General features: G+C 54.1%; 5 protein-coding genes and 1 non-coding gene across 10 annotated transcripts; 1 reads left to right on the top strand and 5 right to left on the bottom strand.

The window, feature by feature from the left end:
• Positions 1-2739: 2739 nt before the first annotated feature.
• Positions 2740-5613, bottom strand: Cfd (complement factor D). The gene is made up of 5 exons (XM_048341824.1): positions 5503-5613; positions 4949-5105; positions 4434-4578; positions 4072-4329; positions 2740-2986 (listed from the first exon to the last, which is right to left on the bottom strand). Exons 1-5 carry the CDS (start codon positions 5546-5548, stop codon positions 2765-2767), a joined length of 828 nt encoding a protein of 275 aa, XP_048197781.1. The 5' UTR covers positions 5549-5613; the 3' UTR covers positions 2740-2764.
• Positions 5614-10377: 4764 nt separating this feature from the next.
• Positions 10378-13998, bottom strand: LOC125348533 (neutrophil elastase-like). The gene is made up of 5 exons (XM_048341825.1): positions 13753-13998; positions 12589-12745; positions 12253-12397; positions 10919-11152; positions 10378-10772 (listed from the first exon to the last, which is right to left on the bottom strand). The coding sequence occupies exons 1-5, from the start codon at positions 13817-13819 to the stop codon at positions 10572-10574; spliced, it is 804 nt and encodes a 267-aa protein (XP_048197782.1). The 5' UTR covers positions 13820-13998; the 3' UTR covers positions 10378-10571.
• A 6748-nt stretch (positions 13999-20746) lies between these two features.
• On the bottom strand, positions 20747-24519 carry LOC125347626 (myeloblastin-like). The gene is made up of 5 exons (XM_048340620.1): positions 24453-24519; positions 22963-23128; positions 22613-22754; positions 21818-22048; positions 20747-20965 (listed from the first exon to the last, which is right to left on the bottom strand). Exons 1-5 carry the CDS (start codon positions 24517-24519, stop codon positions 20801-20803), a joined length of 771 nt encoding a protein of 256 aa, XP_048196577.1. The 3' UTR covers positions 20747-20800.
• Positions 24520-30787: 6268 nt separating this feature from the next.
• Plppr3 (phospholipid phosphatase related 3) lies at positions 30788-40684 on the top strand. Of its 2 annotated transcripts, XM_048341827.1 has the most exons (8): positions 30788-30799; positions 31168-31291; positions 37552-37737; positions 37809-37950; positions 38045-38240; positions 38375-38432; positions 38542-38715; positions 39232-40684. In XM_048341827.1, the coding sequence occupies exons 2-8, from the start codon at positions 31217-31219 to the stop codon at positions 40555-40557; spliced, it is 2157 nt and encodes a 718-aa protein (XP_048197784.1). In that variant the 5' UTR covers positions 30788-30799; positions 31168-31216; the 3' UTR covers positions 40558-40684. The 2 variants fall into 2 exon arrangements, with proteins under 2 accessions (XP_048197784.1, XP_048197783.1); XM_048341826.1 differs by lacking the exons at positions 30788-30799; positions 31168-31291 and having other exon boundaries at positions 37458-37737.
• On the bottom strand, positions 35664-35770 carry LOC125349831. Its single transcript, XR_007210628.1, has one exon. It is a non-coding gene; the product is annotated as a U6 spliceosomal RNA (small nuclear RNA).
• A 255-nt stretch (positions 40685-40939) lies between the features above and the next one.
• Ptbp1 (polypyrimidine tract binding protein 1) lies at positions 40940-53490 on the bottom strand. Of its 4 annotated transcripts, XM_048341828.1 has the most exons (15): positions 53359-53490; positions 51882-51912; positions 50486-50617; positions 48920-48995; positions 48048-48367; positions 47784-47954; positions 47573-47683; positions 47313-47487; positions 46956-47033; positions 46013-46161; positions 44724-44757; positions 44205-44297; positions 43892-44108; positions 42551-42628; positions 40940-42467 (listed from the first exon to the last, which is right to left on the bottom strand). In XM_048341828.1, exons 1-15 carry the CDS (start codon positions 53364-53366, stop codon positions 42335-42337), a joined length of 1806 nt encoding a protein of 601 aa, XP_048197785.1. In that variant the 5' UTR covers positions 53367-53490; the 3' UTR covers positions 40940-42334. The 4 variants fall into 4 exon arrangements, with proteins under 4 accessions (XP_048197785.1, XP_048197786.1, XP_048197787.1 ...); XM_048341829.1 differs by lacking the exon at positions 46956-47033 and having other exon boundaries at positions 53359-53489; XM_048341830.1 differs by lacking the exon at positions 50486-50617 and having other exon boundaries at positions 53359-53488.
• Between the last annotated feature and the right edge of the window lie 13828 nt (positions 53491-67318).

A 67318-nucleotide genomic window follows, 5' to 3' on the forward strand; every position in this document is an offset into this window, starting at 1 on the left:
AGATGTGAGCCACTGGCACCCGGCTTACAGCCTGCTCTTGACTTCCTGCTGGTGGGGGAAGACAAAAACAAACGAGCAGTCACTAACTAGTGGTTCATGCCTGTAATCCTAGCTACTTGAAGCCTCAGACCTGGGGCTGGGAATATGACCTAGTGGTAAAGTGCTTGCCTCGTATACATGAAGCCCTGGGTTCAATTCCTTAGCACCACATCTATAGAAAAAGCTGGAAGTGGCACTGTGGCTCAAGTGGTAGAGCGCTATCCCTGAGCAAAAAAAATCCAGGTACAGTGCTCAGGCCGAGTTCAAGCCCCAGGATTGGCAAAAAACAAACAAAGCAAAAGAAGCCTCAGACCTGAGAAATGCAGTTCAAAGCCAGCCTGGACAGTGAAGTCCATGAGACTCTTATCTCCAATAATTTTTTTTAATAATAAAACAATTTATTTGGGGCTGGGGATATGGCCTAGTGGCAAGAGTGCTTGCCTCGTATACACGAGGCCCTAGGTTCGATTCCCCAGCACCACATATACAGAAAATGGCCAGAAGTGGCGCTGTGGCCCAGGTGGCAGAGTGCTAGCCTTGAGCGGGAAGAAGCCAGGGAAGATGCTCAGGCCCTGAGTCCAAGGCCCAGGACTGGCCCAAAAAACAAACAAACAAAAAATAATAATAAAGCAAAAAGAAATTTAGAGATAGCACTCAAGCCTGGAGTTCAAGCCCTAGGAATGAGGATCACAGTTTGAAGCCAGCCTAGTCAGTGAAGTCTGTTAGACTCTTATCTCCACTAAACTAAAAAGCCAGAAGTAAAAGCCGGTTAAAAGTGATAGAATGCTAACCTTGAGTAAAAGAAGCTCAGGGACAGTGCCTAGGCCCTGAGTTCAAGCCCCAGGACTAGTACCAAAATTTAAAAACAAAGTAGGGGGCTGGATGCCTAGCTGTTATCCAGCTTTTAGGTAATTTACAGATCCACCAAAAGCAGCTTGTAAATTGCCCTTTATAATACTAGGATTTGAACTCAGGGCCTTAAGCTTGCTAGATACTCTACCACTGAGCTACATACACCCCTAGCCCTTTCTTATACTGGTTCTGGACTGTAATCTACCTATGTATCTTCCTGTAGCTGAGGTGACAGGCACATACCACCATGCCTACCTTCCTTCCATTGAGATGGAGTCTCACAGACTTGTTGCGCTTGCTAGCCTGGCACTGAGATCCTCCTGTCAGTCTCCCAAGTAGCTAGGAGTACAGGTATGAGCAGCCAGCTTCTGGCTCTCATTTGTTTTGACTATGGAGGACTGGGCAACTCCAAAAGGATAAATTAGAGCTTGAAGGACAAACAGTATTTATACATGTCCCAGCTGGACTTCGCTCCCAACAGGGAGTCCACCCTTTTGTGCTGTACAAAGCAGCCCAAGAGGGGGTCTTCCCCAAGGGGACCTCCTCCTCTGTCACCAGAGCACACAGCTTGCCTGTGGCAGCCCAGCCCCACTGGTTGTGCCAAATGAAATGCAGCATGCCCAGAAAAACAGTGGAAGTTTCTCCAGCAGATTTTTCAGCACCCAGGTCTGAATGCATCTTTGGAAGCTGGTCTACCAAGAATGATGTTTCCCCTCTTCTTTAAACATGGTGAAACTTAATACAGGAAATTAGTACTTATGTTAAGGACCAACTCATGCTAATTATGACCTCATGCTGGACATTCATGTGAAGGCTCCATGAGTTACCTTCCAGGCACAAAAATAGCTGCCAAAACCAAAACCAGGCACTGGTAGCTCACTCCCATAATCCTAACTACTCAGGAGGCTGGTTCAAAGCCAGAGTAGGAAAGTCCATGAGACTTATCTCCAATTAACCAGCAAAAAGCTGCAAGGGGAGCTGTGGCTCAGGTGGTGGAACACTGGTCTTGAGCAAATAAGTTCAGGGTAGCACCCAGACCCTGAGTTCAAACCCCAGTACTGGCACCAAAAAAGAAAAGTGCCCAGAGGAATGTGGTTCCAGGGTGAACAAGCCAAATGAGTATAGACAAAACTCCAGCAAGTGTTCTGATTCTATGTTTTCATTCCCAGGGGAACAAAATGAGTTTTCTTCTCAGATGCTCCATCTCCCCCACGAACTGCGGCCCTCAGGGGCTAGGAGAAAAGGCACTGAGGTGCCTGAAGTCCAGGGGTGCTAGGTCACCCTGGCCCCTGGCAGGCTTGCTGACCAGGAGAACCAAGCTACCCCTGCCAGCCTGTTTCCCCTTCCCGGCGGACCCAGGTCATAAAAACACAACTTGAGAGTCTGTACTCTCATCCATCCCCACCCAGCCGAGGGGCTCGCTGGGCAGCTGGGGTGAAGATAAAGTCAGCTCCTCCCTCTCCAGGCCCCAGGAAGGCCAGGGCGCCGCTGTGTGGCTGGTCTCGGGAAGACACCCGGCCTCCGAGGTGGAAAGGCTTGGGGGTCCCCTCGGGTCCGCCCCCCAGCCCCTGCCGGGCTGCAGGTGTTCAACAAAGACAGGCAGCACACAGAATTAAATGCCTTTATTCGTGTGTTTGTGCGCCGGTCCTGGGGGCTTGAACTCAGGGCCTGGGCACTCTCCGTGAGCTTTTGTGCTCAAGGCTAGCGCTCTACCACTTGGGCCACAGCTCTGCTTCCGGCTTGCTGCCTTTTTTTTTTTTTTTTTTGCTAGTTAACTGAAGATTTTCTCGGGCCTTCTTGCTCAGGCTGGCTCGGAAGGTTGATCCTCAGAGCTCTCCCTCCTGAATAGCTAGGATTAAAGGCTTGCCTGCCATTAAGGTCGGGGCCCAAGTGCCGCCGTCGTCGTCATCGTCGGCGGCAGCTCGTAGGTTCCGTTCGAGTCTCCCCGCCCTGCTAGAATGCTGTCAATCCAAGTCGAGTAGCTGGACACCCGCGTGTAGAGGCCTGGCTTCTTGCGGTTGCCACAGACGCGCGAGCCCGACGTGACCACGCCCTCGACCACGCCCCCGCACACCAGAGGGCCGCCCGAGTCGCCCTGTGGTGGGGAGGGACCGGGAGCGTCACGCCCACCGAGGCCCCGCCCCCGCCAGCCTCGCGCACCGCCCAGGCAGGACTTGAAGTCTGTCAATCCCAAGCCACGCCCACCGCGGCTACGGCTACATCCGGCCCCGCCCTCTTCAACTCAGTCCTCCCAGATCCTAGATGCGCTCCTCTAAGGCCTCACCTACCCTATTTCAGCCCCTCTTTCCGCCCTATCGCCTTCTCCAAGCCTCTTTCCAACCCTGGGTCTCACTCTCATCTTTGTGTGTGTGTTCCGGTCCTGGGGCTTCAACTCAGGGCCTGGGCTCTGTCCCTGAGCTTTTGCACTCAAGGCTGGCACTCAACTCCACTTCAGGCTTTTTGTTGGGTAGTCAGTGATCAGAGTCTCTCGGGTCAGTTGTTTATGTCTGTAATCCTAGCTACTCAAGAGGTTGAGATCTGACGATCGCAGTTTGAAGCCAGCTTGGACGGGAAAGCCTGTGAGATCTATCTATCTTTCTTTCTTCCTTCTTCCTTTCTCTTTCTTTTTTTTTTTTGGTCAGGACTGGGCGCCATCTCTGACCTCTTTCGCTCAAAGGTAGTGCTTTACCACTTTGAGCCACGGCACTAGTAGTGTGCTGTGGCTTTTCTGGTGATTCATTGGAGATAAGAGTCTCACAGACTTTTCTGCCGGGACTGGCTTCGAACTTCGATCCTCAGATCTCATCCTCCTGAGGAGCTAGGATTGCAAGTGTGAGCCACTGACACCAGACTCCCATCCCTGCCTGCCCCTCCCAGCCAGTGACCCGGCCCTCACCCCACTGGCCACGCCTTCTCATCCAGAGCCCTCCCCTCTCCCCTCAGCACCCTCTCAGCCTGGGCTCACGAGCGCCGCCCCTCTATCGCAACCTCTCTGCATCCGGGTACCCGCCCCTCCGCGCGCCCCGCCCCTCCGCGCGCCCCGCCCCTCCGCGCGCCCCGCCCCTCCGCGCGCCCCGCCCCTCCGCGCGCCCCGCCCCTCCGCGCGCCCCGCCCCTCCGCGCGCCCCGCCCCTCCGCGCGCCCCGCCCCGCCCCCCTGCGCGCCCCGCCCCTCCGCGCACCCTGCAGCTGTCCCGCCGGTTGCTCTCGGCGCACATCAAGCGCTCGGTGACGGCGCCGTCGAGGTAGGCGCGCTGGTTGCAGGTGGCGCGGTCCATCACGGGCAGGAGCACGTGCTGCAGGCGGTCGGGCCGGCGCCCCGCGTGGCTGACCACGCCCCAGCCCGCCACGTCGCAGAGCGTGCCGGGCGCCACGTCGCGGTCCTCGCGCTGCCAGGGCAGGGGCCGCAGGGCGGGGCCCAGCGCCGCCTTCTCGGACAGCTAAGGGGGTGCGCGCGGGGGTGGACGTCAGAGCCCGAGTTCGAGGGCTGAAATTAAAGGCTGGGGCGGGCGTGCGGGCGGGGCGGCGCGGAGTCGGGCCCCACCTGCAGCAGGAGGAGGTCGTGGTCGATGGAGTCGGGCCGGCTGTCCGGGTGGGGCACGGCGCGGAGCACGTCGTACCAGCGCTTGGTGGGCTCGGGCTGCGACAGCGAGTGTGCGCCCAGGAGCACCTGCACCCTGGCATAGGCCCTGGGGGCGGAGCGAGGCCCGCGTCGAGGCGTGGCCCCCACCAGGCTCCTCTCCGTGGCTGCCTTCCTCCCCCTACCAGCCTCCTCCCCATGACCGCATCCTCCCCACGGAGCCTCCTCCCCCACCAGCTTCCTCCCCATGGAGCCTCCCCCCACCAGGCTCCTCTCCTTGGCCGCCTGCCCCCTCACCAGGCTCTTCCCCATGGCCGCCTCCCCCCACCGGCCTCCTCCCATGGCTGCCTCTCTCCATGGCAGCCTCCCTCCAGCTTTCCTCCGTGGCAGTCTCCCCCCACGGCAGCCTCCCCTCAGCTTCTCCCTCCTCCCCACTGTGTCCTCCCTCCAGCTCCCCCTCCCCGGTACTGGCCACTCACGCATCTTCCAGGCAGTGTGCTGCGCTCAGCACCCACTGCTCTGCCACCAGGACGCCACCACACCGATGGGTACCGTTCACCTGCACCGATGCCATGTAGGGCCGCTGGTGGGCCCCGGCTTCCTGCCCGCCCAGGATCCGACCCCGGGGCTGTGCCACTGTGGTGGGCAGGCAACGGTGAGAACCATGAGTGGACTTGGACCCCAGAAACTCCATCTGATCCAGGCCGGCCCTTAGATGCCCTCAGACACCCTCCGGCATCGTGCCCTGTTGATGCCCCAGGAGCTGCACTCTGGCACAGCATGGGGAGTACGTACCAGGCTCTTGGGCACATCGAGAGCCTGCACCCTGAGCCTAAAAGGGCTTCAAATCAAACCTAAGTTGCCACTGGAGAATTTCAGGCTCTCAAAGTAGAGAAAGTGCGCTCAGCTGGCAGGATGACAGCCTTTAGCTGTGTAAGAGCTGTCCATTTGCACTGCCTGCCTGCCAGGGCTGGGGTCGTGGGTCTTAGCTGACTTCTGTACATGCTGCTGTCCCCCTCCCACGTCCACTCACCGCACACGGCCACCCCCAGGAGAAGCAGAGCTACGAGACGAACCATGCTGAGCACGACAGAGCCCCTGTCAATGACCCAGGCGGGGCCAGGAGCCCTTTTATGGCTAAGGAGGGGGGAGGGTGCCCCAATTGCTGTTTCCGCAGTGGCCCAGCTGGGGAAAGGGGAACCCAAACGCCCAGCCTCTGCCTTCCAGAGTTTGAGCAGGCCCTTGGGTGAGCCTCCCCTCCCCCACTGCCTAGCCAGTGCCCACCCTGTGGAAAGAAGCCCCTAAGATGAGGGGGGGGAGGGCTAGGCCACCTAGCTCCCTACCCCACTCCTCCCAGACCTCAAGTGTCCTTCCAGCTTGAAGTTTCACAATAGCAGCCAGAGGCTGAGTTTGTAAACAACCCACTTCCATCTTCCTAACCCCCTCTCTGGGCTTCCTCTGCCAGCTTGAAGAGAGTGGGTGGGGATGAGGACCTCTGGACCCTGTCCCCTGATGGCCTCTCAGGGCCTGACACTCCAACAAGGAGAATGTTGGGAAGATGGAAGGTACAGGCAACTGAAGAAAATAAGGCAAACGAAGTGGAGCCTTCAATCAGGAAAGCTAAATGGGAAGCGTTGAGATTTCTGCCATCAGGCTTGATCCAGGTTCCTGAACAATATCAGGAGTTGGCATCTGGTTTCTCCTTTCTTCCCCAGTGGCCCTGTCCTCACCAAGGTTCCTTCTTAGGGTCCCAAGGACACTAAACTGACTGGGGGGGGGGGGGGGAATAAGCAGCACAGCATACTCTTCACTGCTGGAGAAAAGCCAGACCCTGGTGGCTCACGCCTATAATCTTCACTAGTCAGGAGGATGAGATATGGCAACTAAGGTTCAAAGCCAGGCCAGGCAGAAAGGTCCATGAGACTCTTATCTCCAATAAACTACCAAAAAGTCAGAAGTGGAGCTGTGGCTCAAGTGGTAGAGTGCTAGCCATAAGCAAAAAAAGTTCAGGGACAGTGTCCAGACCCTGAGTTCAAGCTCCAGAAACAGCACCAAAAACAAATGCAATTTGTCACAGACAGATAGGATAGATTTCATATTGTTCAAACAAGAACTCTGAAGTTGCAACCAAATCTGGAAAGCATCCAGAGACCCAGCTAGAAGGGACAGTTCAGTAAACAACCCTGAACGTGCACAGCTGCTGCTGACACGCAGAATTCTCTGTCCTGTGCTTAGTGGAAGAGATTATAAGGCCTGAGGGAGGGAGGGGGGAGGGGCCGCCCAGGAAAGAGGGGTGTGCAGAGCCCACTGGACAGTCAAAGGCCCTGAGGTGAGGATAGGGGTGTGGCTCAGCAGAGGTAGATCATGTGCTTAGCATGCTCCCCAACACTGCACACACATCAAAAGTGGTTCTGTGCTGGGCACTGGTGGTTCCCACCCGTAATCCTAATATTCAGGAGGCTGAGATCTGAGGATCACAGTTCAAAAATTCCCAGGCAGGAAAGTCTGCGAGACTCTTATCTCCAATTAACCACCAAAAAGCCAGAAATGGAGCTTTAGCTCAACTGGTAGGTAGAGCACTACCTTTGAGGGAAAAAAAAAAGTCAAGGGCAGTACACACACACACACACACACACACACAAAATAAAGAGGTTGACACTCTGCCCCCTGGGTGGCTCTGCAACATCGAACCAACCCCGTACTGGGGCTCGAACTCAGAGCCTAATGCTTGCTAGCAGGCATTCTACCATTTGAACTGTCCTCTCAGCCTCTTTTTCAGGTCAAGGTTTATTATTATTATTATTATTTTGCCAGTCCTTGAACTTAGGGGCTGAGCACTGTCCGGGGCTTCTTTTTGTTCAAGGCTAACACTCTACCATTTGAGCCACAGAGCCACTTCTGGCCATTTTCTATATATATGGTGCTGAGGAATCGAACCCAGGGCTTCGTGTATAGGAGGCAAGCACTCTTGCCACTAGGCCATGATAGGGCTGACCTGAAAACTGGAGTAACTAAATATAAGTTTTTATTTATTTTTTTATTTTTATTTTTTTGGCCAGTCCTGGGCCTTGGACTCAGGGCCTGAGCAGTGTCCCTGGCTTCTTCCCGCTCAAGGCTAGCACTCTGCCACCTGAGCCACAGCGCCACTTCTGGCTGTTTTCCATATATGTGGTGCTGGGGAATCAAACCGAGAGCTTCATGTGTAGGAGGCAAGCACTCTTGCCACTAGGCCATATTCCCAGCTCTAAATATAAGTTTTAGTGTTAAAATTATAACAGCTTCTAAACTCTGGTGATGACTCCATGATAGAGGGCTGCACCCCCACCCATGAGACTAGTTTCTTATAGTTTGACATTTAAAAATGTAGGGAGCAGGGCTGGGGATATAGCCTAGCGGCAAGAGTGCCTGCCTCGGATACACGAGGCCCTAGGTTCGATTCCCCAGCACCACATATACAGAAAACGGCCAGAAGCGGCGCTGTGGCTCAAGTGGCAGAGTGCTAGCCTTGAGCGGGAAGAAGCCAGGGACAGTGCTCAGGCCCTGAGTCCAAGGCCCAGGACTGGCCAAAAAAAAAAAAAAAAAAATGTAGGGAGCACTTGTTCACCTCTGTGTCTGGGTAGCACCCATGTAAAAAATGATCATAGTCATAGACTATAGAAATAACCATAATAGTAGTAGAAATGCCATGGTAACTGTTGGGTTGGTTTACTTATGATTGAGTACTGGATTGTTTTAGCCTGCTCAAGCTTGCTCAGTGGTAATGGGGAAACATGGTTGCAATTGTTAAAATAAAGTTGGTACTAGGTCAGCCTGACCCCAATATTCTGCTTCTGTAAACGGCTTGCTTAACCTATTTGTGACTTGCTCTACCCCCTGCATTAACCCCCTGCATCAGTGCTATGTGACCACCTGTTGTCAGTTCCTGATACCAAGGCCAGTTCCCAATATCAAAGCCAAAATAGATAACTGAAAGGGTAGATAGCCAATAGAAATAGGATAAGACTTGCTTGCTAAATGCCATCCAATCAAGTATCTGCCAAGTTGGAAATACCCTGCCCCTGTTGTAATCACAATAAAAACCCTGCCTATCTGAGGGTCGGGACTCTCAATCCAGATCCGCTGTGTCGGTGACAGGGGAGTCCAGGCTTGAGCTTGCAATAAAGACTCTCATGCGTTTGCATTGGTATTGGCTCCTTGGTGGTCTTTGGGGACCGGAAATCTAGGCATAACAGCCATATTCCCAGCCCCTCTCACCTTCTTTTTTGCATTGTTTTCAAGGTAGAGCCTGGGCTGCAACCCCCTGACCTGCGCTTCCCGGAGTCTCTGGGGTGACAGGCCTGTACCACCACACCTAGTCATTTACATAACCCCCCAACACACACACACCTCATAACTGGCATAAAAATTACATCTGATCACATGCCCAGCCATTGGTTGAAGTGGAGTCTCTCAAACTTCTTTCTCATTTTTTTTTTTTTTTTTTTGGCCAGTCCTGGGGCTTGGACTCAGGGCCTGAGCACTGTCCCTGGCTTCTTTTTGCTCAAGGCTAGCACTCTGCCACTTGAGCCACAGTGCCACTTCTGGCCGTTTTCTGTATATGTGGTGCTGGGGAATCGAACCCAGGGTCTCATGTATACAAGGCAAGCACTCTTGCCACTAGGCCATATCCCCAGCCCTCTTTCTCATTTTTTTTAAACCAGGGTGGCCTCAAATTTTGATGCTCTATCTCTGTTTCCCAAGTAGCGAAAGTTATAGGCTTAAGCCATTATATCCAGTGAAAGTAGGATTGTGTGTGTGTGTGTGTGTGTGTACACGCCAGTCTGAGGCTTGAACCCAAGGGCTTGGGTGCTGTCCTTCAGTTTTTTCACTCAAGGATGGTGCTCTACTACTTGAGCCACCCTCCACTTCCAGGTTTTTAGCGTTAAATTCTTACAGACTTTCCTCCTGAGTAGCTGAGATTACAGGCGTAAGCCACTGGGGCCAGGTGAAACTGGATTTTAAAGAAGGAAAAAGAAAAGACAGTGGGAAAAGGTCAGGTGCTGGTGTCTCATGCCTTCAGGAGGCTGAAATTTGAGGATCAAGGTTCAAAGCCAGCTAGGGAAGGAAAGGCTATGAGACTCTGATTTCCAATTAACCATCAAAAAGCAGAAATGAGGGCTGGGAATATGGCCTAGTGGCAAGAGTGCTTGCCTCGTATACATGAGGCCCTGGGTTCGATTCCTCAGCACCACATATACAGAAAATGGCCAGAAGTGGCGCTGTGGCTCAAGTGGCAGAGTGCTAGCCTTGAGCAAAAAAGAAGCCAGGGACAGTGCTCAGGCCCTGAGTTCACAGCCTAGGACTGGCCAAAAAAAAAAGCAGAAATGAAGCTGTGGCTCAAATGGTAGGACACCAGCCTTGAGAGACAAAGCCATTTGAGAGCACGAGGTCCTGAGTTCAAGCCCCTTTACTGGCATCATATAACAGAAGGGAGAATAAAGGAAGGAAGGAAGGAAAGAAGGAAGGAAGGAAAGAAGGAAGGAAAGAAGGAAGGAAGGAAGGAAGGAAGGAAGGAAGGAAGGAAGGCAGGCAGGCAGGCAGACAGGCAAGCTGAGCATTGGTGGCTCATACCTGTAAGCCTAGTTACTTAGGAGGCTGAGATCCGAGGATGGTGGTTTGAAATCAGCCCAGGTAGGAAAGTCCATAAGAGTCTTATCTCCAATTAACCACCAAAATGGAGGCGTGGCTCAAGTGGTAGAGGGCTACCTTTGAGCAAAAAAAGCTCAAGGACATTGCCTAGGCCCTGAGTGGACTTGAACAAAGAGAGAGAGGGGGAGGAAAGAAAGAAGGGAGAGAGGGAGTGGTGTTGGGAATTGAACTCAGGGCCTCACATTTACTAGGCAGGTGCTCTGGACTTATTTCTTGTCCTAATGCCTTGTTGTTGCTGCCACTAGGTGGCGGTGTACTCAAGAGAGACTGCACTCACTACTGACTTCTCAAGGTTCATTTGCACCAATAAAGCTCACCAGACACACGATCTACAAAATATTGGGCGCTTTTATTGTTCAGCAACAGAAAAGGGCCTCCCAGGTAGCTGAAGCGAGTTGGTCAAGGTGGCCTTCCCTAGTAGATCCTGCTTGCTGGGTCCCTGGGGTGGGGAAGGGGGAGGTGGTCCTGGCGTCGAATAATGGAGTTAATCCAGTTGGCAAACTCTGCCACTGGTGCAAAGGCATCAGGGTAGATGCCAGAGCCGCAGCTGCCCCGGATGAAGGAGTCGATGCCTTGGACCAGCCCGTTGCAGACCAGGGGCCCTCCGGAGTCCCCCTGTGCAGATGGAGAGGGCCTAAGGCTAGACCTCGAGGCTCCCTGCCTGCCCCCCCAGGGTGGGGAAGACCTTCCTGGTGTTGGACCACATCCTTGAGGCTGTGTGTAGCTGGGGTGGGGTTCAGAGGGGAGCACGAGGTACTTACAAAGCAGATGCCAGCCCGCCGGCGTGGAACAATTGTGCACACGTTTACGCGGCGTCGACACTGAGACGTCACCACGGTCACGTTGAGTTCCTGCAGGATACTGGGCGCTGGCTGGTTGGTGCCCAGCCTGCCCCAGCCCATGGCCAGGCACCGTGTCCCGTTGCCCACGCCTTGGCCCTGAGCTGGCAGCCTCGCTACCTGCACGTTGGCATTGATGGTGGCCGACCCATTGAGCTGCAGACAGAGGGATCAGAGACCAGGATGTCAGTGGAAACAAGAGAAGGAAACCCTCCCTACCCTGAGCCTCAGTTTCCCCCTCTGTAATGTGAAACCACCCACAGTGTCACAAGGCTGTCCCTGGAGGTAGCTAGAGGTCAGCAAACACAGCAGGTGTTCAGTAAGAGCCCTCCCTGTCACTTTTTCTTTCTTTCTTTCCTTCTTTTTTCTTTTTTGGTCATGGGGCTTAAATTCAGGGCCTGGGCCCTGTCTCTGAGCTCTTTTTGCTCAAGGCTAGCATCCTAGCACTTTGAGCTACAGCTCCATTTCTGCTTTTCTGGTGGTTAATTGGGATACAAATCTCCTGGACTTTACTGCCTGGGCTGGCTTTAAACTGTGATCCTCAGATCTTAGCCTCCTGAATAGCTGGGAAGACAGGCGTGAGCCACCGGCACCGGCTTCTGTCGTCATTCTGCAAACCAAGAGTCAGGACAGTGAGGAAGTCCTTCAAGTCTTCCACTTGGCTGGGTGCCAATGGCTTGTGCCTGTAATCCTAACTGCTCAGGAGGCTGAAATGTGAGGATTGGGGTTCAAAGCCAGCCCAGAAAAGTCCAGGAAACTCTGTGTGTGTGTGTGTGTGTGTGTGTGTGTGTGTGTGTGTGCCAGTCCTGGTGCTTAAAATCAGGGCCTGGGCGCTGTCCCTGAGTTTCTTTTTGCTTAAGGCTAGCACTCTACCACTTGAGCCACAGCGCCACTTCTGGCTTTTCCTGTGTATGTGGTACTGAGGAATCGAACCCAGGGCTTCATGCATGCTAGGCAAGCTCTCTATCAGTGAGCCACCTTCCCAACCCCCATGAAACCTTTATCTCAAAAAAAAAAAAAAAGCAGCAAAAAGCTGGAAGTTGAGCTGTGGCTCAAGAGGTAGAACACTTGCCTGGAGCAAAAAAAGCCCAGGGCCAGCGCTGAGGCCCCTCAGTGCCTTTACTCATCTCACTGAACTCCCGCCCAGCCGTCCTGAGGACTGGTTACCCAAGCGCGGTGCAATCTGCCCTCTGGACCGCCCAGCCCCGGGGCCCCGGCACCTGTGGGTCCCCTCACGCCCATCTCCACACTGGCACCTGGAGAACCACGATGTCGTTCAGCAGGCGCGTGGGGTCGAAGCCATTCTCGAACACGCGCTGCACCCCGAAAGTCTGCCGCGTGGTGCGCTCCATCTGCCGCAGGTTGTGGGCGCCCAGCACAGCAGACACCAACCGGAAGTTCCTGGGGGGGGAGGGAATGGAAGGGTGCGTGGCTGGTCCAGGGGGGTGGGCACGAAGGGACACCCCCCCCACACCCCGGGGACAGGCCCAGAGCCAGCAGGGGTCCCCAGCATCAGGACAGGCCCCCAGCAGCCCCGCAATCATCGCCCCTGGACACACTGGGGCTCCCCAGGCCCGGAGCTGAACACTCACTTGCCGCTCACGCAGTGCGCCGCGGTCAGGACGAAGTTGGGGGCAATCAGGGTCCCCCCGCAGAAGTGGCCCCTGCGCTGCTGCAGGGACACCATGAAGGGCCAAGCGTGGGGCCGGGCGGGCCGGCCACCCACTATCTCCGAGGCCAGTGTGGGGCCTGCACGGGGGGGCAGACGGGGGTGGGGGCGGGGACGACGGTGAGTGCCTGAGGGGTGCCACTGTCACCACATCACAGCACCCTTCGAAATCTCCACTGGAAATACACAGCCGGGATGGGGAAACTGAGGCAGAGAGAGGCTCAGGGACTACCCATGGCTGCTGGAACATTCCCCCCCCACCACGAGAATATGAGGAACTTCCAGGTTTGTGAACCCCCAGTTCTGGGACTCTTGGGCCTGGTGATTGGTCTCTCTCTCTCCCCCTCTCTCTCCCTCTCTCTCTCCCTCTCTCTCTCTCTCTCTCTGTGTCCCCCTCCTCAGGCCTTGACTCTCTCTCTCCCAGCCCTGGGCCTTGAACTCAGAGCCTGAGCACTGTCCCTGGCTTACATTTTACTCAAAGCTAGCACTCTACCCCTTGAGCCACAGCACCCCTTCTGGCCATTTTCTATATATGTGATGCTGAGGAATTGAACCCAGGGCTTCATGTATACAAGGCAAGCACTCGACCACTAAGCCATATTCCCAGCCCCTCCTTCTTCTTTGCCAGTCCTGGAGCTTGAACCACTGGCACCTGGCTTTCTCTTTCTTTCTAGGTTCCTTGTCCTAGCTGCTGTCCGCTCGGGAGGAACGAGATTCAAGCGTGCCCACAGGTGATGGGAGAGGTCACCCAGAGCCAGATGGACAACAAGAGGATGGCCGGGGTTAGCCGGGCACTGGGGCTCACACCTGTCATCCTGGCTCCTCAGGAGGCTGAGATCTGAGGATCACAGTTCAAAGCCAGCTTGGATAAGAAAGTCTATAAGACTCTTATCTCAAACTAGCAAACAGCTTGAAGTGAAATTGTGGCTCAAGTAGCATAGTGCCAATCTTGGGCAAAACAGCAAGGGACGTCACCCAGGCCCTGAGTTTAAGTCTCAGTACCAGCACATGCATGCATGTGCGCATGTGCACACACACACACACACACACACACACACACACACGGATGACCAAGCTCATCACTCACCGCTTAATAGCAAGGCCAGTAGCACAGACATGAGAGCAGAGCCACAGGGTGGGGGGACGCAGGCCATGGTGGTCCTGGGCTCTCCGAGGTTTCTGTGCCCACACGGTACCCACCAGGCTCTCTTATAGCCCCACAAGGAGGCCGTTGCATTGCCCCACCCCAGCTGGCACCCCACTTCCTCTCCGGGAACACGGAGGGGGCAAAGGGGGGCCACCAGGCTTGGCAGCACAGCTTCCAGGTTATAGTCAGAATGCAGGTGGAATACCAGGTCCACAATTTTACTGTGTATACATAGGTCCCAAATATGGCACATGACACGCGGTAGTCCCCATTTATCTGTGGTCCACCTGTCACCAGACAGCCTATGTTTTGGCTCGCTAAGAAGCGAGAGCCCTTGACTGGCCCTGGTGCCTCAGTTTACTCAGAGTGGGCAAACACCAGACTGCAGTGCTCAGCACATGGTTATTGTAAAGGTAATGGACGGAGGAGTGACAGTTAGATACGTCAGGTAAAGAGTACATTTCTGGGGCTGGGAATGTGGCCTAGTGGTAGAGTGCTTGCCGAGCATGCATGAAGCATGGGTTTGATTCCTCAGCACCAAGTACACAGAAAAAGCCGGAAGTGGCGCTGTGGCTCAAGTGGTAGAGTGCTAGCCTTGAGCACAAAGAGGCTCAGGGATAGTGCCCAGGCTTTGAGTTCAAGCCCCAGAACTGAAAGAAAAAAAAAGAGTACATTTCTTTTTACACAATGTCACCCCTTCCTCATCTCGACCTTTCCCTTTGGGAGGGCAGGGGACTTCTGGTTCCTTTAAGATAGAGAAACTGAGGCATGCTGAGGACCCATCCCTGATATAGCCCACCCAGTAACATAGCAGGGAGCTGGGAGCTGGAAGCTGTCATTTTTCTTTTTTTTGATCGGTCCTGGGGCTTGAACACTGGGCCTGGGCACTGTCCCTGGGCTCTTCAGCTCAAGGCTGGAGCTCTACCACTTGAGCCACATGGCCACTTCCAGTTTTCTGGTGGTTCATTGGAGATAAGAGTCTTTCCTGGGCTGGGGATATGGCCTAGTGGCAAGAGTGCTTGCTTCGTATACATGAAGCCCTGGGTTCGATTCCTTAGCACCACATATATAGAAAAAGCCAGAAGCAGCGCTGTGGCTCAAGTGGCAGAGTGCTAGCCTTGAGCAAAAAGAAGCCAGGGACAGTGCTCAGGCCCTGAGTCCAAGCCCCAGGACTGGCCAAAAAAAATAAAATAAAATAAAAAATAAAAAGAGTCTTTCCTGCCCTAACTTTGAACCATGATCCTTAGATCTCAGCCTCCTGAGTTGCTAGGATTACAGGCGTGAGCCACTGGCACCTGGCTTTTATTTTCTTTCTTTCTTTCTCTCTCTCTTTCTTTCTTTCTTTCTTTCTTTCTTTCTTTCTTTCTTTCTTTCTCTCTCTCTCTCTCTCTCTTTTTTTTAATGTGCTGATCCTCAGGCTTGAACTCAAGGCCTAGGTGTTGTCCCTGAGCTTTTGTGCTCAAGGTTGGCACTCTACCACGTGATCTATACAGCTACACTTGAGGCTTTTTGCAGGTTCATTCGAGATAAGAGTCTCATGGACATTCCTGCATGGGCTGGCTTTGAACCATGGTCTTCAGATCAGCCTTGTGAGTAGCTAGGATTACAATATGAGCTACCTGTGCCCAGCGGGGACTGTGACTTTTTTTTTTCCAACATATTACCAGCTTGGGGCCACGGCCCTGTCATGGGTCCCCCTCATGCTCACTACCCAGAACCACTGCCACCTGCCCCATCAGTTCTTATGTGCTCTCTCAGCAGCAGTCCCTCTGTCCTTCTGAGCCACGCTGGACCCAGCCAGGGCTTGACCGGGGCGCTGGGCACGGCATGGCTGCCCGGGCCATGTGGATCTGGAGTGGAGAAAGAGTTGGTGCCCCAGGATGGAGAAGGACCCTGGGCCCAACCACCCCTGTCTCGACCTCCCCCATGCTGTGGCCAAGACTGTCGCAAGACCAACGTCCCGGCTCCAGCTCTGGGTGTGGAGGAGGGAACCAACGGACAGACAGTTCCAGAACAGTCGGGGGAAGGGCCTGGGCCCTGGGACACCAGATGCTGGCAAGATGGACTCTTTTTTATTTTATTTTTTTGTTGGTCGTGGGACTTGAACTCAGGGCCAGGGTGCTTTCCCTGAGCTTTTTCCCTCAAGGCTTAGCCTTCTACCACTTTGAGCCACAGCTCCATTTCCAGCTTTTTGGTGGTTACTTAGAGATACAAGTCTCACGGCCTTTCCTGCCCAGGCTGGCTTGGAGCCACCGTGATCCTCAGAACTCAGCCTCCTGAGTAGCTGAGATTACAGGCGTGCGCTGCCAGTGCCCAGCTTAGCTGGGATCTTTTGTCCTGGGCTCCCCTAATATGTGTGAATCTCCATTCCCACTTATTGCAGGCATACAGCAGGCACTCAATCAGTGCCCATTGTCCCCAACTTGGTCTCACACACACAGGTGCATGCGCATACACACACACACACACACACACACTCTAACTGGCTTTCCTCTCTCTTGTTTCGGTGTAGTTCCCACTCTGCTGCCTTAAGATTAGCATGGGGTGCATAGTGAATGCTTGCTGTTTACACAGCCCTGTCTCATCTCCAGGAATGGAATAGAATAAAAGGAAGCCATGTCTTTTGGTTGGCGGCTTTGACCAAAGACCACAGTCAGGTGTACTTATGGGACACTGTCTTGTATGTTATGTTCACCCATGGTTTGGAGGCCAAGCAGATCTGCTCTTGGTTCAAATTTCACTCCCTGCTGTGGAACTTCAGGACTTGAGTTGATGCTTCTGTGACCCAGTTTCCTCCTATATAAACTGTAAGGTCCATTAATACACTCTGTCTTTCTTGCTATAGCAAAGGTTGGATGAATTAGCAGTTATAAACTTGTTACACAATGGCTGAACGTGTGGCTTCGCAGTAGAGTGCTTGCCTAGCATGCATGAAGCCCTGGGTTTGATTGCTCAGTACCTCATACACAGGAAAGGCTGAAGTGGCACTGTGGCTCAAGTGGTAGAGTGCTAGTTTTGAGCAAAAGAAGCTTAAGGACAGTACCCAGACCCTGAGTTCAAACTCCAGGACTGGCCCCAAAAAAATCTTGTTACACAAGGAAGTATTTTGGGGCTGGGAATATGGCCAAATGGCAGAGTGCTAGCCTTGAGCAAAAAAAAAAAGAAGAAGAAAAAGCCAGGGACAGTGCTCAGCCCCTGAATTCAAGCCCCAGGACTGGCAAAAAAGAAAAAAAGAAAGAAAGAAAGCATTTTACCTGGCACCAGTGGCTCACCCCTGTAATCCTAGCTACTCAGGAAGCTGAGACCTGAGGGTGGAGATTGCAGCCGGCCTGGGCAGGAAAGTTCATGTGACTCTTGTCTCCAATGAACCAGCAAAAAGACAGAAGTAGAGCTGTGGCTCAAGTGGTAGAGCACTAGCCTTGAGTGAAAGAGCTCAAGGCCAGCACATAAGCCCTGAGTTCAAGCCTCAGTATTGGCACACAGGAAGTGCTAGGTCTGAAATATGTTTATCATTATTTGTCACAGGAAGGCAGAACATGGGCTCGGGGGTCCCAGGATGGAACCATCAAGAAACATGTAAGAAAAAAGGACAATGGTCCCACTTCTGTGGTAGCCTGGGACCAGGAGGCCCTGGGGCATCCCAGAAGCACAGACCCCTCTCTGGGCCCCTTAGGGACCCCTCCCTCATTGAGGACTATGTGCCCAAAGCACTGCTTCCCATTCCTGTGATAGAGCTTCTTTCTCCCTCCTTCCCTCCCTCCCTCCCTTTCTTTCCTTCTTTTTATTTCTTTCTTTTACTCTTTATTCCCTTCCTTTCCTTTCAGCAATAGAAACACAATTTTATGAATATATACAAATGGCAATAATAGTGGCTTTTGTGACATGTGAATTATAACCTCTTATTTTTCTTCATTTTGTGTGTGTGTGTGTGTGTGTGTGTGTGTGTGTGTGTGTGTTGGTACTACTGGGGCTTGAACTCAGGGCCTGGGTGTTGTCCCTTAGTTTTTCTGCTCAAGGCTGGTACTCTACTCCTTGAACCACAGCTCTACTTTCAGCTTTTTGCTGGTTAATTGGGGAAAAGGGTTTCTCAAACTTTTCTGCCTGGGCTAGTTTCAAAATGGGATCCTCAGATCTCAGCCTCCTGGGTCACTCCTAGAATTTCAACAACCCCAGCTGACTTCTAGCTATGGAGAAGTTTGGCCCAATCAGGGAGATCAGACTTAACCCCATTAGCACTTACTGAATACCACATGTATACACACAACCACATCATATGTTCACCCTGCAGTGATTATTAAAGGTGTCAACTCAAGGTTTGTGTCCTTGTCCTTAGTATGGAACTTAAAAACCACTGAATTGTTTTTTTGGGAGATAGATGCAGCTGGTACTGTGGCTTGAACTTGGGCTGAGGGATTCTCATTTCCCTTGGCTTTTTTCACTCAGGGCTGGCACTATACCACTTGTGCCACAGTTCTGCTTCCAGCTTTTTGCTGGTTAATTGGAGAGAAGAGATTCCCAGACTTAAGCCAGTGGCTTATGCCTATAATCCTAGCTACTCAGGAGGCTGAGATCCTAGGATCAGGGTTTGAAGCCAGACTGAGCAGGAAAGTCTGTGAGACCAGGCTGGACTAGAACTGGCAGTAGGTGCTTGCAAGTGTGAGGAGGAGGGACCTGAGTGGTGAGCAATACAGAATTCTGACCACAGAACGAGATGGAGTGGCTGGGAATATGGCCTAGTGGCAAGAGTGCTTGCCTCCTATACATGAAGCCCTGGGTTCGATTCCTCAGCACCACATATATAGAAAATGGCCAGAAGTGGTGCTGTGGCTCAAGTGGCAGAGTGCTAGCCTTGAGCAAAAAGAAGCCAGGGACAGTGCTCAGGCCCTGAGTCCAAGGCCCAGGATTGGTGAAGAAGAAGAAGAAGTTGTTGTTTAGGGACAGTGCCCAGGCCTTGAGTTCAAGCCCCAGGCCTGAAAAAAGAAAAGAAAGAAAGAAAATGCTGGAAGTGGCACTGTGGCCCAAGTGACAGAGCTCTAGCCTTGAGCACAAAGAGGCACAAAGAGGCTCAGGGACAGTGTCCAGGCTCCGAGTTCAAGCCCCAGGACTGACCAAAAAAAAAAAAAAAAGAATTTCACAGCCTTTTCTGCCTTGACTGACTTCACACTGTGATCCTCAGATCTCAGCCTCCTGAGCAGCCAGGCCTGAGACACCAGCTTCCTCCAGGCCAGTAAATTGAATCCTTTTTGACTCAGTTTCTTCCTTGATCCTTCCTCGGTCCTCTCAGACCTTAAAGTCTCAATTCTGCCTCCCAGGTCTGTGATTTGCTGGAAAACTTCACTTTCCTTCCAGAATTTTTTCTTTCTTCCTGGTACTGGGGTTTGAACTCAGGGCCTCCCACTGGTTTGGCTTGTTTGCTTAGCTGGCACCACATCTCCAGCCAGCATTTACTTTACTATTGGCGGGGGGGATTATTTTGGAAATGGAGTCTTATGGGCTTTTCTGCCTAAGCTAGCCTCAACCTACGATCCTCCAGATCTGAGCCTCCTGGGTAGGATTACAGGTATGAGTCACTAGCACCAGACCTGGAATATTCTTTCGCGTCTCCTTTCACACAAGAGCACATAGAAAACTAGTTTTGTTGTTGTTGTTGTTTGCTTTTGTGGGTCTTTCTGTTGCAGTGAATGTACTCATTCCTTCAAGCACCAAAAGGTCCTACCTGGGTATCAGAAAACGCTGAAGGACACCGGCACCCACCGGCACACCCTCTGCAGGGCTCAGCATCTCTGCACACACAGGTTTAGCGCCCATAATAGCCTCAGTTTCTCTCTGAGTGATTAGTGGAGACTTCAGAATATTGGGAAAGGGACAGGCCTGGATGTCCTTACCTGAATCTTGCTTAATCAATACAATGCCACCAAGCGGTGGCAGTCCATTAATCATCTGTCTTTCAACTGGACTGTGCCCTCCGCAGGCTGGCCACCTCTCTGTTGCCTCAACTATAGGTGCCAGGTGCTTCATTTTCTTTCTTTCCTTCTCTTTTTGCCAGTCCTGGGGCTTGAACTCAGGGTCCTGAACTTCTTTTTGCTCAAGGCTAGCACTCTACCATTTGAGCCACAGTGCCACCTCTGGCCTTTTCTGCTTATGTGGTGCTGAGGAATGGAACCCAGGGCTTCATGCATACTAGGCAAGCACTCTACTGCTAAGCCACATTCCCAGCCCTGTGCCTCTCGCATCTAGCTGCCTCAGTGGCTCCTCTGTGACCTCTCTTTTCCCTCTAGGCTCATTGCTGCCACCAGGGGGCGCCCTCCCATGAGAAATAACTAACAGGCTCCCTGTGGCTGGTAGTGGGTGGAACACCCTTCCTCCGCCCTACTCATCTCCTGCTACCCACCCACCCACTTTGTTCTATCCTGGCTGCATACCTGGCCTCCCCACCCCTCACACCCAGAGCCCCAGCTCTCTCCTCATTCTGGGCTTTCCCACTTATGTGCATCGTTTCCAGGAAGCCTTCCAGCTTGAGGGCTCCCCAGAGAAATCCTGGTCACCTGTGTGATGACAGGTCCCCAGTGACCACCTCACTGGGGGTGTCAGAGGGCTGCCCTGGCAGTTCTAGGAATTACAGTGGAAACTTTCAGATAAGGAAACTGAGGCACAGAGACAGCTTGCTCAGGGCTACTCAGGCAGGGCAGTGGGCATCATTAGAAGTGAGACATTCTGGTGGTTCATGTCTTATAATCCTAGCTACGCAGGAGGCTGAGCTCTCAGAATCACCCACATGCGCACATACACACAATAATAGTAATAGTAACGATGATGATGATGACAAATAGACAGTTGGTGAGCCCAGTCTCTACTTCCTCTCTATCCTCAGTGAGAAGTACTGGGCCTTGAACAGCTAGGGACACTGCAGCCCCTCCAGTTCCCTACAGGGAAGAATGGACAGGAGCCAGAGGGAGTCCCAGCTTTTATTGAGGTCACATAGAGTGGGTCAGCCCACGCTCCCTGCGCTGCGCAGCACCGTGTGAATCCAATCTACGTACAGTGACACTCGCGCAAAGAAGTCGGGGAATTGGCCGCTGGCACATTCCCGGATCACGAAGGAGTCCACGCCCTGCAGGACCCCGTCACACATCAAGGGGCCCCCAGAGTCTCCCTGAGGGGGAGGACAGAAAGGTCAGTCCTCCAGGCCAGGCCAAGGCGGCCCAGACTGTCAGTGGACCACAGTTGCATTTCTTAGTCTCCTTCTGTGTACCTGGATCACTGGATTCTGGGAGAACACCCACCGTCTCCCCGGGGAGGGGCTCCCAGCCCCACCATGGGGGAGGGGACCTGAGGCTGTTCCATGCACTTTGCCTCCTACCTTCATCACGGGGTGGGGGGGTGAGGGGAAGGATACTCATCAGATGGGGAAACCGGGACGGAATGGCCCCAGAGCCTAAGGTGGGACCAGAACCCAGGCTCCCCTTCTACCTGCAGCCCTCCTCCTCTACTATTTATTTATTTATTTATTTTGGCCAGTCCTGGGGCTTGAACTCAAGGTCTGCATACTGTCTCTGGGTTCTTTTTGCTCAAGCGTTCTGCAAACTTGAACCACATATGTGGTGCTGGGGAATTGAACCCAGGGCTTCATGTACACGAGTGCCTATGGGACAATACCCTCTCTGAGGTTCCTCCTTCCCGAGTGCCTCCCTCTCCTGGACCACGCCCATCCCCACCTCCTTTCCTTGCCCGCCTTCTCCAGGACCCAACTGGAAACTCCTCCTTCTCATAAGCTCCTCCTCCTCCAGGCCACGCCCCGTTCCATTCCCTGGAGCTCCTTTCCTGGCCACGCCCTCCTCTTCTGCGTTATGCCCCACTCATCCTGTGGAGCGCCTGGCCACGCCCTCTTATAAGGACACGCCCAAGCCCCACCTCCCTGGGCCCCGCCCTATCCGGAGCTCCGCCCTCTCAGTGGCCCCGCCCCCGCCTCCTGGGAGCCCAGGGGGCGGGGCTTACGGATACTCACGAAGCAGATGCCCGCGCTGCGGCGGCTGACCAGCGTGCACACATTGTGCGGGCGGCACAGGAAGCTGACCACCGTCACGTTCAGCTCCTGAAGCACGCGGGACACCGGCGCGCGGGTGCCCAGGCGTCCCCAGCCCATGGCCAGGCACTGGGTACCTTGGGACAACGGCTGGTCCTGTCGGGGCAGTGGAGCCACGGCCACTTGGGCGCCGAGGGAAGCCGGTCGGTCCAGCTGGGGCAGAGCAAGAGGCTGACATTTTGTCCCCAGACCCAGTCAGTGCCCTCCTGTCCCGGCATCACCCATCTCCTGGGCACCTCTCACCGTGCCTTCTCCACCTGTACCTCTTCCCCAGGACTTTTTGCACTTTATTTCCTTTCCACAGGACCCTCGGGATTGTAGAGCATGTATTGAACAGCAACTGTACGCCCAGTTTTATCACGACCTCCAAGCCTCCAGCAGTGACTGACTCACACAAACTGCTGGGACAGCTGATTCTTCAGGGGCAGGATTGGGGTGATCTCATGAGCTCCACCACCCTGATGGTGAATGAATCAGTGGGGCTGGGCTAACAGTGGTCTAGGAGTCAGATTTTCAGCATTACCAGTCAGCCTAGGCAGAAGCCCAAGGCAGGGATGGTCTGGTGTGTTGAGAGAGTTGTGTATGAATGGGAGGATTGACTGAATGCTACCCTCCTGCTCCACGGGACCATGTCCCTGACTGCCTTTGTTATGGACTAGCATGCAGTAGGTGATCAATAATCGTTCCATGCATGAGTGAAGCCCTCCACCTTCCCACCTGGACGATCATCACATCATTGAGGTTGTCCTCAGGGTCATAGTTGTTCTGGAAAACTTGGCTGATGGTGAACCTCTGCTGTACCGGCTCCAGGTTGTGTAGGTCGTGGGCCCCCAGCACTACAGTCACCAGGTGTGAGGGGCTGGGAGAGGTCAGAGTTTTATTTCTTCATCCCTGTGCTTATTTCTATCCTTCCCATCAGGAACAGCCCGAGAGAGAGAGCCCTCCTTGGGAAATCCCCATATACTGCTCACCCCCATGGTGTCAGCCAGTAGGGCTGGGGGAGAGGGGAAACCAAACCCAGCCCACCTTGCCCCTCCCCCCAGCCCCCTCCCCCCTGCTGGGCTCACATGTCCTGCAGGCAGTGGGCAGCTGTCAGCACAAAGCTCGGATGGATCAGGGTCCCGCCGCAGAAGTGGCTACCTGGGGTCCTGCTCAGCTGCAGCGATGCCACATAGGGTCTCGAATGGGGCCGGGCCTCCCGCCCACCCACAATCTGTGCAGCCCTGGCTGTCCCTGAGGAAGGCGGATGTCAGAGACTGCGGCCCAGCAGGGCTGACTCCGGGGACCCCCTTCCCTAGTATGTGTGACCTCAACCAGGCCCTGGACCTTTCTGAGCTTCAGTGTCCCGATCTGCACAACAGACATCCTGTCTAGGGAGTCTGTCCCAGGGAAGAGGGGCTCTGTGCCCGCCCGGAGAGGGGCATTTTCGTGTCTCTGTGCCATCCAGGGGTTTGATCTCAGGCTGTGGGCACTGTCCCTGAGCCTTTTCGCTAGTGTTCTACCATGTGAGCCACAGCTCTATTTTTGGCTTTTTAGTAAGTGGAGATAAGAATCTCACAGACTTTCCTGCCTGGGCTGACTTTGAACCCGGATCCTCAATCTAAGCTCCTGAGTAGCTAGGATTATAGGCATGAGCCACCAGCCTGGCAGGCACTTGATTTCTGTTTGTTTTGTCACTGTGGTTTTAAGACAGGGTCTCACTATTTAGCTGAGGCTGGCCTCAGTCTTAATCCATTCCTGTCTTGAATAGGATTGAAGATTTGTGCTACCTATAGCTAGAATGTACTGATTATTTCTAAAGGTTTGGTGCTCATGCCTAGCTACTCAGGAAGCTGAGATCTGAGAATTTTGATTAGAAGCCAGCCTAGGCAGGCAAATCTGAGAGAACAAAACAAAACAAAACAAAAAGCCCACAGAAGTGGCTCAAGTGGAAGAGCATCAGCCTGAGCAAAAACTACTAAACAAGAACACGAGGACCTGAATTCAAGGGCTAAAACTGTCAAAAAAAAAAAAAAAAAGTTCTGAGGGGGCTGGGAATACAGCCTAGTGGTAATGTGCTCGCCTCTTATACATGAAACCCTGGGATCAATTCCTCTGCACCACATATATAGAAAAAGCTGAAAGTGGTGCTGTGGGCTCAAGTGGTAGAGTGCTAGCTTTGAGCAAAAAGAAGCTCTGAGACAGTGCTCAGGCCCTGAGTTCAAGCCCCAGGACTGGCTCCAAGCAACCCCTCAAAAACCAGAAGTGGAGCTATGGCTCAACGGGGTAGAGCACTGGCCTTGAGCAAAAGAGCTCAGGGACAGAGCCTAAGCCCTGAGTTCAAGCCCCACGACCAACAAAAAAGAAAGAAAGGAAGAAAGAAGAGAAGGGAAAAAAGAAACTATCCAGCCAACAAGAAGACCCATATCACAGAAGAGAAACTGAGTCAGTCCCTCCGTGGCTTCCCCTTCCTCCCCTCCCCCCTCAGGCTTTAAGCCTGGCACTTTGGGGTCCTACCATGCTCTCCCAGCTATGCCAGGACAGGACCTCAGGGGCAGGCACCCCTGGTTCCACTCACCCCCCAAGAGCAGAGCCAGCAGGATGGAAGCAAGGGCAGGGCTGGGAGCTGTGCAGCACGGTGCCATGGTCGGGAGCCAGCTTCCCACCGCCTCGCTCCTCTTATAGCTCCGTGGAGGGCGGTTGCCGTTGCCCTGTGTCCAGGCTGAGAGCCCTCACTTCCTCCTTCCAGCTTTGACGGTGTGGAGAGTTTGGGGGGTCAGGATTACACTCCAAGGACGACGTGGGGGCCTTAGGGCCTGGATCTGCGGCAAATGTGCAGCACCAACCAGCAGCCCCCACCCAGCCCATGCGAGGGGTCCCGAGAGAAGGGTGCTGGGTGCCGCACTCTGCTACTGGTCCTGACCACTGCCAAACCCCCAAGCCTCCGGGAAACAAACTTTGCTGGAAACGGATGGATGGGGAAGGGGCCAACGTGACATGACCCCGTGTTGCATGGAGGGTCACAGAGCCATGTGACCTAAAGACATCCACCTATTCAGCTTTGCTCTTGGGGATTCCATCCTTTCATCTAAGGCCTTGGTTCTCAGTCAAAGGTGATTTGCCCCCAGGGGACTCTGTCAAGTCTGGGAGCATGCGTGACAAACACAATTGGGGTGCTCTGAGTGTGTTGGATAGGTGGAGACCAGGGCAGGGCCCATCACAAAAACTACCTGCCACCAAGCTCTAGTGGCTCACGCCTGTAATCCTAGAACTCAGGAGACTGAGATCCAGAGATTGGGGATCAAAGCCAACCCCAGCAGACAAATCCAAGAGACTTGCATCTCCAATAAACCAGCATAAAGCCAGAAGTAGAGGTGTGGCTCAAGTGGTAGAATGCCAGCCATGAGCAGAAAAGCTAAAGGACAACTCCCAGACCCTGAGTTCAATCCCCAGTACCACCAAATTAAAAAGGATCACAGTTCAAAGGCAGCCTGGGCAGAAAAGTCTATGAGACACTTATTTCCAATTAACCAGCAAAAAGCTAAAAATGGAGCTGTGGTACAAATGGTAAAATGTTAGCCTTTGAGCATAAATGTTCACAGACAGCACTCAGGTCCTGAGTTCAAGCCCCAAGACTATACACACAAAATTCCAAAACAAAAGTTGTGGATTGATCAGTTTTGATGTGATTTCAAGTTTTCAATAATCCAAAGACTTCCCAAAGTCTGAAGGGCCAGGTTCCCAGGGCGCAGACTAGGCTAAGCGTCCATCCAGAGTGTGGCTGCCTTACAATTGGGGGCTGGTCCTTTTTTGTTGGTGGTGGTAGTGGTCATGGGGCTTAAACTCAGGGCCTGGGCGTTGTCCCAGAGCTTTTCTGCTCAAGGCTAGCGCTCTACCACTTTGAGCCACAGCTTTAGTTCTGGTTTTCTGATGGTTCACTGAAGATAAGAGTCTCTTGAACTTCCCTCCCCAGGTTGGCTTTGAACCACAATCCTCAGATCTCAGCCTCCTGAGTAGCTAGGATTACAAGCCTGAGCCACCAGCACCTGGCTAAGGGCTTGTTCTTTATACAGTCTTACACTCCATGGTGTTTGCGTTTCCCTGGGACTTCCTGCCTTTCTCCTCTTGCCTCTGGAGCCCCAGGGGTTTGTGGTATGACCCACCTCCTTCTATGCCACCTGAAGCAAGGTTAAGGAAGCCCATATGCCAAATTATGCCCTCCAGAGAGGAGGCTCCATGAAGCTCTGGGGTTTGAACTCAGGCCCTGTGGTGCTCTTGCTTGGCTTTTTCCGCTCAAGGCTAGCACTCTACTACTTGAGCCACAGCTCTACATCCAGCTTTTTAGTGGTTAATTGGAAGAGTGTCACTGGCTGTCCTGCCCTGGCTAGCTTCAAACATTTATCCTCCTAACTCAGTCTCCTGAGTAGCTAAGTTTACAGGCATGAGTCACCAGGCTCTGCTCTGTGAACTATATTTGCATAATGCTGTTAGCTGGAGAAAGGAGTTTGATCAGACAGACAATGAGCCAGGCAGAGGTGAGGGGCCTTAGATTTTCTCATCAAGCTCTGTTTTCAGTGGGGATCCCCAAGTGTGGTAGCCCCAGGTGGGCCATCCTGATGCCACAAAGGTGCCAGGCAAGAGGGCCAGGGCAAGCCAGGTTAGGCAGAATCTGTGGGAGGGAGGAGGCCAAGGTGGAGGGAGAGCCCAGGAGCCTCTGAGGGATGGCTGGGAGGGGAAATGGGGTTGGAAGATGTGGCCTGGGCCCCTTCCTGTGCCAACGGTGAGTGGTACAACAGCATATGGCCAGGCTGAAGGGCAAGGGGAAGGGCTCCAAGGTCATGGGGAATCTAGGGGAAAATGAGGACAGGATGTGTAGGGCTCAGGTCTATGGCATCTCTTTTTCTTCTTCTTCTTCTTCTTCTTCTTCTTCTTCTTCTTCTTCTTCTTCTTCTTCTTCTTCTTCTTCTTCTCCAGTCCTGGGGCTTGAACTAAAGATCTGGGCACAGTCCCTGAGCTTTTGTGCTCAAGGCTAGCACTCTACCACTTGAGCCACCTCTGGTTTTCATTTGGGTGGTTAATTAGAGATAAAGTCTCACAGACTTTCTTGCCTGGGCTGGCTTTGAACCATGATCCTCAGATGTCAGCCTCCCTGGTAGCTAGGATTACAGACTTGAGCCACCAGCGCCTTGTTTGGAGGCAGCTTTATTGTGTACGTGCATTAGTGCCTGTGAGAGTACCAGGCCTGGGGCTTGAACTCAGGGCCTAGGTACTGTCCTTGAGCAGTTTTGCTCAAGGCTAGCATTCTTCCACTTGAGTTAATGGAGATAAGAATCTCACTGACTTGCTTGCCCCAGCTGGTTTTGAACTGTGATCCTCAGCATTCAGCTCCTAGGATTAAGGGCATGAGCCACTGGTGCCTGGCTAGAGCCAGCTTTAATGGGACAATAAACCCACTTCAGGGATTTGTCATGCATATGTATACAAGCAAGATCTGGGGCCAATGTTCTAATTCTAGAACATTCTGTCATCCCAAAAGGAAGTGCCATTGCTATGAGTAGGCACCCTGTCCCCTCCCTAGCTCCTGGCCCTCACAAGTCCACTTCCTGCTGCTTCTCTGGACATTTTCTATCAATGGAGCCGCACACTATGGGCCTTTGGAGTCAGCTTCTCTCACTAAGCATGGCAGCCTCAGGGTCCTTCCAAGTTATAGCGTATCAGAGCCTCATCCTATTCACAATTGCATCTTGTTTCTTGTTTCTTTGGAGGTATGGAATGATCTAGACCTAGATAGTCACCATGGTTACATTGCAAGGTAAATTCACTAAAAAAGAAAAAAAATCAATGAGTTTTAACTTCCAGATGAAATCCAGTCAGGCTGGTGGCTCCCGCCTGTCATCCTGGCTACTCAGGAGGCTGAGGTCTGAGGATCATAGTTCAAAGTCAGACAGGGCAGGAAAGTCTGTGAGACTCATCTCTAACTACCAGAGAGGTGGAAATGGAGGTGTGGCTCAAGTGGCAGAGTATCAGCTCTGTGGAGGCTCAAGCCCCAGGACTGGCACAAATAAACAGAACAAAAAGCCGTGTGTTGGTGGCTCTTGCTCATCATCCTAGCTACTCAGGAGGCTGAAATCTGAGGATCACAATTCAAAGTCAGCCCAGATAAGAAAGTCCATGAGATTGTAACTCCTATTAACCCCACCCAAAAAAAAAGTCTGAAGTGGCTCAGGTGGTAGAACACTGGCCTTAAGCAACAACAACAAACCTCAGGGACAGACAGCATCGAGGCCTGGAGTTCTAGCCCTATTACCAGCGAAACCAAACAAAAACCAGGTAAGTGAACCCAGAGTGAGTCCGGTTTCCGTGCCTCAGTTTCCCCTTTTGTGCAAGCAGCCATGAGCAGGTCCTGCTTCTCAGAACTGTACCAGGTACCGAGCAGACCCTGTGTGGCACTTGCCACCCTCAACTGCCCTCTCCACTCTAAAGCCACCATGGCTCCCTCCTGCCCCTGTGGACAGCCCGGCCTTTCAGCTGGGCCATAGGCCTAGCAGAGCCACCTGCCTCACCCCGCTGACTGGGAACTGACAGGAAGGAGGACGCCACAAAGGATCTTGCTGTTCCCCATTCTTTCTCCAGGGCCCTGGTGTCAGGAAACCCCCTCAGTTCCTCTCGGCGTCCCCCCCCGCAACCACCCCCACCCCCGGAATCAGGGAGCCATTGCCACACTCTCCTCTTCCTCCTCTTCTTCACGGAGGCCGTTTGTGGCCTCTTTCACCACCAACATTCCCAACAGCTGCCCAGGATCCGACCACATTGGCTGACAGGGGAAACTGAGGCCCAGTGTACCGTCAGATGGGACAGACTTGGGCTTCCTCATCCTGGGCCGTAGGGAGGGGTAGTTGCGTCTCAGTCAGTTGCTCCTGTTGTTGAACACTGGGTCAGTGATGGCGGCCTTGAGCCCAGGCAGCCTAAGTCCTCTAGACAGAAGCCACTGCCTTCTCCTCCCTCTCCTCTTTTGCAGGTACTGGGGCTTGAACTCCGGGCCTTGTGCTCTCATTTGGCTTTTTCCACTCCACCCTGGCACTCTGCCACTTTTAAGCTACACCTCCACTTCCAGCTTTTTGCTAGTTCATGGGAGATAAGAGTCTTGAGGACTTCTCTGCCCAGGCTGTCTTTGAACCGTGAGCCTCAGATTTCAGCCTCCTGAGTAGCTAGGATGACATGTGTGGGCCAACAGCACCTTGCTTTCTGTTTCCACTCACTGTCCTATGCTGTCGTCATGTTTGTCACCAGCAGTCAGGCTGTTGTCCCTAAAGGACCTGAGTGCCCCCATTGTGTTTACTGCCAGGTGGGAAACTGAGGCTGAAAACAGGAGCCGGAGCCCGCAGAACTTCCACACTGTTACCAAGGGGGAAATCTTTGCAAATATGCAGCTCAGTCTGAAAGCATGAGTCAATTTTAGATAATATTGTGACTAATAAGAGCAAAGGCACAGGAAGGGCAAGAGCCAGGAGGCAGAGGCCTGGAAGGGCTCACTGGCAATAAAGGGAGAGGCTGCAGCCACTGCCTGTGGTCATGCCTGTAATCCTAGCTAGGAAGGAGGCTGAGATCTGAGGGTCACAGCTAAAAGCCAGCAGGGGCAGGAAAGCCCATGATACTCTTATTCACCAGAAAACTGGAAGTGGAGCTGTGGTTCAGGTGGTGGAGTGTTAGTCTTAAGAGAAAATGCTTAGGGACAGTGCCCAGGCACTGAGCTCAAGCCCCAGTATCGTAGGTGACAGAGAAGAGAGGTGGAGAGAGAGAGGAGAGACAGACAGAGACCCACCACACACACACACACACACGCGCGCGCGCACACACATACACAGCAAACTATAGGCGACCCCCTCCCCATCCCACATGAGGCTGTGGACGGCTCTATTGTGTGGTTCTATCCATCTCCCAGTGGTCACCAGAAAATGTTCAAGGCTGGGAATAAAGAAATAAAGTTTTGTCTTTTGGGGCTTGGCTGCCTTTTGGCTGCTGGGGCCTCAGTTCCCCATCAGAGAAATGGAGAAACTACTATTCCATCAGGCTGTGTGGCTGGTAGAAGGTCAAACCCCTAACAGCAAAGGCTGCCTCCGAACGCTTCAAGTGAATTCATGTCCTCAGGCTCTGCGCCCCTGCCGGTTCCAAAGCCCCCCACCGTGGGTAGAGTGGGCAAGGGCCGAGTGGGCAGATGGAGGGGCAAGGAGGAAGGAGAAAGAGGAGGAGGAGAGAGAGTCAGGGAGGAGGCGCGCCCCCCACCCACCTCTCACCGCCCCCCTTCCCCGTGCCTTTGTCTGAGATCGCTTGGGCGCCCAGGGAGCTCGCCATGGAAACCGGCGCCGGCCAGCGGCGGGCAGCCCCGGGGCCAAGGGGGCCACGGCGCCAACTTTGGGGGGCTGGATGGAGAGATCGTGCGACACTCCGCTGGCCGGGGACCCCCCACCACCGCTGACTCCAGCCTCCCCCATGCCGCGCGCCCCGGGGGGCCCCCGAGGGACTTGGGCGCGGAAGGCTCCAGGGGTGGCGCGGGGGAGACGGCGGGCACCGCGGCACTGATCTGTCCCTGAGCCCCGGAGCCCCCGAGCCCCCCGGCCGGGTGGAGCCGGGGCGGGGCCGGGGCGGGGACGCGGACGGCGCGCCCCAGGCCCAGCCCTGCGGTGGACGCGCGCGCGCGAGCGCAGCGCCCCCAACGCGCACAGACAAAGAGTCCGCGCCCAGGCCGCGGCGGGGTCCCCGCCAGGACCCTCCCTCGCGCCCTCCTCCCCCGACCCTCCCTCGCCGTCCTCCCTCCCGCCCTCCTCCCGTGTCCCGCCCCCCTCCCCCGGGAGGCCCGCGCTTTGTGCTCGCTGCGCCCCGCAGCCCCCGCCGCCAGCTCCGCCCTTTCCGTGCGGGCCGCGCCAGGTGAGGGGGCTGCGGGCCAGCGCCGCGCCCCGCCCCTCCGCGCCCCGTGGTGCTTGGGCGTGGGGGGCGCCGTCCTCCGCCCCGGGGTCCCGGGTCCCGGGGCCAGGCCGGCACCGCCCTCCTAGCCGAGCCCCTGTCCGAGCCCCCTCCCCCCCCCGGCTCCGGGTGCGCGGGCGCCAGATCGCCGTCTAGCGGAGCCGCGGGGTCCCCCTGCCCTTGGGGTCGCCCCACCCCTCTCCAGCCTCAGTTTCCCTGGGCTGTTCTTGCGGATCTTTGTCCTCTCCCCCTCCCCCAGGGCGCACCAGGCACCACCGGCTCCTCCTCTTTCGGGGGGCGCAGTCTGGGTGACCCTCCGATTTCCTCTCCAGGTCGGCTTTGTGCCCCTCCAAGCCCGGTCTGTGGCGCCCCCGCGGCACCATGATCTCCGGCAAGGAGAAGAATAAACCGCCGAAGGACAGCATGACGCTCCTGCCCTGCTTCTACTTCGTGGAGGTGAGTGGGAGCCGCGGGGGAGGGCGGGGAGAGGCCTCTGCCCACCCTCCTGTTCCCCACGCTGGGGTTCAGGGCCCAGGGTCGGACGCGGCTGTCCCAGCCCGCCTGGGGTCCGCAGAACCCTGGGCACCTGGGGCTGCAGTGGGGGACCGGATTGCGGCCGGCCCGAGGCGCGGAGCTCCGCGGATGAGTAGGAGTGCCGGAGATTGGGGGGGTGGGGCGGGGCACAGCACACACTGAGGGGAGGCTGCCGGGGAGGGGCACAGGTCAGTAGCTGGCCCGCTGAGGCTGGGGCTTCACTGGGGAGGTCAGAGGGAGCAGCTGGGTGCTGTGCACGGTTCTCCTGGAACCCTTGGTTGTGAGGTTGGGGGCAGACGTGCATGGGGGTGCCAGTGCCTGGGTACTGTGCCCTTGTTCCTCCAAGTGGACCTTTAGGGATTGATATTTAGGGGACCCCAGAGCCTCAGCCACAGGGTGGAGGCTTGGACAGTGGTCAAAAATGGAAGACAATGAATGCAGGTACCTGGTGCATACTAATTGCCCAGGGTGGTGTTTGGGGACATGCTAGGAAAGTCTGGCTCCAGTGATAAGTAGCTAGGGGCGGAATCTGAAGCCCCCTGGCCAGGCTGGGCCCCAGCGCTGCCCCTGGCACCATGGATTGTTCCCCAGGCAGCCAGCGACACCGTGACCAGCATCGGTTTGTAGAAAATCTGTTTTTTCAAGATGGCATTTAAGCCCCTAGGACAATAGATTACCCCATCTCAAGGTGGAGGCAGCTGGCTCCCTCTGCAGCTCTTCTGCCCCATACCCCTGCTGTCATTGATCACACACACACACACACACACACACACACACACACACACACACACACACACACACACACCTCCTTACCTTTGGCTATACTGGAGTTTAAACTCAGGGCCTAAAGCTTGCAAAGCAGGCACTCTGCCATTTGAGCCATACCCTGACCCTTTAGTTTTTAGGAACATACCTTTGTTTGTTTGTTTTTGTGCCAGTCCTGTGGCTTGAACTCAGAGCCTGGGCTCTGTTCCCGAGTTTTTGTGCTCAAGGCTACCACTTGAGCCACAGCGCCGCTTCTGGCTTCTTAGTGGTTCATTGCAGTTGAGAGTGCCATAGACTTTCCTGTCCCAGCTGGCTTCCAACCTTGATCCTTAGATCTCAGCCTTCTGAGTAACTAGGATTACAGGTATGAGCCACCAGATAGGGGTGTGTGAGTGTGTGTGTGTGTGTGTGTGTCCCTTAGCTTTTTTTTTTTTTTTTTGCCAGTCCTGGGCCTTGGACTCAGGGCCTAAGCACTGTCCCTGGCTTCTTCCCGCTCAAGGCTAGCACTCTGCCACTTGAGCCACAGCGCCGCTTCTGGCCGTTTTCTGTATATGTGGTGCTGGGGAATCGAACCTAGGGCCTCGTGTATCCGAGGCAGGCACTCTTGCCACTAGGCTATATCCCCAGCCCCCCTTAGCTTTTTTTATGCAAGGTTATCAATCTACCACTCCCCACCAACTGCCCAGTCATGGGGCTTGAACTCAGGGCCTGAGCACTGTCCCTGGCTTCTTTTTGCTCAAGGCTAGCACTCTGCCACTTGAGCCACAGCACCACTTCTGGCCTTTTCTGTTTATGTGGTGCTGAGGAATCGAACCTAGGGCTTCATGTATGCTCGACAAGCACTCTACCACTAGGCCATATTCCCAGCCCCCACCCAGTAAAATTTTTTTAAACAAATTTTTGGTGCTGGGAACGAAAGCCAGAGGCTAGCTGGACACTAGTGGCTCACACTTGTAATCCTAGCTACTTAGGAGGCTGAGATCTGAGGATTGAGGTTCAAAGCCAGCCCAGGCAAGAAAGTTCATCTCCAATTAAGCATCAGAAAACCAGAAGTGGCTCTATGGCTCAAAGTGGTAGAGCCTTGAGAAGAACTCAGAGACAGTGCTCAGGTCCAGAGTTCAAGTCCCATGACCAAAAAAAAAAAAAAAGAGGAGGAAGAAGAAGCCAGCATCTGGCATATGCCAAGCTAGTGCAGCCTGCCCTTCTCCTCACTTGAATTTTTTTTCCCCCCACAAGACCAGGACTTGAACTCAGTATCTGATGCTTCTTCACTCATTGTCTGGCCTTTCCTTAGCCACTCCTCCAACCCTTCAATTTTATTATTTATTTATTTTTTGCCTGTCCTGGGGCTTAGACCCAGGGCCTGAGCACTGTCCCTGGCTTCTTTTTGCTCAAGGCTAGCACTCTGCCACTTGAGCCACAGCGCCACTTCTGGCCATTTTCTGTATATATGGTGCTGGGGGATTGAACCCAGGCCTTCATGTATAGGAGGCAAACACTCTTGCCACTAGGCCATATCCCCAGCCCCCAACCCCTCAATTTTAGACAGCAAGGATTGTGCTGTATGTGCCTGTGCATGTGTGCTGGTACTGGGGCTTGAACTCAGGTCCTCATGTTTACTTGGCTTGCTTGTTTGGCTGACTCTTCACTACTTGAGCCACACCTCCAACTTGTTGTTGTTGTTGTTGTTTTGTCAGTTGTGGGGCTTGAGCTCTAGGCCTGGGCTCTGTCCCTGAGTTCTTCAGCTCAAGGCTAGTGCTCTACCACTTGAGCCACAGCGCCACTTCCTCGATGATTACTTGGGGGATGGAATGTCATAGACTTTTCTGCGTAGGCTGAACCTTAATCCTTTGCATCTCAGTCTCCTGAGTACCTGGGATTGCAACTGTGAGCCACCTGTGCCCAGCTAAGGCCTTTCTTCCCCAGCTGAGACTTTGGTTTAGCATCCCACACAAGGTGCCCAGCTAGTTTCCATACTGTGTGGTACTCCACTCATCCCCAGTTGGTGGCCACTCCTGTGGCCCTTTCAGGAAGGTTCTCCAGTCCTCCCTCACCAACCATCCAGCTGTGTGCTTAGCGTTGGATAAAACTTGGCAAGCAGGCCTGGTAAAGAGCATGCAGTTACTTTGGAGAACGCCCCCGACATCTTCCCGTGGAGGAGGCTGTAGCGTTTTGCACACTAGGGCAACTGTTTACCCACATTCACACTCGGCACCATGTGTGATCAGCATTTTGGATTCGGACCAATCCGTGGGATGAAAAACTGAATGGCAATTCTAATTTGAATTTGCCTTATGATGGGTGCAGATACGCCTCCAGTTGGAATGAGACTGTCTTTGTGGGAATAAACCCATTGCAAGTGAAAATATCATATGGTGAAGTTGTTAGTACACTGAATTGCCAAGCACAGTGGCTCACGACTGTAGTCCCAGGTACTCAGGAAGCTGAGAGCTGAGGATCACAGTTTGAAGCCGGCTCAGGTAGGAAAGTCTATGAGACTCTTATCTCCTATTAACTGGCAACAAAAAGCCAGAAGTGGGGGCTGGGAATATGGCCTAGTGGCAAGAGTGCTTGCCTCGTATACATGAAGCCCTGGGTTCTATTCCCCAGCACCACATATATAGAAAACGGCCAGAAGTGGCGCTGTGGCTCAAGTGGCAGAGTGCTAGCCCTGAGCAAAAGGAAGCCAGGGACAGTACTCAGGCCCTGAGTTCAAGGCCCAGGACTGGCCACAAAAAAAAAAAAAAAAAAAAAAAGCCAGAAGTGGAGCTGTAGAGGGCCAGCCTTGAGGCAAGAAGCAAAGAGGCAGCATGCTAGCCCTGAGTTCAAACCCCTGTACTGGGGCTTGAAGACTACTATAGTCTTGTGTGTGGGTATTCACTCAAGTATTAGAGAGATTTCAATGCCCTGAATTAAAATTCCAATACTTACCAAAAATTAAAAATGAAACAATGAAATATACCAAAGCTATCCATTCTAGCTCACTCTGGTTCACATAATTGAAGTCAGATCACTCACTGAGCTTATAGTAGGGCTAAGTTAGCTTGCATAATAAGCTAGTTTTTTTTTTTCTTAGCCAGTACTGGGGCTTGAACTCAGAACCTGGGCACTGTTCCTGAGCTAGCATTCTACCACTTGAGTCACAGCGCCACTTCCAGCTTTTTCTGTTTATGTGGTAGTGGAGAATGGAACCCAGGGCTTCATGGATGCTAGGCAAGCATTCTACCACTAAGCCACATTCCCAGCCCCATAAACTAGGTTTTGTTTGTTTGTTTATTTATTATAAGTCATGGGGCAAAAAAAAAGAAAACAACAACAACAACAAAAACAGTCATGGGGCTTGAACTCTGGGCCTGGGTGTTGTCCCTGAGCTCTTCAGCTCAAGGCTAGCGCTCTACCACGTTGAGCCATAGCACCACTTCCCATCAGCGCCCAGCTTTTTTTTTTTTAAGTTTTTATTATAAAACTGATGTACAGATAGGTTACAGTTTCATACGTTGGCATTGGATACATTTCTTGTACTGTTTGTAAAAATATGGAACGCTTCACGAATTTGCGTGTCATCCTTGCGCAGGGGCCATGCTAATCTTCTCTGTATCGTTCCAATTTTAGTATATGTGCTGCCGAAGTGAGCACAGCGCCCAGCTTTTTATTTATCTTATTATTGTTCTTTTTTATTGGTTGTGGGGCTCAAACTCAGGGCTTGGGTGCTGTCCCTGAGCTCTTTTGGTCAAGGATAGTCCTCTACTTCTGGTTCATTGGAGATAAGAGTATCACAGGGACTTTCTGCCCAGGCTGGCTTCAAACTGGGATCCTCAGATCTCGGCCTCCTGTGTAGCTTAGGGTTGCAGGTGTGAACCACCAGCTCCCTGCTACAGGCTCGTTTTCTAGAAAGCCGTTGAATTATGTAACTTTTTGTGTACTGGTTTTGGAACTTGAACTCAAGGCCTCCCACTCACAGCTTTTTTGCTCAAGGCTTTATCACTTGAACCACAGATCCACTTCTGGCTTTGTGGTAGTTAATTGGAGACAAGAGTCCCATGGACTTTCCTGCTCAGACTGGCTTTGAACCATGATCCTCAGTTGCCAGCCTCCTGAGTCGCTGGGATTACAGGCGTGAGCCACAGCACCTGACTCCCAAGACTTCATTGTTAATAACTCGTTCAGGGCCAACTTTCCAGGGCCTGTTTCCCCCTCAGTAGAAGTGGACAGTGATGTCAGCTTTAGACCCTCAGAGTGATGGGAGCATTCAAGAATGTCACCTGCATTTTGTGCCCAGCATGTCAGGGCATGGCCAGACTGTGGGAAGAACAAAGGTGCAAATAAATAGCCACAGATCTACCACGGGGCAGGCATCTTGGGGGCTCTGTGGTAGACCGGCACGGGGGTGTGGGGCAGGGAAAACAAGTCCCAGAAATAGAGATGAGGTCCGTGGAGGCCCCTCTCAGAAGGGCGTAAGGGAAACATGGCCCAGACAGGGAGGAAGGTGGCTCTGGAGAGACCCAGGGGTCAGCAATCATTTGCTCTCTCTAAAGTAAGAAACTAAGGGAGGAAGGAGGACAGAAATGTATGTCTGTTAGTATGTCAGGGATGGATGAGAGGATGAATGAGTAGATGTAAGTGGATTCATAAGTGGGTACGCAGATGGGTATGTGTTTACATAAATGTGTATATATGTGGGGTAGATATGGATCAATGGTTGATGGATAGATGAGTGGGTGGATGGGTGAATGGATTGATGGACTGATATGTGGTTGGTGGATGGATGGACTGATGGGTGATGGGTAGATGGGTAGATGGACAGGTGGTAGGTGATTGGAAAGATAAATTTATATAGGAATGGATGAGTGGACAAGTGCTGGCTGACTGGCTGGATGGATAGATGGATGGATGAATAGATGGGAGGGTAGATGAATGGGCGGATGGATGGATGGATGGATGGGTAGATGATGGATGGATAGGTGGATGGAAGGATACATGGTGGGTGGCTGTCTGCTGGATATGTAGGTGGATGAATAGATGGAAGGATGGATGAATGGATGGGCAGATGAATGGACAGATACGTGGGTGGAAGGGTGCATGGAGGGTGGCTGCTGGATGGAAGGTGGGTGGATAGATGGATGGATGAATGGATGGGTAGATGATGGATGGATGGGCAGATGAATGGATGGACAGACACGTGGGTGGAAGGGTTCATAGAGGGTGGCTGGCTGGACAGGTGGGTGGATGGGTGGGTGGATGAATGGATGTGTGAAGAGCTGGATGGATGGACAGGTAAGTGGAAGAACCCCCGGGTTGTTCAGTTGATTGATGAGTCTGGAATGGCTGGCTGACATATGGATGGGCTGAAGCCACATTGGGGTGCATGCTGGCTAGCTGAAGAAGCAGGGGTGATCCGGCCTGCTTTCTGTTCACAGCTGCCCATCGTGGCATCGTCCATTGTCTCCTTGTACTTTCTGGAGCTGACGGACCTGTTCAAGCCGGCCAAGGTGGGCTTCCAGTGCTATGACCGCGCACTGTCCATGCCGTATGTGGAGACCCATGAGGAACTCATCCCCCTGCTCATGCTGCTTAGCCTGGCCTTCGCGGCCCCGGCCGCCTCCGTGAGTACCGTGCGGGGCCTGGGCTGGAGGGCACTGGCCAGGGGCCGCCCTGAACTGGTCTTTGTTGGCAGATCATGGTTGGTGAGGGTGTGCTGTACTGCCTGCAGTCCCGGCTGTGGGGCCGCAGTGGGGGCCCGGGCGGCGCTGAAGGCAGCATCAACGCGGGTGGCTGCAACTTCAACTCCTTCCTGCGACGCACTGTGAGGTTTGTGGGTGAGTTGTTGGGTGAACCCTGAACCCTGGGGTGAGAAGCCCATCCCCTAGATCCCTTGCCCTGGCCCTGATGCCACCACCTCCCTCCCCACAGGTGTCCACGTGTTTGGGCTGTGCGCCACAGCCTTGGTGACTGATGTCATCCAGCTAGCCACGGGCTACCACGCTCCCTTCTTCCTGACTGTGTGTAAACCCAACTACACTCTGCTGGGCACGTCCTGTGACGCCAACCCCTACATCACCCAGGATATCTGCTCCGGCCAGGACACCCACGCCATCCTGTCTGCACGGTGCGTGCGTTTGGGGCTCAGCCCTGGCCCTGGAGCTTCAAGTTCCTTTCCCTCTCGAGAGCATCTGGGGAAACTGAGGCACAGAGCTTCTCCCCTCCCCCTAGCAGTGGGGCTGACCTAATCATGTCTTACAGGAAGACCTTCCCATCCCAGCATGCCACTCTGTCAGCCTTCGCTGCTGTCTATGTGTCGGTGAGTCGGACCCCCCCCAAGTGTGGGCCCCATGCAGGGCCACAGGTCCTCCCCCTCCCCCCCACAGGGAGAGCCCACCGCAGCCTCACTGTGCACCCTCTGTCCCCAGATGTACTTCAACTCAGTCATCTCCGATACCACAAAGCTGCTGAAGCCCATCCTGGTGTTCGCCTTTGCCATCGCCGCCGGGGTCTGTGGGCTCACGCAGATCACTCAGTACCGCAGTCACCCGGTAGATGTCTACGCCGGCTTCCTCATCGGTGCCGGCATCGCTGCCTATCTGGTGAGTGAGTGGTGGGAAGCTGAGGGCAAGCCAGCCACCAAGGGGGTCTCGAGGTGAGAGGAAGCCCTGGGGTCTCAGGGCCGAGGCCACCCTGCCTGCCCCCTGCAAGCTCCAGAGCACCACATCCCTTAGGATTCACTCAGCCCTTGGCTCAGTTCTCAACTATGCAAGACAGCAGGGCATTGCTGGCTCATGCCCGTCATCCTAGCTACTCAGGAGGTTGAGATCTGAGGATCATGGTTCAAAGCCAGCCTGGGCAGCAAAGTCCCTGAGACTTTCTAATTAGCCACCAAAAAAAAGCATGGAGTTGTGGATCCAGTGGCAGAGCACTAGCCTTGACAAAAGCTCAGGGAACATGCCCAGGCCCTGAGTTCAAACCCCAGGACTGGCACGAAAACAAAACATGCTTTTGAAGACAGCATTTGGCCACTGGGAAATGCATTCCTGTCTTCATGCGCTGTGACAGGGACACTGCCCTGGGCCACCAGCCTCATGTTTCGGCTCCATCTTCTCTAGGCCTGTCATGCAGTGGGTAACTTCCAGGCGCCACTGGCAGAGAAAACCACCACCCCAGCCCCCACCAAGGATGCACTGCGCGCCCTGACCCAGAGAGGCCATGACTCAGTTTACCAGCAAAACAAGTCAGTAAGCACGGATGAGCTGGGTCCCCCAGGGCGCCTTGAGGGTGTGCCCCGGCCTGTGGCTCGAGAGAAGACATCACTGGGCAGCCTGAAGCGTGCCAGTGTGGACGTGGACCTGCTAGCACCCCGCAGCCCCATGGGCAAGGAGAACATGGTGACCTTCAGCAACACCCTGCCCAGGGTCAGCACGCCCTCGCTGGACGACCCTGCCCGCCGCCACATGACCATCCACGTGCCCCTCGACGCCTCGCGCTCCAAGCAGCTCATCAGCGAGTGGAAACAGAAATCCATGGAGGGCAGAGGCCTGGGCTTGCCAGACGAAGCTAGCCCTGCCCACCTGCGCGCCCCTGCAGAGCCCATGGCAGAAGAGGAGGAGGAGGAGGAAGAGGAGGAGGAAGAGGAAGAAGAGGAAGGGCCTGTCCCACCCTCCCTCTACCCTACAGTCCAGGCCCGGCCAGGGCTGGGGCCTCGGGTTATCCTGCCACCCCGGCCAGGCCCACAGCCCCTGGTGCACATCCCCGAGGAGGGGGTGCAGGCAGGGGCAGGCCTGTCCCCCAAGAGCAGCGCAGCAGTGCGGGCCAAGTGGCTCATGATGGCCGAGAAGGGGGGGGCCCCTGTGGCTCCGGGGCCGCAGCAGCCCCGTGTGGCCAACCCACCTCGGCTGCTGCAGGTGATCGCCATGTCCAAGGGCCCTGGCGGGCCAGGCTCCAAGGCTGAGACCGCCTCGTCGTCCAGCGCCAGCTCCGACTCCTCCCAGTACCGGTCCCCATCTGACCGGGACTCGGCCAGCATAGTCACCATTGATGCGCATGCGCCCCACCACCCCGTGGTCCACCTGTCTGCAGGCAATGCACCCTGGGAATGGAAGGCTAAGGGGGCAGAGGGTGAGGGTTGCTATGAGCTTGGGGATCTGGCACGCAGCTTCCGAGGCCCCAAGCCACCAGGTGTGTCCCCAGGCTCATCCATCAGTGATGTGGACCAGGAGGAACCACGGTTTGGGGGCGTGGCCACTGTCAACTTGGCCACCGGTGAAGGGCTACCCCCACTGGGGGCAGCTGATGGGGTGCTGGGGCAGTCCAGCCGCGAGTCTACCCTGCGGCGGCAGGCCGCTGCTGGCCAGGGGCTCTCGGAGCGGGAGGCGGCAGAGGCAGAGGCGGAGAGCTACTACCGCAGGATGCAGGCCCGCAGGTTCCAGGACTGAATGGGCAGCAGCAGTGGGCACTGGACCGGGAGACACCGGGGCCAACAGTGGGTGGGCAAGGGGTGGGGGCAGCTGGGTACCAATCAATAAAGGTAACTGGTGACATGAGGCTCCTGAGTCATTCAGTGCGGGTGATGGGCAGATAGCAAGACCAGGAGCTGGCTGAGGGCACCAGCTGGGCTCTTGCTCCAAGGAGCAGCAGGGTTTGTGTGCAGGGGTCCCAGGTGAACCCCTCTGTCAACAGGGAGAGGAAGTTGTCTTCAGCCTAGAAGACTGGCCCACACCTTCCCAGGAAGCCAGGTGTGGAGAGGAGGGGAGGGGAATGGTTGGAAGAGACAGCAGCAAAGACAAGCAGGCCCAATGAGGAGGAGGAGGTCAGAGGCACAGGACACAGGAGTTTATTCCAAGTCCAGGTACAGAGGGCAGCTGCCTTCTACAGCATCAACAGCAAGAAAGGGCTACGGGGAAGGCACAGGTTTGTTATAAAACGGTTTAATGGAGCTCTTTCCGCGTTACAAGCCATCTGGGACGGGAGTGGAATGTGCTGTGGCCAGTGCTGGCTCCACAGGCAATACTGAGCCTGTCATTGCTGGTATCAAAATATACATCTGTCACCATAAAAAACCGCAATGTGCTGCCGCCGCATCTTACAACAGGTATAAAAAATTATAAATATTTACACCCTTGCTACACTCCTTTATGGAACTTATGGAACCTCAGGACCCAAGGGTACCCCCTCTTGCTGGGGACAAGTTGAGCCACAGGGCAGAGCATTTAAGACCAAGACACGAGTCCTGCACCTGGGGCCTCAGCTCAGAGGCAGACAAGAAACAAAACTTTGGTCCAAAATTTGAAGGGGGGGAAAAAAAACCAAACCCCGAAAGTTTTAAGAGTTTTTCAAGGCAGATTACAAGTGGGTGGGGTAAGGCAACTGGAGGCTCGAAAGGAAGCGGGCTGAGGATCGGGCTTCCTGCGCCTGCGCGAGCCAGCCGCAGCCGCCTGCTCCTGAAGCCTGGATCCTGCCTGTGACTCATTACAAAGATAAGAAGTACAGCATACGAGTAATACCACAAGGAGGAAGCTTAGATTACACTCATACCATTGCATCATCTTGCTATAAAAAGTTACTTAAAACTATGTCTCTTGCATATAAATGAAAAGGGATTAGGATATTTGGTCAACTGGAAATATTGCTAGGCACAGATATGTCTGCGACCGCATCCACGTATAATACAAAGGTTAGGAAGAGGCTCCATGGCGGAGGCGGGGACAGGCCAGAGCCCCTGGGCTGGGAGGAGAGGGCGGGTGCCACTGGGGGCTTGGGTTGATTATGTCACTTGATCAAAAGGTGGGGGTTGGCTGGCCTTGTTTCCCGCCAGCTTAGGACACATGATCATGTGGGAAGGGGTGGCTGCCTCGTTCACCTGGACAAGAGCCCAGGCCAGGTGCCCAAGTGCCTGTGGTTGGTGCGCATGGTGCATGGCAGACAGGTTTCTAAGGCACGAGAAGCCAGTTGGTCTGGGGGCGCCCAGCACAGCTTCACGCCCCACAAGGCACACACGGCCCTGGGCCTGGCTGGGCAGGCAGGGACCCCACTGCTGCGGCTGGAGCCGTAAGTCAGCAAGGTGGACTAGATTTAATTTTTTAAAAAACAGGTAAACTGATTTCTCTTTAAAAAAATAAAATCTCTGGTCTGTTAAGGTCACTTCAGCTGCTTTTTTAAAGTGGCTTTTTCTGGAATGGTGGAAGTTGTCGCCAGGGAGCCTGGGCAAGGCACCTAGATGGTGGACTTGGAAAAGGACACTCGAAGGTGATGGTTTTCTCCCAGGTCGTGGTTATGCAGGTCTATGAGGGCCTGCACCGCCTCCTCCACAGAGCCCATCTGGATCAGCGCCATCTTGCGGTCCTTCCTGCAAGAAGGCAGGGAAGGGGTCAAGACGCAGGGCAGAGGCAGAGCAGAGAACAGGAGGGGTCAATAGGAGTTTATACTCACTGGAAGAACTTGAACCCCTTGACGACACCCCCATTGCTCGAGAAGAGGATCTTGAGGTCTTCCTCCGATATGGAGGGCCTGTGGAGAGAGGGTGTGAGCAAGGCTGCAGGAGGAACAACACTGAACAGCCTCAAAGGACTCAAAGGAGCCAGGCAGTGGTGGCACACACCTTAATCCCAGTGATGGAAGAACTAACCTGGGCAACCAAGTCCAAGACTCTTACTCCTAATAACTACCAAAAAAAAAAAGCTACAAGTGGAGCTGTGGCTCAAGTGGTAGAGAGCTAACCTTGAGCAGATGGCACTTGGGCCCAAAGTCCAAACCCCAGGGATCCACGTATATGTGTATGTACACACATGCGTGTGCACACACACAATCTAAAAAAAAAAAAAATTCAAGGACTGGCTGGGAATATGGCCTAGTGGCAAGAGTGCTTGCCTCGTATACATGAAGCCCTGGGTTTGATTCCTCAGCACCATACATATGGAAAAAGCCAGAAGTGGTGCTGTGGCTCTAGAGGTAGAAGCCAGGGACACAGTGCTTAGGCCCTGAGTCCAAGCCCCAGGACTGCCCCCCCCCACCCCCAAAAAAATCAAGGACTGGGGTTGTGTCTCAGTGGTGGAATGTAAGGCCAAAGGCTCGAGATCCCTACTCAAAGACAGGTGGGCACATGCTTGCAATCCCAGCATTCATAAGAGCAACAACAGCTACTATGAGGGTGGCTGAGATCAGTACTACAGCCCAGGCAACATAGGAAAAGCCCGTGACCCCATCTCAGAGAAAGTTGAAGGACCAGGAATAGTGTTGGCCTAGCACACACAGGAAGCCCTAGGTTTCTCAGTTTCACATAAACAGAAAAGGACAGAAGTAGTACTGTGGCTCAAGTGGTAGAGGCAGATAGTGTTAGCCTTAAGCAGAAACTCAGGGAGAGTGCCCAGGCACTGAGCTAAAAGAAAAAAAAAAGTGGATCGAGTGTGGCGATGTGCACTTGCCACCCCTGCAGGAAGCGTATGTGGGATCTCGGTCAACAACTACCCGGGCATGTCCATGTCTCTGCCTCCAAAACCACCCGTGCAAAAGTGGCTGGAGGTAAAGCTCAATAGAGAACATGCCTAGCCAGCTGAATTCAAACCCCAGTACTGCAAACAGCAGACACTAGTCACAATATGAGCATGAAGGCCTTGAACATGTGCAGCAAACACTCCAGTGCTCCACTCCTCTGCTGCCTTGGAGGCTGGGGCCAGCTTGGGAGTGTACTGGTGCAGCCCAAGGTGAGGCCAAATAAGATCCCTGGAGGGGCAGGACCCGGGCCCGCCCCACCCACGGCCCCACTGGACTCACGGAATGTTGGAGAGGTGCAGGGTGGCAGAGGGCGGGAAGATGTTCTGGAAATTCTTGGAGCCAGGCTTCTTGAACCGGTGCAGCGGCGAGTTGCCGTAGTCCTTGGTGAGGCCCTGGTCCTCCTGGCCCTCACGGGGCAGCTGCACACTCTGGTGCTTGGACAAGGTGATGCGGACAGGCTTGCCGTGAAGCTTGTGCCCGTTCAGGTGGCTCATGGCTGGGGAGTCAGTTCACAGACCTATGACCTCACGCCACCAGACCCAGGCCCAACCACCCTCCCCCCCCCCCCCCCCCCGCCCTGTGCAGTGCTTACCCAGCTGGGCCTGGCTGCCATCGGCCATCTGCACCAGTGCATTCTCCTTCTTATTGAACAGGATCTTCACACGCTGCACGTCACCATAGACGCCTTCAAAAGCCCAGGGACAAGGGGGTGTAAGCAGTCCTGGCCCGGCCAGCCTCCCCACCAACCCGGGCCCTGCACTCCCCTCCAGGCTCTGGCAGCCCAGCTGGACCCATTTACTTAGTCTGCCACCGGGGAGCCTGCGCCTAGCAGCCCAGGGCCGTCTAACAGGATGCTACGTTCGGCAAGTCATGAACTGCAGACAGGTCACTGTCAGAACGACCACTTCCGCATGCTAAGGACACGCTTAACTCGACAAGCATGCAGGGCGGTAAACCATGCGTGTCTATGGTCAGATACAATCCGCAAACCGGAAGCAAACCACGTAACGTAAGGAGGCAGAAGGCCAAACCGCAAACTCATAGTACATCGCAGGGTGTAAAATAATCTCAATTAAATGAAAACAAGGTAATAAAAGGGTGAATAACATACCGAAAAGAATAAAGAGGCTTTGGGGTGTGACTCTCTTTAGAGGACAGCAGAGCAAGGCAGCGAGGGGACAGGGGAGAGGGAGAGGTCAAAGGGGCGAGGTGCCAATCGTCCACCACGAGGAGACAGTCCCCGCAGGCGAGCAGGTTGACGGATGATGAAGTTGTCAGGATGTTAATATTCAAGGGCAGGTTGGTTTCCGGAGAGCAGGGTTTGAGGGGAGAGTTTTGTTTTTGTTTTGTTTTTATTTATGTTTTGTTTGTTTCAAGCAACAACAGGAAGCAGAAGAACCGTGCAGTCAGTTGGCAAAGAAATTCCGGATCAGGGCAAGAAAAAAATTGGGAAAGGGGAAGGGGAGAAAAGAAAAAAAAGTAGCAAAAAACACAGGTCAGTAAATACATAAGAAAATAAGGCAGTGTTCCCTCAGTCACACAAACATACACACACCACAAACACACACACCTCATGGCTCCACCTGGAGGAGGAACACACCATCGAGGAGAAGCAGCGCGTAGGCGCAGAACTGGGCTGCAGTTGACCCTCCCGCCACTTCACCAGAGGTGGTACTATGGCACCCCAGGGGTAGCCTGGCCACCTAGCAACATGGTTCCCACAGCTGCTGCAAAGCAGTGCAGGCCATAATGCCACACCCACAAGGCAGTGAGTGGAGCCCACTGCAGGGCTAAACTCAGCACAGCCCTGACCCTGCTCAGCCCTGCGCTCAGGAAAGCCACAGGCGTCAGACAGACAGGAGTTACGGTTAAATGTTTGTCCCATAGGCAGATTCTATCTCCGAGCCTTCATCCTCTCATCTGTGCTCTCCCAGAGCCAAGGCGACCCTTTCTGACAGACTCACACATATCTCAGTAGCTGCCACCCACAAGCGGGCCGTGCACTCAAGCCCTGGCACCTGACCTGTGGGGTGGCCACGACACAGCCTGGGGAGAGCCCAGGATGTCTCTGCTGTGCCCCCAGTCATTTAAATTTAGACTGCCTCCAGGTAAGTCACCAAAAATATTGCAACTCTGAATACTATGAAATTGAAAATGCAAATCAAGACATCAAGGAGACAGGAAAATCCAGAGCCATCTCGGAAGGAGAATAAACGTGAGCAAGGTGGAGACATAGGAGCAGACTGTAGAGTAGGGCGGACGCTCGGGGTGGCCTGCAAAGCCACAGCTGCAGACTCCAAAGCCCCATCTGCTTTGGCCAGTGTGGCCAGTAGACCTCAGGCCAAGCACACCCCCCCGCCCCCCAGTTCTGGGAGAAGGCTGGAAAGAAGACCCACATACCTCAGGGTTTAGGTTGCTGACCAGCAGGACTGAGTTCCCAGCACCGGCCAGGCCAGGGATGGCAATGCGGCCTGCTGCGGCTGCTGCAGCGGCTGCTGACGGGATGGCCAGTGGGGCCAGGGCTCCGTGTACATTAGGGACAGAAAGGCCTGGAAAGGAAAGGCCATCAAAAAGTGAGTCCAGGCAGGTCATTCCGTCACTAAGAGGGTGCAGGGACCCCCTTCTTCATGCACAAGGAGCCACACACGGGAGGCAGCGCCTGGCTCTAGCCTTAGGCATGGCGCGTGGGTCCACTTGGCCCATGCCTGCCACACTGCCTCCTGGCGGCTCCACAGCACACCCCATTCTCCTCACACAGCACCAAGTCGTGCTGGGGTGCGGACCAGTCTGCATGCGCCCACAGCACAAAAGCTCTGGTCCGTGATCACAGACACGAGCCCTCTGCAAGCAGGGCCTGCCACAGGACACGCACGGCCGTGCGCGCATTCTCCATGCAGGTAAGACGCAGCACGCACGGCTGCCCGCGGGCACGCAACAGCCAGGCAGTGCACACGTGCTGCGCCGGCCCATGCTCCTCAGCCTCGAGGCCACTTGCTTACCGGGCCACTTAAATTCAATCTACTAGGGACACATCCCTCCACACACTGCGTCCTCATCCTCGCCCGAGGTGCTTGAAGGGAACCAGACCAAACACTGTACAGTTAGCAGCTTCTCGCCACAGCCCACACAGGCTCCTAGCCCTGCCTTGACTATCAACTGCCCTGACCTGCCCTGTCCAGGCCGCCTGTGGTCACAGCTGCCCCTGAGTCCGACCCCTCCCAGGAAGGGGTCCCCTGACCTGGCACTCATGGTGACCAGTCCGGCACACCAGCCCCGTGAAGCAGTGCTACGTGGAGGGTGGTGTGGGCATGCAGTCACTGGGGTCAAGAGCGAGTGTGAATACCTGCAGCTTGTGGAATGGCAAAGGTGGGAGGGAACCCAGCTCCTGCATACGGAGAGGCTGAGATTATACCAGGTGCACCTAGAAACAAACAGACACTAATCATTGCACCACACCTCCACCGCGAGCACCTGTGTGGGGTGGGCCCAGCCTGGTGGGGGCTAGCCAAGAGCATTCGCGGGCAGGTCCGCTGCTCTAGGGGGAGGGGCTGGACATGGGGCACTGGGCTGGGCAGTGCTGGCGTGCAAGGAGCGGCCGGGACCTGCGGGCAGACACTGACTGAGCTGCGCAGCCTATCCCCACCCAGGCCCCTTCTTCATCTATCACACACACTGGGTCCACACAGTGTCAGCATCTTACCAAAGGCTGCAGCCATGGTCTGGTCCAACGAGGGCTGGCTGTCACCAGAAGGCAAGTCTGGACGTGTGTAATCACGGCTCTTGTCGTTGTTGTACTTGACGTTGAGGCTGGTGAGCTTGGAGAAGTCAATTCTCAGTGTGCAGCAGGCATTGTAGATGTTCTGCCCATCCAGGGACTGCAGGGGAAAGGTCTGATGAGCCCTGGTCCAGCCATATACCACCCCCATCCTGCCCAACACCATCTCAGGAGCCCCTACTCACCAGCTTGGCATGCTGCGCACTCACAGGATCAGCATACTGTAGTAGCGCCTGAAACTGGTTGTTTTTGGTGAATGTGATGATTTTCAGAACCGTGCCGAACTTGGAGAAGATCTGCAGGAGCCAGGCAGGACAGACAGACAAGACAACCGTGAGGCCCTCAGAGCCACCAGAGGGAGCACATGGCCGACAAGCCGCCCAGCCTGCACCTCACCTGGTGTAGCACATCCAGCGTCACAGGGTAGAAGAGGTTCTCCACGATGATCCTGAGGACAGGGCTCTGCCCTGCCATCGCCATCCCCGCATCCACGGCTGCTGCGGAGGCGGCCAAGGCCAGGTTTCCTGACTGGACTGAGTTCACAGCTTGCAGGGCGGCCTGTGCCCGCTGTGAAGACAGGGTGCACATGAGCACACATGAGCCAGCCCCAGGACTCGGGGCCACTGGCCCGGCCCCACCTCACCCCCAGAGCAGACTCACCGCTTGGTTGGGAGAGCTATCTGTCTTGAGCTCCTTGTGGTTGGAAAATTGGATGTAGATAGGCTGGCCGCGGAGAACGGGCGTGACTGAAGTGTAGTAGTTGACCATGGTGTTGGCCGACTCCTCCGTGTTCATCTCAATGAAGGCCTGGTTCTTCCCCTTCAGCATCAGGAGGTTGGTAACCTTCCCGAAGGGCAGCCCCAAGGAGATGACCTCACCCTCAGTGACATCCCCAGGCAGCTTTCGGACATGGATCACTCTGGAGGGCACCCCAGCACTCCTGTTGTCCCCTTTGAACTTCTTGCTGTCGTTTCCATTGGCTGAAAGAGGGGAGGCGTGGGGTTCCAGCCCTGAGCCACATGGGGAGCCCGCAGGTGGCCAGCTGCTCCTCCCGGTGGAGGCCTTCTTCCTGTCTCTGCCTTTCACACCCTCCACCCTGCAAGCCAGCTCCAAGGAAGCTGCCTGTGAGCCTGGAGCTCAAGGTCGAAACTGCCAGAATCAATATTTATAAAAACGTGTCCTGAAAATCTAAGCGTACCCCAGGACCAATGCCACCCAGTCTGGCCCACAGGCCACAGCAATCTGAACTGAACAAACTCAAGTCCCTCTCCCCACCCCCCCCTTCAGTCCTGGGGCTTGAAATTTAGGGCCTGAGCACTGTCCCTGGCTTCTTTTTACACTCTACCACTTGAGCCACAGCGCCACTTCTGGCTTTTTCTATGTATGTGGTGCTAAGGAATCGAACCAAGGGCTTCACATACCACTAGGCCATATTCCCAGCCCCTCAAGTCCCTCATAAATACAACATAACCTTAATTCATGAGGGGACAGTCAGGGAGAAAGCAAGGAACAAGGGCTGAGCAAGGGAGTACCTGCAGAGGCAGAGTTGCTGCTCATGATAAAGGGTCCGTTGGTAACACACGTAGAGAAAAGCTCGTCAGATCCCCGCTGAAAAAAGAGCAGAAGGAAACTGCATTTCCAGCCTCCCTGCCAGAGACCCCTCCTCATTCCTAGCACACACACCCTACCCCCAGCATTGGCCTGCAGCCTCAACAGAGCCTCACACCCCATCTCTTCCACCTCAAGACCCTGGGGCCATGGCTAATGGGGGTCTGTAGACCCTGGCCCAGGGCCATCCCTGTGTGCCCGCACTTCCGTGCTTCAGGAGAAACCTAGCCCTGCCACCACCTCCCTTGCTCTCTTCTTCCACCCCAAGAGTTGTCCTATTTTCAAGCTGCCCAGGGAAATCCGAGCGGCAGCCTCAGTGCCCTTTTTCAGAGAACTGGAGACACTGCCCCTTTATGCAGCTAGCAGGCAACACTGCAGGGACAAGAGCAGGGTACCCACTCATCTCCATCTCAGGTGCTTTGAGCGAGTCCCTGCCTTCTGATTGCTCTTATCTATCCAGAAACAACAGGTTTGCAATCTTTAGCTTAAGGGAGTTGAACCCCAGGAGTGATAGATACTAGGGATGCATAGGTCCTCCTGTTGAAACTCTAAGACATAGAGCCCCACTCAAAACATGAAACCTGAGATGCTGGGACAGTCCTCCCCCAGGGGCCTGTAACTCTGTCAGTGCCAACTTCTGCCCCAGACTCTGCAGCCAGCCCCCTCCCAGCTATCCAGGAGGAGCCACCTGGAGACAAAGATGCAGCCTCTGTCTCCCCAGGACAGGACCTACTTCAGAGCCATTGTGGACCACCTGTGCCTCCAATGCCAATCAAGTGAGCCACTCACAGAACAGCCCAGCTGCCCCTGGAGGGCAGCCCCTCCCAGGAACTCCCAGACCGGACAGAAGTCCAAGGATGTCCCCAAGCAGCCTGCAGAGAGGATCTTCCTCCCGATGTGCTCATGTCCCACCAGGGAGCTCAGGAGTAGGGCTGGCTGCTGCTGAGGGACCAGGGAGACTGCTAAAGACCCACACCCACCCTAACTTCCCATGGTGGCTTCCTGAAGCAGGGCAGAACAGAATCAGTGCTAGCTCAAGGCTAAGGTTTGTTGTAAAATCATGCATAACCTAAGCCATGGGACTCAATGGTCCATGGGACTCAATGGTCCATGAGGGGGGAGGATGGTTGGGCTAAGGGAATTATTAGGTGTGGAAATCACAGGTGAACTCACCGAAGGGAGGCCAACCTCAGAAGCAAAGCCCTGAACCTTCAGTCAGTACGTCCAAACCAAAGGAAGTCACTTCCTGGCCTTGGTCATACTCTCCCTCAGCCCACAAAGGGCAGAGCCTGAGTTAGACAGAGGCCAGCGGCTCCCAAAGCCCCCATTGCTCATGGAACCAACCTTAAAGGGGCTTCATGGCTTCAGCCTGGACAATTGGGCAGGCTGTGTGAGCTTCCTGCAGCCACATTCTTGGCCACCTGCCGGGAACCCATAACTGCCCACAATGGTCGGTGCAACCAACTATCAGTGAAGGCAAAGGCACCCACCTGGGGCCCACAGGACCAGGCTGCTGCAGGCAGCCAGGGCCTTGGAGGGCAGAGCCTTGGAGGCCAAGCTGGGGTGAGGTCCTGGGCCTGGGCGACCAGGCTACCCGGCAGACAGGAAGGTCTCCCTGGCACCTGTGCTCAAATCAATCAACCATCAAAGAAAAGGACCTCAGCATGAGGCAGTTGGCCACAAGTCTCCTACAATGCCACCCCAGGTCAACAGTCACCCTCGCACTGGTGAGAAGACCAGAGATATCGGTGCTGGCACGAGTTCCTGGGCTCCCCCTCTGCCCTCTTCACCCATCAGACCTCTGTGGTGAATTGAGTGAGGGCTGACAATTGCCCTTACAGGCAGAAGACCATCAGGCTTGGAGCCAGCCAGAGGGCTTTCAGGCCAGCCTTGCTCCTCCATCAAAGCCCTCTCCCTCCGCCTACACTCAACAAACAGGTTTTATCTGCAGGAAGATCAGGCAGCCAGGTGCAGACAGCAACCATTCAGAGAAAACCGAAACCCAATGCAACACCACTGACCAGAAAATCTGATGCTGTTGCTTGGGATGCCGGCAGGGGGCCCAGCCTGCAGTAGCCTCTAGGGAAGGAAGGCCCAGGACGTGAAGCCCAGCCCAACACCAGCTACATCTGGGCAGGCAAGTAAGACAACCTGACAGCCTGAAGCTTCATCCGTTTTGCTCCAAGACAGTCCGGGCCCCACTGAACAGGTAGGTACTTTGGCCACCCTGAAGACCTTCTAGCTCTGGCTTTGAGCAGCTGCCTAAACCCCCAGGGATACCACAGGGACACCTTGCCCTGTCACCTGCGAGGCAGGATCACTTGAGTCTCAAAGATCAAGGCTGTCCTAGACAGTTCCCACCCCCATAACCAAACAAAAACATCCAAACCCTGAGGCTACAGCACCCAGCACAGCACCTCCATGTGTTCGACTTAAAAAAAAAAATTTAAGTTCCAGAACAAAGTCTACCTGGATAACCTGACAGTTTCTAAACCAAGAAGCTATCAAAATACACATTCCAAGCCAAAGCCAACCAATCGCTAACTGCCCTGAACCTCACTGCCTGGGCCACTCTCCCCAACATCCTACAGCAGGGAAGAGCAGAGGCTCCATGGGAGAGGGTGTGTTCATGGCAGGTAAAAGGATGGAGGGACCAACCATCATAAGACCCTACACCACCTAGTGGTTTGCAACCTTACAATCTCCTGTTCACCTAGCCTGTACAGCCACCACTGCAGTCCAAGTTGCAGGCAGCAGGAGTGCTGCTCTGGGAACAAACCCAGCTCTGTGATCTAGGTAAGACAGCAGAAAAGGGAGGGCTGGCATGAATGAGAGAGCAGAGGCGGCGCAGCATAACCAGGAAGGAAGAAAGTGAGAAGTGCCTACCTTTGTACCAACTGCTATGTCTGGGACGATGCTGTGGAAAGAAAAGGAGAGACGTCAGCAGGGCCTGTACTCGCCAGGCCCAAAGAGACCAGTAAGGCCACCGGCCAGTTAAAACTCGGAAGGAAGGGCAGGGAAGTGAGCTTTCCATTTAATCTCAACTAGAAAAGGGGCCATCATTGTCTTCGAGCGCCCCTCCCACCCAGCAGGACCCCAGGCCCGCCTCTGCACTGGAAGTCTAAGCACAAAAGACAACCCCCACCCTCCTCCAGGGCTGGGGCTTGCAACTAAAGTTCAAGGGCTTCCTATAAAACTGGAGGTGCGGGGAAGGCCAAGGTCGGCGGGTCCCCAAGGCCAGAACTTCCGCCGGAGTGGGGCGGGTTAAGGCTCTGCTCCGCAGGGGAGGCCAAGAATCATCAGTTAAAATTAACAAAATCAACGGACCTGCCAGATTACAACCCAAGTTACTAATCAACCCTGGCTCCGCTTGACTGGACTTTCTCCCCCATCCGGAGAAAGGCGGGAAGCCCGGTCCCTATCTCTACCGGAGCCCAGAGGCCCTCAACTCCGCTTCTACCGGGTGCTTAAAACTCTCCAAGGCAAGCTCGACGCGGCTCAGTTCGCGGCAAGTCCTCGGTGACTCACCGATGCTCGCCCCGTGGCCGAAAAGGGCTCTAGCTCCCAGCTGGGGCTTGCGAAGGACTTAAAAGTCCAGTTTCAACAGATTACTTGGGCAGTTGCTAAACTGGGAAAGCCTCCCGGAAACAGCGCCAAGTAACACCCAGGCAAGCATGTCGCGGCCTGGGCTCCGCACCTGGGGAAGCCACGGACTCGGGAGTGTCGACCAAAAGGGGCAGCTAGCCTCCCCCGGGTGCGCACTAGGCCAGGAATCGACCGCGATCCTAACCCTGGAAATGATTCGCGCGCGCTTGCCGCTTTCCGAGCGTAGAATCACAGCCATGGCCGGCTTGCCCCCGCGCCAGCCTCGGCCCCAGCCCGGGGCGGCGATCGGGCGGGGTCCCCGGGCAGAGCCCCGCGCGGCGGGAAAGGCGCGCGTCCCCGGCAGGGCCCCGCGCACGCGCACTGAGGCACGCGCTCACGCGGCGCTGGACGAGGCGCGCGGAGGGACATCCGGGCGCGCGGAGGGCGGACGGGAAATGGCAGGGCCTTGCGGCGCCAAAGCAGTAAGAAGCGAACCGCCCAGGCCATCCCGAACGCCTGTGGGAAAGCAGAGAGTGGGCGCGGGACCTCCTGCGCGCCGTGCAAGGGGCGAGCGGGGACTTGAAGTACAACCGCGCGGCGATCGGGAGGACGAGGTGGTGAAGCGGCCCCTCCGCCCGAGAGCAGCGCGCGCCACGCGGAGAGGCCCAGCGGGCGCGGCGGCGGCGGCGGCGGCGGCAGCGGGGGGTGGCGGGGGAGGGGGCTGGTCCGGGCGGCGCCGAGCAGAAGGGCGACGTGAGAGGGGCGCGGCATAACTCACCCGTCCATGGCACACAGAACAGACCCGCGGGGGACGGAGCGGAGGCGCTGGAATAGCAGGAACCGACCCAACGGCTCGGAGTTATAGACTCACAAGATGGCGGAGACGCCCGCACACGTCCCCCGCGCGCACTGCCCATTGGCTCCCGCCGCCGCCCAGGGGCGGGGCGAACGCCATCGTCCCCCGTCAGCTCCTCCCAATGGCCAGGAGGCCGTTCAAGTGGGTGGGGCCTAAAGAGAGCTGAGGTGTCTATTGCTGGGAACGGTTGTCAGTCAGAGTGGAAGGCGGAAATGGTTGGTGAAAGAGGGGCGTGAAGCTGAGGGCACGTGACGGCATCGGAGCCAGTGAGCGAGCCTCCATCAGGTGTGTGTCTTTGCGGGAAAAGCCATCTTGAGAGTGGGTACGTGGCGAGTCAGGCGGATGAGAAGCGTGCTAGCCCCCCAGCTACCGCCATCTTGCTAGCGGGCAGGGTCCGTCCGCCTGCTGCGTGAGGGCAAGGGGAGGTGCGTCGCCATCTTGGAATAGGGCAGGAAACCCGCAGCGTGCCATCTTGCTTATGGGCATGTGACCAAAACCTGGGATTCAAACCCAGCGCGTTCGCTCTTGGGACTCGCTTAGGGGCCCGACGATGCGGTGTACGGAGCGTGCATGCAGTAGCGAAGTGATCCTGGATCAGTCCTCCCCGCCACCCTACGGTATTTTTCCTCCAGTGCAGTCACATTGGACCGCGAGTCAAGGGATGGGGGAAACTGAGGCACAGGCCGCACAGTAGACCCCACCGATTGCCCCGCAAGTGGGGAGATGACCCCAGGCAGCAAAGGTGAGCGTGCACATCCGCTCACCACAGACTTAGAGGGCGGAGCCCTTACCCCCAAACTCCCCACCCAAGCAGGACACCCTAAACTTATAACTTTCTAAGAGCCTGGTGGATCGAGCAGTGAGGACTGGGGTGTTCAGACCAGCCGGCAGGCTAACGGTGATCTCTACCCGGGCTGGGCTGCGAGATGAGACCCTGGTCGTAACCTTGGCACCGTTCCCAGCGCCAGTAGACGCGCCGTAAGTAAGGGAAATTAACCAATTCTTATCAGCCAGGCGTCCCTGCTGGAGGAGGCATTGCTCACTGGCAGCAGCCCAGAAAGTTGAATAAATGCCGTTTCTCCTTTTCCCTGCGTGGAGGTGAGGCCCCTGTCTCCATGTGCTTTGCATCCCGCGGGGCACTGGAGCCCTGGCAGCCGCCCCCGATTTCCGTGGGCCTGGCCTCCGGCCCAGCAGCCTTGGAGCCGACGCGGGCCCCGTGCCAGAGGATTCCAGCCGGGATTAGAGGCGGCTGCCGATTTCCACGGAGGCCCCCGTTGTGGTCCTTTTGGACCCAACGCGACAAAACAAGCTATCCGAGGCCCCAGAGTCACTAATCGGGAATGCCCCGGTGGATTGAGGAGAAGCTGAGGAACGCACTCGCAGATTTTTGCGAGCTCCCGTCAGGTCTACTAGTCACTGGGGCTACCAGGACCCAGCTTCGAGCCTGGATGGATGGGTGCCAGGGACTGCCCCACCCTCAGATCCTACAGGCAGGGACTGGAACCCGGGCGGCCGTTGACATGGGTGGAGACTTTGCCTCTGAGCACAGGTCTAAACTCCCAGAAGTGTATTGGAGCCGGTTTAGTGGCTCAACGCTATAATCCTAGCCACTGGCAGTTGAGGATCACAGTTCAAAGCCATCTAAGGTAGAAAAGTCCATAGGACTCTTACCTCCAATGAACCACCCAAAAAAGCCAGGTTGATCTGTGACTCGGTGGACCATCAGTTATCAATCCTGCTTTAGACTTAGGCCTATGAGGAGGCAAGGCCTCTCTGGGAAAGCCCTTCCTTAAACCTGTCTGGGACCCCTCTCTGTTCACTGTTCCCTCAGGCAGGTTCTTGATTAAACTTGTCGGCTCCTTCCATACTCCGCCTGGGAGCCTTTGCACCCATCTTGCAGGGCAGTATCAAGGCTGTCCCAGACCCCGTGGAGCTCCTAATATGCAGGCTAGAGGAGCCAGAAGGGTACTGGAGGAGGTGACTCCAGACAGTTCAGCTCCAGTCACCCTTCTGTCTCTGGCAACCCCGGATCCTGTGGGTTCCTGAGGATTCCTGATAGACAAGGGAGTGAGGGCGCCAACCCTGCCCTGATAAGAATTGGTGATAGTGGTTGCTCTCTTTGAGCCTAGAAACCAAGCCTAGACTTAAGGGAAGGGTGTGGATTTAGCTGGGGGCTAGGGCTGGCCTTCTGCCTGCCTGCCTGCTAGATTATAATCCTAGCCCTGTGGAGGCTGAGGCAGGAGGGTGTCCAGCTCTAAGCTTCTGCCAGACGCAGCTTCACTGCATAGCGGTTTTATTTTTTTAAAATGTAAATAGTGATTCCTCACCTATTATGGGAGCAGTACTCCAGAGACCCCCACGATAGTGAAAATCCTCCCAGTTCGCTTGTTACTACTTTGCAGACCTCCTATCATGGGGAATGTCTCTAGAACATAGATTCCACAATAGTTGAGGGATAAATTTAGGGAGACACTGCCTCAAACAAAGAAGACAGAACTGTAAGATTCTCAGTAGCTTCTTATTGCTGGCATACACAACAAAAATCCCACAGTGGGTAGTTCAAAATGCCACAGATGGACCCTTTCAGCCCTGGAGATGGGAGATGTGGTCTGTGGAGCACATTTCCTCCCAGGCTACTGGGTGGCCCTTTCTGCCTAGGTCCATGCCTGGGGTTCATCCCAGTCTTTGACTTCATATAACCTCCCTGTCTTTTTCTCTTATATGATCACTGGTTGTAGATTTTGAACCACTAGGATGCTCTGGTATGACCTCAGGGCTGTTTGTTACATCCCTAAAGACCCTCCATTTACTTTTCTTAGCCAATCCCAGTGACTCCTGCCTATAATCATACCTACTCTGGAGGCTAACATCTGTGGATCTCAGTTCAAAGCCAGCCCTGCAGGAAAGCTCTTAAGACTCTTAGCTCCAATTAACTACCAGAAACAAACAGAAACTGGATGTAGAGCAGTGGCTCAAGTGGAAGAGCTCTAGCCTTAAAGCAAAAATGGCTGAGACAAGCTGGGTGCCTGTGGCTCACGCCTGTAATCCAAGCTACTCAGTGTAAGGTCAGCCCTGGGAGAGCTCTGAGCAGATGCCCCCACCTGGTTAAGTCTCCACCCAGTTACCTGGGTAACCAGCAGACCTGGATGCAGTTACCTCCCCTTTCCCTGAGGTCACATCCTAATCCACCTGGCCACAGGCTCCAGCCCCTGCCCTAGGGGTGGGGGTCGCCCCTTCTCTCTGGCCTTGCATCATCTTGGCTACAGGCTTCAGTTTGGTAATAAGTTTTCTTTCCTGCCTGAATACTGTGTGTTCTCCTTTATCGGCTACCTACTTTAAAAACCTAACACTCAGGAGGCTGTGATCCAAGGACTTTGGTTCAAAGCCAGCCAAGGCAGGAAAGTCCTAGACTCATAGCTCCAGTTATTCCAAGAAAAAATAACAGGAAGTGACGCTGTGGCCAGAAGTGGTATTAAGAAAGCTCAAGGACAGCACCCAGTCCCTGAGTTCAATCCCCATGATCCCCCCCCCCCAAAAAAAAAAAACAAAAAAACCTTTGCAGTGCTGAAAATGAACACCGGGCTTCTGACATGCTGGAGTTGTCCTCCACCACTGTGGGAGCAGCCCATAGCTCCCTTGAAACCACAGCCACTTGCTCTAGGAACTGGAATGTGGCCGCATCATGTTCTGGAGCCCGCTTTCTGAAAGTTCCTATCATGAGCTGTGAGACAAGGGCTTGATCAGTGTATGAGGCCTAGCCAAGGTACACCCCCCCCCCACCTGCGTGCACCCCAGGCCACCTAAGTCCAGGGGTCTTCCTGGGCCACCCTTCGTCTTGTAGCAACCAGAATCCCTGAACTGGCCTTGAGCTGAGGATGCCTGAAGCTGGTGGCCCTTGATTTATTCAGTGAGCCCAGCGCCCTGTCTTTTTCTCTTCTCAGCCTGTCAAGCACACAGCTCACCACCTGCTTTCCTTCATTAATGATTTAAAGGGAGCAGGGAGCAGGGCCAGGCTCACCTGGCCTTTGTGTGAGAGGCACTCGTTACCTTAGCCCAGTGATCCTCCACTGAAGCACGGAGGAGGGGGCAGGGCAGACAGGTTTTCAAACCCCAGCTGGGGCCCAGGGAGAGTAGGCTGTGCCTCTGTTTACCCTCTGCTAAAAAGAAGGGACAGGAAGAGGTCGGTCCCTTTTCCATGGGTTTCGCACAAAGAAAGGCTTCCAGTGATTTTTGTTTGTTTATTATTGGCTAGGCAGCCCTGTTGCCTCTCCAGGGCTCCCCCAAGCTGGGCAGGGCTTGGGTGGAGCCAGCCAAACTGCCCCAGCCCTTAGCATTCCTGGATCAGAACTAAACTGAGCTTCCATGTCTACCACCCAGGGCAAAACAGGCCTCTCTGGCTGACTGGGTGGTCTGGGCACCATGTCCCTCCAGCTGCGTAACCAAGCTACCTTCCCGCAGACATGGGGCTTCAGGAGAGCAGCTGGCTCCCAGGAAGTACCCTCAGCCCAGCAGAGCCACTCTGGCTCAGACCCTCGGGTCCCAGAATCCTCAAAGGCCCCCTGAAGGTCAGACCCTGGGTTCTTCCGGAGCTCAGCCTCCTCCCTCTACCCAGGAGCCCATGAAGTCCCACCCTGCCCCCAGGCCTGCAGGAAACTTCCTCCCCAAACACTAGCCTGTCCCTGCCCACTGGGATCAGCTAGTGAGGGCCCTCCCGGCCACTTCCTGCCTCGCCTCACAGCCTTCCCTGGCCCTTCTGAAGCTGCACCCAGGTGTGGCCTTTGCTGCGGTGCAGGGGGTTCCTGGCATTGGAGGGGGGGGGGGGGAAGAGAGTCACTCCAGCCATTTGTCAGGACTGCCAGCTAGGAGTATCCAAGGCAGCTCCACTTCTAGGTGCTTATTCAAGGGGGAGGGAAACACAAGGCCCTGTAGTGAATTGTGTTTGTGTGTCTTTGGGAGCTCAAAGGTGGGGCCAGCCAGTATTCGTGGATAGACACCCACAGCATGCTCCATCTGCACACTGGAATATCAGCCTTGAACAGGACCAGGCTCTGATGCACTTTATAACATACTAGGACGTAGCTCCAGCCCTATTGTGGCGGGGGGGGGGGGGTCCCCTTTGCTAACCCCAGGTGAACCCGAACTCAGTTCTGCCTCCTGAGTGCCAGGATTGCAGGTGTGCCTACCACACCCTGGCCATTCTATGAAATTGTAAAGACCATTGAATTGCACCCCCTTCAAAGAATGGACGGGGAGTGTGGTATGTTAATTACAGTTAACAAAGTTGTTGTTTTTGTGTGTGTGTGTGTGTTTTTTCAAAATTATTCAGGCTAGGCATGGCCATTCAAACCTGTAATCCTAACTACTTGGGAGGCAGAGATGGGGAAGAGGGGGAGCTGAGATCGCAGACCTCTCTGTGCAAATAGAATTTCTCCAAGCAGGGCACAGATGGCTTCCTTCTGTAATCCTAGCTACTCAGGAGGCTGACCCTGCCGGATCCAGGTTCAAACTCAGCCAGAGAAGACATGTTAGGTTTATTAGTAGGTAGCTGATAAAGGAGAAAGCCACGCAATATTCAGGCAGGAGAGAAAAGTTTATTACCGATCTGCTGGCCTGTAGCCAGATGATGCATGGCGGGAGAGAAGGACCCCCATCCCTAGGGTAGGGGCAAGGGGTGTGACCAGGTGGATTTGGATGTGACCGCAGGGAAGGGGGAAGTAACTGCCTCCAGGTCTGCTGGTTACCCAGGTAACTGGGTGGAGACTTAACCCAGTGGGGGCATTTGCCTGGAGCCCTGTGGGGGGGGGGGGGAACCTTACAAGACATATTTTAGAGACTCATTCTCCAAAATAAGCAGCAAAAAGCTAATATGGCTTGAGTGGAAGAGCACCAGCAAGTTGAGTTAACTCTGGCCATGTATATAATCTCAGAAACAGCACCCAAGTCCCACAACCAGCACAAAAAACATAAACAAATTAAAAAAAAACAAACAGGCCTGGTGCAGGATTCACACCTGTAATCCTTGCTTCTCAGTAGGCGGAGATCCGAGGATCATGGTTCAAAGCCAGTCTGGGCAGGGAAACTAGCAAAAAGCTGGAAGTGGAGCTGTGGCTCTAGTGGTAGATTGTGAGCCTTGAGCAAAAAAGCACTCAGGCCCTGAATTCAAGCCCCAGTTCTGGCACACACACAAAAAAAGAAAAGTAAAAGAAATAAAACCAGCATTGGGACTCCACAAGGAGAAATGTACATATGTCACTTCTCAGAAAACTACAAAGGACCCAGAAGTCCTGGGTGGAGACACCTGTGCTATGCGGGTTACACTTCTTGACCAGGTCATTTGTTTATTTGCTACGTTGAGAGTTTGAAGTCCTTGAAACACCAGCAAAGACTTTTTTTTTTTTTTGCAACACCTTTGTTATGATAGATCCCTGTACCATAGGAAGCTCCATGATTTAAATTGTACAGTTTAGGGATGGATATGTTGTTCACTGGTAAGGTAAGCTCTTATCTAGCAAGGGCCAGCTCTAGCTGAACAGAACAGTTGAACAATTCAATGGTTTCTTTACTGTGTTCACATCTTAGACAGAAATCACCACAATCAACTTAAGAAAATTTCTAGGCCAGGCCCGGGTGGCTCATGTCTGTAATCCTAGCTACTCAGGAAGCTGATAGCTGAAGATTAAGATTCTAAGCCAGCCTGGACAGGAAAGTCCATGAACTCTTATTTCTAATTAACCACCAAAAAGCCAGAAATAGAGTTATAGCTCAAGTGGTAGAAAGCTAGCCTTGAGTACAAAACCTCAAGACAACACCCAGGTCCTGATTTCAAGTCCCAGGACCAGCACACACACACACACACACACACACACACACACACACACAGGTCCTGAGTTCAAGCCCCAGCACCAGCACACACACACACATACACACACACACACACACACACACACACACAGGACCAGCCTGGGCAGAAAAGTCCCTAAGATTCTTATCTCCAATAAATCACCGAAAAGCCAGAAGTCGGGGTGTGGCTCAAGTGGTTGGATGCCAGCCTTGTGTGGAAAAGCCTGTGAGCGCTTGAGGCCCTGAGTTTAAATCCCAGTCCTGACTCTCCTCCCTATAAAAGAACATTTCCAAGCCTCTACAAAGGAAGCCCTGAGCCGCCACTGCTGGTTCACACTGTAAGCCTAGCTACTCAGGAGGCTGAGATCTGAGGATCATGATTCAAAGCCAGCCCAGGTGGGAAAGTCCCCATGAAACTCTTCAATTAACCACTCAAAAACCAGAAGTGGAACTGTGGCTTCAAGTGGTAGAATGCTAGTCTTGAGCAAAAAAAGCTCAGGGACAGTGCCCAGGCCCTGAGTTCAAGCCCCAGGACTGACCAAAAAATAAAAAGGAAGCCCTGTCACCCGCACAGTCAGTCATCCCAACCTCTCCCTCCCCCCCACCCCCACTCAAGATCCACTTCCTGTTCTGGAGGTTTCCTTATCACACAGGCCACACACAGGGAGGCCTCATGTGTCTGATTCCCTCTCAGAGCAGTGTTCTCAAGGACCCTTCACTTACAGTGCGGGTGAGAGGATCCCCTTGTTCACGGCTGTGTGATGTTGGTCAGTCGTGGGGCTTGAACTCAGGGCCCTGTTCCTGAGTTCTTTGTGCTCAAGGCCAGTGCTCTACCACTTGAGCCACAGTGCTGCTTCCGGTTTTCTGGTGGCTAACTGGAGTCTCTACAAAGGAAGTCTCACAGACTTTCCTGCCCGTGCTGGCTTTGAACAGTGATCCTCAGATCTCAGCCTCCTGGGTAGCTAGGGTGACAGACGTGAGCCCCTGGTGCCTGGCTGAGTCTATATTCTTACCAGGCTCCCAGGTCTCTACCATGGTCTGTTTTCTGGTGAGGAGGAGTCTGAGGTCCCTGTGAGATGCTCTCCCTCCTCCCTTCTTGTGCTCTCAGAGGGCGCCCCTGTGTAACACGGGGGGGGGGGGGGGGGCAGGGAAAGTTCTACCAAGTGGCCACCTGTGTGGTTTAGAGGCGTGTGGGGCCACATTGTAGTGTCTGTGCTGTGGCCTGGCCCTGGGTCACAGGAAGTGGGAGCTTGGGCGGAAGATTGACTATAAACACATTAGTCAGGACAGGCGGGCTGGCCCCCCTCCCCCACCCCCACCCCACAGGAACAGCCAGTGGGACTCACAGGAAGAGCTCGGATCAGGAAGTTCTCTGGAGAGGGGAACTGGCCTGCAAGGGGCTGCAGGGCCGCATGGAGGAACAGACTCAAAGGCAAAGGTCGGGCTGAGGCTTGGGGTTGTTTCCTCCACAAAAGATCTGGCCCTCAGGCTGACCTGAGGCTGGAATGTTCTCTGACAATGAAATAAGTAGGCACGACAAGGCCATGCAGGTGGGTCCCAGGGAAAACCAGTGGGAAGTTTGGAGGTTGGTATAACGGTGCACATCTGTAATCCCAGCTATGAGGGAGGCAGAGGAATGAAGATCAGGGTTCGAGGACAGCCCTGGGCAGAAATGCAAGACTCTAACCTGAAGCAAAAAAAAAAAAAAAAAAAAATGATAAAGCCAAAACACTGGAGACGTGGCTCAAGTGGTGAACAAGCCTGCCAAGCAAGGGTGAAGCCTGGGGTTCAAAACTCCAGTATCCCCACTCTCCCTTCCCCAAAAAGAAGGGAAATTCAGAGTCAGTTAGGAGAAGGTTCTATGATGATGAGGCTGAGACTGGCTTCTCAGACCTGAAGACAGGAAGTCTGGCTTGTTCTAAGTCACCCAGCGCTGAGTCTCTGGGCAGCTGCAGACTTACCTGGGCCTTGTTCTGGGGGGGGGGGTGGGGGGGAGAGCAGGAAGACGACACATCCTGCCAGCTGGCTCCTCTCCTCAGCACTGGCAACCTCATGAAAAAGATGTCTCCTTCTGGAGAGGGAGCCTGAGCTGGGCTGCCCAGGCCCCAGCGGCCACCTGCATACCCCTTGTAGGAAGGGGCACTCATCCAGCAGGAGGGAGCGGCAGGGTGGGCCTTGAACTCAGGGCCTAGGCACTGGGCACTTTTGCCCTCAAGGCTGGTGTTCTAGCGCTTAAGCCGAAGCTCCACTTATAGCTTTTGACTGGTTAACTGGAGACTTTCATAGATGTTCCTGCCTGGGCTGGCTTAGAACCCCGGTCCTCAGATCTCAACCTCCTGAGTAGCCAGGATGACAGGCACGAGCCACCAATGCCCAGCTGGTGTTTTCTTTTTGTCTTGTTTGCTCTTTTATCTGTCTTTGAGCTGGTAAGGGGAGGCCACATAAATGAAAGGACAAAGAGCGATCAATGCAGCAGTGGTACTCACTAGATACTATTTTGAAAATGAGCTATATAACTTGTGGGTAGGTATGGGAGGAGTAATTGTGAGAGAGAGACAGAAGGGATGACATGATCCCAAAAGAAATGTACTCTTTACCTGAATTATATAAGTGTAACCCAACTGTATAGCACCTTTATAATAACAATTGAAAAATTGAAAAGCCAAATGTCAGCTGGGTGCTGTTGCTTGTGCCTGTAATCCTAGCTATCCTGGAAGGAGGCTGAGATCTAAGGATCGAAATTCAAATCCAGCCCAGGCAGAAGATTTTTAAACTCTTATCTCCAATTAACCACCAAAAAATCTAGAAGTGGAGATATAGCTCAAGTGGTAGAGTACCAGCCTTGAGAAAAAAGCTCAGGGATATTGCCCAGGCCTGAGATCAATCTCCAGAGCGCGCGCACATGCGCGCGCGTGCGCGCGCACACACACACACACACACACACACCAAATATCCCCTGTCATTGTCCCTCAGAAGTAGGGCCTCCGTTGAGGTGAAATGGGAGCCGGTGAAGTTAATTCTGGCATTCCCAGGAGGCTTAGGCCCCTCCCATGGGGGGGCCAGGACAGAGGGACAGCAGCTACCCCTAGGTCTCATGGAAGGTAAGTGGGGAAACTGGAGACCTCCAGCTCACCAGTGGCATCGCTGCATCAATAGTTTATAGCAGGAAACCAACACTTGATAGCAGTCTCAGGCGGAGGCTCAGGTGGCCGGGCAGATCCTGCCTGGATGATGGATGCTCCTGATGACCACCTGGGGGACAGCCACCCCCCCCCTCAAGTCCCAGCAGGAGTGGCAGGTGGCTGGCGCCTGGCCTTGGACCAAAAAAGGAAGACAGGTGTGTGTGTGGGGGGGGGCAGCGTTTGGCCTTCGGGTGCTCAGCAGAGGAAGGTAGAAGGGACAGCTTCCACCTGCTGGGCCTGGACTCTGGTTCACTGTCGCCCCCTAGGTTGGGACAGGGGAAGGGCAAGCACGGATAGGGCGGAAGCCTCAGCTTCCCAGTTCCTTCGGGCTCTGAGCAGACATCTTAGTGGGTGATGATCAAAATACACACAGCACGTAGCAACATGTCTGCAGGGTTTTGTTTTTGGTTTTTTTTTTTTTTTTTTGGCCAGTCGTGGGCCTTGGACTCAGGGCCTGAGCACTGTCCCTGGCTTCTTCCCGCTCAAGGCTAGCACTCCGCCACTTGAGCCACAGCGCCGCTTCTGGCCGTTTTCTGTATATGTGGTGCTGGGGAATCGAACCTAGGGCCTCGTGTATCCGAGGCAGGCACTCTTGCCACTAGGCTATATCCCCAGCCCTTGTTTTTGTTTTTTGGTGCCAATCCTGGGGCTTGAACTCAGGGCCTGGGTGCTGTCCATGAACTTTTGTGCTCAAGACCAGCACTCTACCACTTGAGCCACAGCTATATTTCTGGCTTTTTAGTAGTTTTATTGAGATAAGAGCCTCATGAACATTCCTGCTTTGGCTGGCTTTGAGCTGTGATCCTCAGATCTCAGCCTCCTGGATGACAGGCATGAGCCATCGGGACCCAGCATGTTGGCAATGTTGGCCCCTCAGGAAACACAAAGCCAAGCACAGCGACAGATTTCCCACACACGAGGGCGGCGATCACCACATGCAGGGGACAGGACAGGGACCAGTAATGGAGGGAAGACTGAGGGAATCCTGCTTTCTTACACTGCCGTGAGGCACTCCAAACACCACTGCAATGGGAGCCCAATGATAGCTCCCCTAAAACATTCAGCATACAGCCACCCGGAGCCCCAGCAATCCCACCCACGAGTGTATGCCCAGAAACCACAAACATACACCCTCACTCCCGCCCCCCCCCTGCCCCAGGCACAAATGACCAGGCCCCAGGTCAGACGAAAAAGAAAAAACTATGTGAGCTGGGTGCCTGTGACCCATACCTGTAATCCTAGCTACTTAGGAGGCTGAGATCTGAAAATCAAGGTTCAAAACCAGCCTAGGCAGAAAAATCTGAGAGACTCTTTTTGTGTATGTCAGTATTAGGGCCTGAACTCAGGGCCTGGGCGCTGTCCCTGAGCTCTTTTGCTCAAGGCTAGCACTCTACAACAGAACTTCCAGTTTTCTGGTGGTTAATTGGAGATGAGAGTCTCACAGACTTTCCTGCCCTGGCTGGCTTTGAACTGTGATCCTCAGATCTCGGCCTCCTGAGTAGCTAGGATGACAGGCGTGTGCAACTAGGGCCCAGCTAGGGAGACTCATCTCCAATCAACCAAAAAGTTGGAAGTGGAGCTGTGGCTCAAATGGTAGATCACTAGCCTTGAGAGAAGAAAAACAACAAGAAACACCTGTATGTAAGGCTAGTCTCACACATACTCCCCAGCAGCTCATTCCTATAATCTTTTTTTTTCCTTCGCTTTTTCAATATGTCCAAATTGGAAAATAGCACAGAAAGCAAGTTACATCATAAAAATAAACCTTTTTAACCCTCTTCTTAAGACCCTTCCAATTTAATCTTTTCTTTTTGGTGCCAGTATTAGGGCTTGAACTCAGGACCTAGGTGCTTTCCCTTAGCTTTTCTGCTCAAGGATGGTGCTCTACCACTTGAGTCACAGCTTCACTTCTAGTTTTGTTTTTTTTTTTTTGCTGGTAATTAATTGGAATTAAAAGTCTCACAGACTGGGGCTGGGGATATGGCCTATTGGCAAGAGAGCTTGCCTCGTATACATGAGGCCCTGGGTTAGATTCCCCAGCACCACATATACAGAAAACGGCCAGAAGTGGCGCTGTGGCTCAAGCAGCAGAGTGCTAGCCTTGAGCAAAAAAAAAAAAAAAAAAAAAAAAAGAAGCCTGGGACAGTGCTCAGGCCCTGGCCAAAAAAAAAAAAAAAAAAAAAAAGTCACAGACTTTCCTCTCTGGACTGGCTTCTAACTGGGATCCTTAGATGTTACCCTCCTGAGTAGCTGGGATTACAGGAGGGAGCTACCAGTGCTGGGCTTCTACATGAGTTTTATCTATTTTTTTGGCACTGAGGATTAATCTCTCTCTCTCTCTCTCTCTCTCTCTCTCTCTCTCTCTCTCTCTCTCTCTCTCTCTCTCTCTCTCCACCAGTCCTGGGCTTGGGCACTGTCCCTGAGCTTCTTTTGCTCAAGACTAGCACTTTACCACCTGAGCCACAGCACAACTTCTGGCTTCTGTTGATATGGTGCTGAGGAATTGAACCCAGGGCTTCATGAACACTAGGCAAGCACTCTATCACTAGGCCACATTCCCAGACCAAAGATTAAACTCTCACCCCACAGCCAAGCCACATCCCCAGCCCCCTCAGTATTTAAAAAACACACAGTCCTCTCCTCCTCAAACCCCAAGCCTCTTTGTGGAGCCCACAGGGTTAAAATTTCCCTATTATCCTAGAGGAAACATCTAGAATCAATGGAACAACCACAGGACCCCACCAGTCTCCCTCCCTCATTCCCTTTTTTCTGGGCAACTTCCTTTGTTGGGCAAGATAAATAGGTTTACACACACACACACACACACACACAAAGATGGCAAGATGTTCAGAGTTATCTGCAAAGCAAGGCTTCTGGAATGTTCTTTGTCATTTCCAGATATTGTACAGAATTCCGGCAAGGCACCGCAAACGGATGGAGCTAAAGAGGAGTGAAAAAAAAAGTGAAAAAGATGCACTTTTGTTGTGTTTGTTGTTCTTTTATTGGGCGGGGGTGGATCGATGGTGCTTGGGATTGAATTGAACCTCATAAAACCTGCTGAGACAAGTTTTGGTAATCCCCCCCCCCCCCCCAATTGGCCTCACACTCTTAATCTTACTGCCTCAGCTTCCTAAGTTCTGGGATATGCCACCACATCTGGCAAAGGCACGTTTTTATTTTTTGTTGGTCGTGGGGCTTGAACTCTGGGCCTGGATGCTGTCCCTGAGCTCTTCAGCTCAAGGCTAGCACTCTACCACTAGAGCCACAGCACCATGTCAGGTTTTTCTGGTGTTAAATGGAGATAAGAGTCTCACGGACTTTCCTGCCCATACTGGCTTTGAACCACGATCCTCAGATCCTCCTTCTGAGTAACCACAATTACAGGCATGAGCCACCAGCACCCAGCTACATTTTTATTTTTTATGTGTTGGAATTGGGGCTTGATTCTTTGCCTTACCTTTTTGCTTTTTTTGCAGTTACTATTTTAGTTTTTTATTATTATAAAAGTGATGTTACATAGATCAGGTAATGAGTTCTTTTTTCTATTCTTTTTTTGTCAGTCTTGGTGCTTGAATACAGAGCCTGGGTGCTGTCCCCAAGCTTTTCTGCTCAAGGCTTGAGCTCTAGCTCTTTGAGCCACAGCACCACTTCCAGTTTTCTGGTGGTGAATTGAAGACAAGAGTTTCATTGACTTTCCTGCCCAGGTTGGCTTTGAGCCATGATCCTCAGATCTGAGCCTCCTGAGTAGCCAGGATTACAAGGTGAGCTACCATGGCCTGGCATGAGTACATTTCTTTTCCAACAATGTCACCCTTTCCCTCACTCTCAGTTTTTCTCTCACCCCTTAACTTTTTTGCACC

Source organism: Perognathus longimembris, chromosome 3 (genome assembly GCF_023159225.1).
Source record: "Perognathus longimembris pacificus isolate PPM17 chromosome 3, ASM2315922v1, whole genome shotgun sequence".
NCBI lineage: Eukaryota > Metazoa > Chordata > Mammalia > Rodentia > Heteromyidae > Perognathus > Perognathus longimembris.

Bases quoted from the DNA above. Each gene is read 5' to 3' on its own strand.
- Cfd (XM_048341824.1), bottom strand. From the start codon at position 5,548: ATGGTTCGTCTCGTAGCTCTGCTTCTCCTGGGGGTGGCCGTGTGCG. The intron at 5,106-5,502 runs GTGAGTGGACGT...TGCCCACCACAG, and splicing joins CCTGGGGGTGGCCGTGTGCG to TGGCACAGCCCCGGGGTCGG. The intron at 4,330-4,433 runs GTGGGGCCCGAC...GCACCCCCTTAG, and splicing joins ACGACCTCCTCCTGCTGCAG to CTGTCCGAGAAGGCGGCGCT.
- LOC125348533 (XM_048341825.1), bottom strand. From the start codon at position 13,819: ATGGCCTGCGTCCCCCCACCCTGTGGCTCTGCTCTCATGTCTGTGCTA. The intron at 12,746-13,752 runs GTGAGTGATGAG...CCCCCCGTGCAG, and splicing joins ACTGGCCTTGCTATTAAGCG to GCCCCACACTGGCCTCGGAG. The intron at 12,398-12,588 runs GTGAGTGTTCAG...CTCCCCCCCCAG, and splicing joins GCGCACTGCGTGAGCGGCAA to GAACTTCCGGTTGGTGTCTG.
- LOC125347626 (XM_048340620.1), bottom strand. From the start codon at position 24,519: ATGGCACCGTGCTGCACAGCTCCCAGCCCTGCCCTTGCTTCCATCCTG. The intron at 22,755-22,962 runs GTGAGCCCAGCA...GACCTCTCCCAG, and splicing joins GCCCACTGCCTGCAGGACAT to CCCCTCACACCTGGTGACTG. The intron at 22,049-22,612 runs GTGGGAAGGTGG...GCTCTGCCCCAG, and splicing joins ATGATGTGATGATCGTCCAG to CTGGACCGACCGGCTTCCCT.
- Plppr3 (XM_048341826.1), top strand. From the start codon at position 37,471: ATGGATGGGCTGAAGCCACATTGGGGTGCATGCTGGCTAGCTGAAGAA. The intron at 37,951-38,044 runs GTGAGTTGTTGG...CCCTCCCCACAG, and splicing joins ACGCACTGTGAGGTTTGTGG to GTGTCCACGTGTTTGGGCTG. The intron at 38,241-38,374 runs GTGCGTGCGTTT...CATGTCTTACAG, and splicing joins CACGCCATCCTGTCTGCACG to GAAGACCTTCCCATCCCAGC.
- Ptbp1 (XM_048341828.1), bottom strand. The intron at 48,996-50,485 runs GTGGGTGCCTTT...CTCTTTTTTCAG, and splicing joins CCTGGTCCTGTGGGCCCCAG to CGGGGATCTGACGAGCTTTT. The intron at 42,629-43,891 runs GTGAGTCCAGTG...CTCTCTCCACAG, and splicing joins CTGCACCTCTCCAACATTCC to GCCCTCCATATCGGAGGAAG.